The sequence below is a fragment of the Salmo salar genome, unplaced genomic scaffold (assembly GCF_905237065.1).
Source record: "Salmo salar unplaced genomic scaffold, Ssal_v3.1, whole genome shotgun sequence".
NCBI lineage: Eukaryota > Metazoa > Chordata > Actinopteri > Salmoniformes > Salmonidae > Salmo > Salmo salar.
Genome location: NW_025547240.1, coordinates 20,086 through 92,174, shown reverse-complemented (window position 1 = coordinate 92,174; position 72,089 = coordinate 20,086). Strand labels below are relative to the sequence as shown.

At 41.7% G+C, this 72,089-nt stretch overlaps 1 protein-coding gene and 2 long non-coding RNA genes across 3 annotated transcripts; all 3 read right to left on the bottom strand.

Annotated features, from left to right (window-relative positions):
* Positions 1 to 22,042: 22,042 nt before the first annotated feature.
* LOC106593327 (NLR family CARD domain-containing protein 3-like) lies at positions 22,043 to 31,061 on the bottom strand (the record flags this gene model as incomplete). The annotated part of the gene is made up of 7 exons (XM_045711154.1): positions 22,043 to 22,810; positions 23,302 to 23,348; positions 23,610 to 23,783; positions 26,816 to 26,989; positions 28,232 to 28,405; positions 28,689 to 30,480; positions 30,842 to 31,061. Coding segments are annotated over 7 exons (3,132 nt in total), but the record flags the coding sequence as incomplete, so codon positions are not given.
* A 137-nt stretch (positions 31,062 to 31,198) lies between these two features.
* On the bottom strand, positions 31,199 to 33,359 carry LOC123731748 (uncharacterized). Its single transcript, XR_006762821.1, has 3 exons — positions 32,907 to 33,359; positions 31,539 to 31,655; positions 31,199 to 31,266 (listed from the first exon to the last, which is right to left on the bottom strand). It is a non-coding gene; the product is annotated as an uncharacterized lncRNA (long non-coding RNA).
* Positions 33,360 to 34,714: 1,355 nt separating this feature from the next.
* LOC123731749 (uncharacterized) lies at positions 34,715 to 52,832 on the bottom strand. The gene is made up of 3 exons (XR_006762822.1): positions 52,689 to 52,832; positions 41,292 to 41,359; positions 34,715 to 39,181 (listed from the first exon to the last, which is right to left on the bottom strand). It is a non-coding gene; the product is annotated as an uncharacterized lncRNA (long non-coding RNA).
* Between the last annotated feature and the right edge of the window lie 19,257 nt (positions 52,833 to 72,089).

Below are 72,089 nucleotides of genomic sequence, written 5' to 3'. Positions count from 1 at the left end.
GTATTGAAGACATCTCCCTACTAGATGGTAATAGACAGTAGACAGTATTGACGACATCTCCCTACTAGATGGTAATAGACAGTAGACAGTATTGTAGACATCTCCCTACTAGATGGTAATAGGTCCCAGTGGACAGTATTGTAGACATCTCCCTACTAGATGGTAATAGGTCCTAGTAGACAGTATTGAAGACATCTCCCTACTAGATGGTAATAGGTCCTAGTAGACAGTATTGAAGACATCTCCCTACTAGATGGTAATAGGTCCTAGTAGACAGTATTGAAGACATCTCCCTACAAGATGGTAATAGGTCCTAGTAGACAGTATTGAATACATCTCCCTACTAGATGGTAATAGACAGTAGACAGTATTGACGACATCTCCCTACTAGATGGTAATAGGTCCTAGTGGACAGTATTGAAGACATCTCCCTACTAAATGGTAATAGACAGTAGACAGTATTGAAGACATCTCCCTACTAGATGGTAATAGACAGTAGACAGTATTGAAGACATCTCCCTACTAGATGATAAAAGACAGTAGACAGTATTGAAGACATCTCCCTACTAGATGGTAATAGGTCCTAGTAGACAGTATTGAAGAGATCTCCCTACTAGATGGTAATAGACCCGAGTGGACAGTATTGAAGACATCTCCCTACTAGATGGTAATAGGTCCTAGTAGACAGTATTGAAGACATCTCCCTACTAGATGGTAATAGGTCCTAGTAGACAGTATTGAAGACATCTCCCTACTAGATGGTAATAGACAGTAGACAGTATTGAAGACATCTCCCTACTAGATGGTAATAGACAGTAGACAGTATTGGAGACATCTCCCTACTAGATGGTAATAGACAGTAGACAGTATTGAAGACATCTCCCTACTAGATGGTAATGACCCCAGTAGACAGTATTGAAGACATCTCCCTACTAGATGGTAATAGACCCTAGTAGACAGTATTGAAGACATCTCCCTACTAGATGATAATAGGTCCTAGTGGACAGTATTGAAGACATCTCCCTACTAGATGGTAATAGACAGTAGACAGTATTGAAGACATCTCCCTACTAGATGGTAATAGACAGAAGACAGTATTGAAGACATCTCCCTACTAGACGTTAATAGACCCTAGTGGACAGTATTGAACACATCTCCCTACTAGATGGTAATAGTTCCTAGTAGACAGTATTGAAGACATCTCCCTACTAGATGGTAATAGACCCTAGTGGACAGTATTGAAGACATCTCCCTACTAGATGGTAATAGGTCCTAGTGTACAGTATTGAAGACATCTCCCTACTAGATGGTAATAGGTCCTAGTGTACAGTATTGAAGACATATCCCTACTAGATGGTAATAGGTCCTAGTGGACAGTATTGAAGACATCTCCCTACTAGATGGTAATAGGTCCTAGTAGACAGTATTGTAGACATCTCCCTACTAGATGGTAATAGACCCTAGTGGACAGTATTGAAGACATCTCCCTACTAGATGGTAATAGGTCCTAGTAGACAGTATTGAAGACATCTCGCTACTAGATGGTAATAAGTCCTAGTAGACAGTATTGAATACAACTCCCTACTAGATGGTAATAGACAGTAGACAGTATTGAAGACATCTCCCTACTAGATGGTAATAGACAGTACACAGTATTGAAGACATCTCCCTACTAGATGGTAATAGACAGTAGACAGTATTGAAGACATCTCCCTACTAGATGGTAATAGGTCCTAGTAGACAGTATTGAATACATCTCCCTACTAGATGGTAATAGACAGTAGACAGTATTGACGACATCTCCCTACTAGATGGTAATAGGTCCTAGTGGACAGTATTGAAGACATCTCCCTACTAAATGGTAATAGACAGTAGACAGTATTGAAGACATCTCCCTACTAGATGGTAATAGACAGTAGACAGTATTGAAGACATCTCCCTACTAGATGATAAAAGACAGTAGACAGTATTGAAGACATCTCCCTACTAGATGGTAATAGGTCCTAGTAGACAGTATTGAAGACATCTCCCTACTAGATGGTAATAGACCCGAGTGGACAGTATTGAAGACATCTCCCTACTAGATGGTAATAGGTCCTAGTGTACAGTATTGAAGACATCTCCCTACTAGATGGTAATAGACAGTAGACAGTATTGACGACATCTCCCTACTAGATGGTAATAGACAGTAGACAGTATTGTAGACATCTCCCTACTAGATGGTAATAGGTCCCAGTGGACAGTATTGTAGACATCTCCCTACTAGATGGTAATAGGTCCTAGTAGACAGTATTGAAGACATCTCCCTACTAGATGGTAATAGGTCCTAGTAGACAGTATTGAAGACATCTCCCTACTAGATGGTAATAGGTCCTAGTAGACAGTATTGAAGACATCTCCCTACAAGATGGTAATAGGTCCTAGTAGACAGTATTGAATACATCTCCCTACTAGATGGTAATAGACAGTAGACAGTATTGACGACATCTCCCTACTAGATGGTAATAGGTCCTAGTGGACAGTATTGAAGACATCTCCCTACTAAATGGTAATAGACAGTAGACAGTATTGAAGACATCTCCCTACTAGATGGTAATAGACAGTAGACAGTATTGAAGACATCTCCCTACTAGATGATAAAAGACAGTAGACAGTATTGAAGACATCTCCCTACTAGATGGTAATAGGTCCTAGTAGACAGTATTGAAGAGATCTCCCTACTAGATGGTAATAGACCCGAGTGGACAGTATTGAAGACATCTCCCTACTAGATGGTAATAGGTCCTAGTGTACAGTATTGAAGACATCTCCCTACTAGATGGTAATAGACAGTAGACAGTATTGACGACATCTCCCTACTAGATGGTAATAGACAGTAGACAGTATTGTAGACATCTCCCTACTAGATGGTAATAGGTCCCAGTGGACAGTATTGTAGACATCTCCCTACTAGATGGTAATAGGTCCTAGTAGACAGTATTGAAGACATCTCCCTACTAGATGGTAATAGGTCCTAGTAGACAGTATTGAAGACATCTCCCTACAAGATGGTAATAGGTCCTAGTAGACAGTATTGAATAGATCTCCCTACTAGATGGTAATAGACAGTAGACAGTATTGACGACATCTCCCTACTAGATGGTAATAGGTCCTAGTGGACAGTATTGAAGACATCTCCCTACTAAATGGTAATAGACAGTAGACAGTATTGAAGACATCTCCCTACTAGATGGTAATAGACAGTAGACAGTATTGAAGACATCTCCCTACTAGATGATAAAAGACAGTAGACAGTATTGAAGACATCTCCCTACTAGATGGTAATAGGTCCTAGTAGACAGTATTGAAGAGATCTCCCTACTAGATGGTAATAGACCCGAGTGGACAGTATTGAAGACATCTCCCTACTAGATGGTAATAGGTCCTAGTGTACAGTATTGAAAACATCTCCCTACTAGATGGTAATAGACAGTAGACAGTATTGACGACATCTCCCTACTAGATGGTAATAGACAGTAGACAGTATTGTAGACATCTCCCTACTAGATGGTAATAGGTCCCAGTGGACAGTATTGTAGACATCTCCCTACTAGATGGTAATAGGTCCTAGTAGACAGTATTGAAGACATCTCCCTACTAGATGGTAATAGACAGTAGACAGTATTGAAGACATCTCCCTACTAGATGGTAATAGGTCCTAGTAGACAGTATTGAAGACATCTCCCTACTAGATGGTAATAGGTCCTAGTAGACAGTATTGAAAACATCTCCCTACTAGATGGTAATAGACAGTAGACAGTATTGACGACATCTCCCTACTAGATGGTAATAGACAGTAGACAGTATTGTAGACATCTCCCTACTAGATGGTAATAGGTCCTAGTAGACAGTATTGAAGACATCTCCCTACTAGATGGTAATAGGTCCTAGTGTACAGTATTGAAAACATCTCCCTACTAGATGGTAATAGACAGTAGACAGTATTGACGACATCTCCCTACTAGATGGTAATAGACAGTAGACAGTATTGTAGACATCTCCCTACTAGATGGTAATAGGTCCTAGTAGACAGTATTGAAGACATCTCCCTACTAGATGGTAATAGGTCCTAGTAGACAGTATTGAATACATCTCCCTACTAGATGGTAATAGGTCCTAGTAGACAGTATTGAAGACATCTCCCTACTAGATGGTAATAGGTCCTAGTAGACAGTATTGAAGACATCTCCCTACTACATGGTAATAGGTCCTAGTAGACAGTATTGAAGACATCTCCCTACTAGATGGTAATAGACAGTAGACAGTATTGAAGACATCTCCCTACTAGATGGTAATAGACCCTAGTGGACAGTATTGAAGACATCTCCCTACTAGATGGTAATAGACAGTAGACAGTATTGAAGACATCTCCCTACTAGATGGTAATAGACAGTAGACAGTATTGAAGACATCTCCCTACTAGATGGTAATAGACCCTAGTGGACAGTATTGAAGACATCTCCCTACTAGATGGTAATAGACCCTAGTGGACAGTATTGAAGACATCTCCCTACTAGATGGTAATAAGTCCTAGTAGACAGTATTGAAGACATCTCCCTACTAGATGGTAATAGACAGTAGACAGTATTGATCACATCTCCCTACTAGATGGTAATAGACAGTAGACAGTATTGAAGACATCTCCCTACTAGATGGTAATAGACAGTAGACAGTATTGAAGACATCTCCCTACTAGATGGTAATAGGTCCTAGTAGACAGTATTGAAGACATCTCCCTACTAGATGGTAATAGGTCCTAGTAGACAGTATTGAAGACATCTCCCTACTAGATGGTAATAGACAGTAGACAGTATTGAAGACATCTCCCTACTAGATGGTAATAGACAGTAGACAGTATTGAAGACATCTCCCTACTAGATGGTAATAGACAGTAGACAGTATTGTAGACATCTCCCTACTAGATGGTAATAGGTCCTAGTAGACAGTATTGAAGACATCTCCCTACTAGATGGTAATAGGTCCTAGTAGACAGTATTGAAGACATCCTGGGGACCTGGACAAACGTTGAATACTGCAGTGGATCTGGTGTGACCTGGCTGCTCAACTAAAGCATATATCTAGACGTAAACGATTCATAACATCAGTCTGCACGCTGCACCAGCAGGGAAGAGGAGGAAGATGAAGAAGAGGGGGAGGAGAGAGAAGAGAGGGAGGAGTAGGAGAAGAGGGAGAAGGAGGAAGATGAGGAGGAGGAGTAAGAGGAGGATGAGTGGGAGGAGAGAGAAGAGGGTTAAAGGCATGTGTCCCCGTCGAGGGCCGATGACTCATCACAACACCTGAGGTATTTAGTGATGACATCATCACTACTGTGACATCACGACCCCAACTGGCAAAAGTTCCCAGCGTTGATATAATGTACCGTGCATGTGTGTGTTCGTGTGCGTGTGTGTGCATTAGCATTCTGTAAAAGCCCCCAGGGTTCCTTCTCTGTCCAGTATAAATATAAACATGTAAACACAGAAACACACGTCAACACGTGACACAGATGCTTGATGTCCTCAGTCTTGCAGTGAGGAGCAGGGTGGTCTATATAGGCTGTGAGGAGCAGGGTGGTCTATATAGGCAGTGAGGAGCAGGGTGGTCTATATAGACAGTGAGGAGCAGGGTGGTCTATATAGGCAGTGAGGATCAGGGTGGTCTATATAGACAGTGAGGAGCAGGGTGGTCTATATAGGCAGTGAGGAGCAGGGTGGTCTATATAGACAGTGAGGAGCAGGCTGGTCTATATAGGCTGTGAGGAGCAGGGTGGTCTATATAGGCAGTGAGGAGCAGGGTGGTCTATATAGACAGTGAGGAGCAGGGTGGTCTATATAGGCAGTGAGGATCAGGGTGGTCTATATAGACAGTGAGGAGCAGGGTGGTCTATATAGGCAGTGAGGAGCAGGGTGGTCTATATAGGCAGTGAGGAGCAGGGTGGTCTATATAGGCAGTGAGGAGCAGGGTGGTCTATATAGGCTGTGAGGAGCAGGGTGGTCTATATAGGCTGTGAGGAGCAGGGTGGTCTATATAGGCAGTGAGGAGCAGGGTGGTCTATATAGACAGTGAGGAGCAGGGTGGTCTATATAGGCAGTGAGGAGCAGGGTGATCTATATAGGCAGTGAGGAGCAGGGTGATCTATATAGGCAGTGAGGAGCAGGGTGGTCTATATAGGCTGTGAGGAGCAGGGTGGTCTATATAGACAGTGAGGAGCAGGGTGGTCTATATAGGCAGTGAGGAGCAGGGTGGTCTATATAGGCAGTGAGGAGCAGGGTGGTCTATATAGACAGTGAGGAGCAGGGTGGTCTATATAGGCTGTGAGGAGCAGGGTGGTCTATATAGGCAGTGAGGAGCAGGGTGGTCTATATAGGCAGTGAGGAGCAGGGTGGTCTATATAGACAGTGAGGAGCAGGCTGGTCTCTATAGGCAGTGAGGAGCAGGGTGGTCTATATAGACAGTGAGGAGCAGGGTGGTCTATATAGGCAGTGAGGAGCAGGGTGGTCTATATAGGCTGTGAGGAGCAGGGTGGTCTATATAGGCTGTGAGGAGCAGGGTGGTCTATATAGACAGTGAGGAGCAGGGTGGTCTATATAGGCAGTGAGGAGCAGGGTGGTCTATATAGGCAGTGAGGATCAGGGTGGTCTATATAGGCAGTGAGGAGCAGGGTGGTCTATATAGACAGTGAGGAGCAGGGTGGTCTATATAGACAGTGAGGAGCAGGGGGGTCTATATAGGCAGTGAGGAGCAGGGTGGTCTATATAGACAGTGAGGAGCAGGGTGGTCTATATAGGCTGTGAGGAGCAGGGTGGTCTATATAGGCAGTGAGGAGCAGGGTGGTCTATATAGGCATTGAGGAGCAGGGTGGTCTATATAGGCAGTGAGGAGCAGGGTGGTCTATATAGGCTGTGAGGAGCAGGGTGGTCTATATAGACAGTGAGGAGCAGGGTGGTCTATATAGACAGTGAGGAGCAGGGGGGTCTATATAGGCAGTGAGGAGCAGGGTGGTCTATATAGGCAGTGAGGAGCAGGGTGGTCTATATAGGCAGTGAGGAGCAGGGTGGTCTATATAGGCTGTGAGGAGCAGGGTGGTCTATATAGGCTGTGAGGAGCAGGGTGGTCTATATAGGCAGTGAGGAGCAGGGTGGTCTATATAGACAGTGAGGAGCAGGGTGGTCTATATAGGCAGTGAGGAGCAGGGTGATCTATATAGGCAGTGAGGAGCAGGGTGGTCTATATAGGCTGTGAGGAGCAGGGTGGTCTATATAGACAGTGAGGAGCAGGGTGGTCTATATAGGCAGTGAGGAGCAGGGTGGTCTATATAGGCAGTGAGGAGCAGGGTGGTCTATATAGACAGTGAGGAGCAGGGTGGTCTATATAGGCTGTGAGGAGCAGGGTGGTCTATATAGGCAGTGAGGAGCAGGGTGGTCTATATAGGCAGTGAGGAGCAGGGTGGTCTATATAGACAGTGAGGAGCAGGCTGGTCTATATAGGCAGTGAGGAGCAGGGTGGTCTATATAGACAGTGAGGAGCAGGGTGGTCTATATAGGCAGTGAGGAGCAGGGTGGTCTATATAGGCTGTGAGGAGCAGGGTGGTCTATATAGGCTGTGAGGAGCAGGGTGGTCTATATAGACAGTGAGGAGCAGGGGTGGTCTATATAGGCAGTGAGGAGCAGGGTGGTCTATATAGGCAGTGAGGATCAGGGTGGTCTATATAGGCAGTGAGGAGCAGGGTGGTCTATATAGACAGTGAGGAGCAGGGTGGTCTATATAGACAGTGAGGAGCAGGGGGGTCTATATAGGCAGTGAGGAGCAGGGTGGTCTATATAGACAGTGAGGAGCAGGGTGGTCTATATAGGCTGTGAGGAGCAGGGTGGTCTATATAGGCAGTGAGGAGCAGGGTGGTCTATATAGGCATTGAGGAGCAGGGTGGTCTATATAGGCAGTGAGGAGCAGGGTGGTCTATATAGGCTGTGAGGAGCAGGGTGGTCTATATAGACAGTGAGGAGCAGGGTGGTCTATTGGTCTATATAGACAGTGAGGAGCAGGGCGGTCTATATAGACAGTGAGGAGCAGGGGGGTCTATATAGGCAGTGAGGAGCAGGGTGGTCTATATAGACAGTGAGGAGCAGGGTGGTCTATATAGACAGTGAGGAGCAGAGTGGTCTATATAGACAGTGAGGAGCAGGGTGGTCTATTCAGGCAGTGAGGAGCAGTGTGGTCTATATAGACAGTGAGGAGCAGGGTGGTCTATTCAGGCAGTGAGGAGCAGGGTGGTCTATATAGGCAGTGAGGAGCAGGGTGGTCTATGTAGGCAGTGAGGAGCAGGGTGGTCTATGTAGACAGTGAGGAGCAGGGTGGTCTATATAGGCAGTGAGGAGCAGGGTGGTCTATATAGGTAGTGAGGAGCAGGGTGGTCTATATAGGCAGTGAGGAGCAGGGTGGTCTATATAGACAGTGAGGAGCAGGGTGGTCTATATAGGCAGTGAGGAGCAGGGTGGTTTATATAGGCAGTGAGGAGCAGGGTTGTCTATATAGGCAGTGAGGAGCAGGGTTGTCTATATAGGCAGTGAGGAGCAGGGTGGTCTATATAGGCAGTAAGGAGCAGGGTGGTCTATATAGGCAGTGAGGAGCAGGGTGGTCTATATAGACAGTGAGGAGCAGGGTGGTCTATATAGGCAGTGAGGAGCAGGGTGGTCTATATAGGCAGTGAGGAGCAGGGTGGTCTATATAGGCAGTGAGGAGCAGGGTGGTCTATAGAGGTAGTGAGGAGCAGGGTGGTCTATATAGACAGTGAGGAGCAGGGTGGTCTATATAGGCAGTGAGGAGCAGGGTGGTCTATATAGACAGTGAGGAGCAGGGTGGTCTATATAGGCAGTGAGGAGCAGGGTGGTCTATATAGGCAGTGACTGAAGCAGAATGAACAATAGTGAATGTAACGTGTAAACTTGAAAACATAACGTCAAAATTAAATGAAACATTGTCCCTGAAAATGATTAAATGATAAAACTATAAAATGTTTGTGTTGATATATGTACATAAATCGGTCCTCAAATTTTATCTGTTCTTCATCTATGTCACAACAACAGACAAACACTGTCTGCTTCAACTAATAACACACAAATTATTGTATTTTTCTTGTCTATATTGAATACATAATTTAAACATTCACAGTGTAGATTGGAAAAAGTATGTGAACCCCTAGGCTAATGACTTCTCCAAAAGCTATTTGGAGTCAGGAGTCAACTGACCTGGAGTCCAATCAATGAGACAAGATTAGAGATGATGGTTAGAGCTGCCTTGCCCTATAAAAAAACACTCACACAATCTGAGTTTGCTATTCACAAGAAGCATTGCCTGATGTGAACCATGCCTCGAACAAAAGAGATCTCAGAAGATCTAAGATTAAGAATTGTTGGGTTACAAAAGTATCTCTAAAAGCCTGGATGTTCATCAGTTCACGGTAAGACAAATTGTCAATAAATGGAGAAAGTTCAGCACTGTTGCTACTTTCCCTAGGAGTGCAAAGATGACTGCAAGAGCACAGACCAGAATTCTCAATGAGGTTAAGAAGAATCCTAGTGTCAGCTAAAGACTTACAGAAATCTCTGGAACATGCTACAATCTCTGTTGCCGAGTCTGCGATACGTAAAACACTTAACAAGAATGGTGTTCATGGGAGGACACCACAGAAGAAGCCACTGCTGTCCAAAAAAAACATTGGTGCAGGTCTGAAGTTCGCAAAAGAGCACCTGGATGTTCCACAGCGCTGCTGGCAAAATATTCTGTGGACAGATGAAACTACAGTTGAGTTGTTTGGAAGGAACAAGGCACAGCACACCAACATCAAAACCTCATTCCAACTGTAAAGTATGGTGGAGGGAGCATCATGGTTTGGGGCTGCTTTGCTGCCTCAGGGCCTGGACAGCTTGCTATCATCGACGGAAAAATTAATTCACAAGTTTATCAAGACATTTTGCAGGAGAATGTAAGGCCATCTGTCCGCCAATTGAAGCTCAACAGAAGTTGGGTGATGGACAACAGGACAACGACCCAAAACACAGAAGTAAATCAACAACAGAATGGCTGCAACAGAAGAAAATACACCTTCTGGAGTGGCCCAGTCAGAGTCCTCACCTCAACCCGATCGAGATGCTGTGGCATGACCTCAAGAGAGCAGTTTACACCAGACATCCCAAGAGTATTGCTGAACTGAAACAGTTTTGCAAAGAGGAATGGTCCAAAATTCCTCCTGACTGTTGTGCAGGTCTGATCCACAACTACAGAAAACATTTGGTTGAGGTTATTGCTTTGAAATGAGGGTCAACCAGTTATTAAATTCAAGGGTTCCACCCTGCACTGTGAATGTTTACACGGTCGGTTCAATAAAGACATGAAAACATATCATTGTGTGTGTGTGTGTTATTAGTTTAAGCAGACTGTGTTTGTCTATTGTTGTGACCTAGATGAAGATCAGATCACATTTTATGACCAATTTATGCAGGAATCCAGGTAATTCACATACTTTTTCTTGCCACTGTACTTACTAACACAATGTATTGTGATGATAGTTGGCCAAGCCTATGTTAACACAATGTGTTGTGGTGATAGTTGGCCAAGCCTATGTTAACACAATGTGTTGTGATGATAGTTGGCCAAGCCTATGTTAACACAATGTGTTGTGTTGATAGCTGGCCAAGCCTATGTTAACACAATGTATTGTGTTGATAGCTGGCCAAGCCTATGTTAACACAATGTATTGTGATGATAGTTGGCCAAGCCGATGTTAAAGGGCTGAGTCGGGCAATTAGCGATGAAAAATTATACCTTTTTGATAGGGTTAAAACATTAAGTTTAGCCCCTAATTATGAATGGTTAAGGTTTGGGATAGACTTAAAACAGTACTGTCTACCCCCAATCCACCACACTCTGTCTCTACCACTGGGATCAACCTCCTGGTCCAGAGTCATGGGGTTACCCCCATCCACCACCCTCTGTCTCTACCACTGGGATCAACCTTCTGGTCCAGAGTCATAGGGTTATCCCCCATCCACCACCCTCTGTCTCCACCACTGGGATCAACCTCCTGGTCCAGAGTCATGGGGTTACCCCCCATCCACCACCCTCTGTCTCTACCACTGGGATCAACCTTCTGGTCCAGAGTCATAGGGTTATCCCCCATCCACCACCCTCTGTCTCCACCACTGGGATCAACCTTCTGGTCCAGAGTCATGGGGTTATCCCCCATCCACCACCCTCCGTCTCTACCACTGGGATCAACCTTCTGGTCCAGAGTCATGGGACGTCCTCAGGACTTGGATAGGTGTGTGTGTGTGTGTGTGTGTGTGTGTGTGTGTGTGTGTGTGTGTGTGTGTGTGTGTGTGTGTGTGTGTGTGTGTGTGTTTAGAAGGAAATACTATTAAGTTCCTGAGGGAGTAGACACCACCTCTACAGGAAGTGGAGGAGGAGGAGGAGAGAGAGAGAACAGATGCAGGGAGAGAAAAAGAACAGGAGGACATGGTAAGAAGAGGAGGAGGAGGAGGTCCAAAGAGAAGATGAGGGAGAGGAATGAAGGAGTAGGAGAAGGATGGATTGATGAAGGGAGAGGAAGATGAGGGAGAAGAAGTAAACAGATGTGGAGGAGGAAGGAGAAGAAAGTGGATGCTCAGTAGGTGGCAGTGTTGCTCTTTAAACTGAGGAGAGGAGGGGTAGTGGAGAGAGGAGGAGGAGAGAAGAGGAGAGAAGAAGATGGAGAGAAGAAGATGGAGGGAGGAGAGGAGGAGAGAAGAAAAAGGGGGAGGAGGAGGAGAGAAGATGATTGATGGAGGGAGGAGGAGAGAAGAGGGTGAGGAAGAGAGAGAGTGAAGGAATTCGTGAATATGCCAATGGATATGGAGGGAAAGATGAAAAATTAAACAAGGTCTGAAAATAAGAGCTATTAATATATACTGTAACCCACCAATGAGAGAGGAAACATTCTGTTACTACCTCCTCTCCACCAATGAGAGAGGAAAGATTCTGCTTCTACCTCCTCTCCACCAATGAGAAAGGAAACATTCTGCTTCTACCTCCTCTCACCCTTCTTCCTGAATTGTGCAATCGTTCACTCCCCCTCCAAAATGTGAAATCATTGGATTGCTTGACAGAGTTTCCACAATATTTCTTTACAATCCATGAGGGGTAGTGAACAAGTGCACACTTCAGGGAGAGGTGTGAGAAAGGGGAGAAAGAGAATTTGATTTGTGACATCAAGGTTTCTCCCTGCTACACCCCTTCTACCATCTCAACTCTACAACAAAGCTTTCTTAGTGTCCTGAACGTTGTTCTGAACACCTTCAAAACAAAGGTCCTGTGGTTTGGTAAGAAGAATGCCCCTCTTCCCACAGGTGTGATTACTACCTCTGAGGGTTTAGAGCTTGAGGTTGTCACCTCATACAAGTACTTGGGAGTATGGCTAGACAGTACACTGTCCTTCTCTCAGCAAAGCTGCAGGCTAAGGTTAAATCTAGACTTGGTTACCTCTATAGTAATCACTCGTCTTTCACCGCAGCTGCCAAACTAACCCTGATTCAGATGACCCTCCTACCCGTGACCCTCCTACCCATGACCAGCCTACCCATGCTAGATTACGGAGATGCTAGATTATGGAGTCACCTTGGAGCCGGGAGTGAGATCTGCTCACATCAGAGGTAGATATCTAGGTAACCTATGTTGACCATCAGTCACAGCCAGGAGTGAGATCTGCTCACATCAGAGGTAGATATCTAGGTAACCTATGTTGACCATCAGTCACAGCCAGGAGTGAGATCTGGTCACATCAGAGGTAGATATCTAGGTAGCCTATGTTGACCATCAGTCACAGTCTATAGCAGTAGTCAAGGAGGAAGGCTGATTTCAGATCCGTTGATGAAAGCACACTCTCCGATGAAGTAAGCCGCTGTAACGTAGACACTGGGAGTCGGGAAGCAAGTGGTGAGTTTAATAATAAACAGAATATGGACCAATACAGGAAACAAGAGTAACCTACGGACATGAAACATAGTCAATACTGCCTGGGGAACGAACCTACGGGAGTTCAAGATAAAGGGGAGGTAATGAGTGAGGTAATGGAGTCCAGGTGTGCCTCATGATAAAGCGCAGGTGCGTCTAATGAATGATGCCAGGTGCATCTAATTATTGATGCCAGGTGTGCCTCATGATGAATGCCAGGTACGTCTAATGAATGATGCCAGGTGCATCTAATGATTGATGCCAGGTGCATCTAATGATTGATGCCAGGTGCTTCTAATGATTGATGCCAGGTGTTCCTAATGATTGATGCCAGGTGATCCTAATGATTGATGCCAGGTGCATCTAATGATTGATACCAGGTGTTCCTAATGATTGATGCCAGGTGCTCCTAATGATTGATGCCAGGTGTTCCTAATGATTGATGCCAGGTGTTCCTAATGATTGATGCCAGGTGCATCTAATGATTGATACCAGGTGCGTCTAATGATTGTTGCCAGGTGCGTCTAATGATTGATGCCAGGTGCGTCTAATGATTGATGCCAGGTGTGTCTAATGATTGATGCCAGGTGGGTCTAATGATTGATGCCAGGTGTGAGTAATGATTGATGCCAGGTGGGTCTAATGATTGATGCCAGGTGTGTCTAATGATTGATGCCAGGTGGGTCTAATGATTGATGCCAGGTGTGAGTAATGATTGATGCCAGGTGGGTCTAATGATTGATGCCAGGTGTGTCTAATGATTGATGCCAGGTGTGTCTAATGATTGATGCCAGGTGGGTCTAATGATTGATGCCAGGTGGGTCTAATGATTGATGCCAGGTGGGTCGAATGATTGATGCCAGGTGGGTCGAATGATTGATGCCAGGTACGTCTAATGAATGATGCCAGGTGCATCTAATGATTGATGCCAGGTGCATCTAATGATTGATGCCAGGTGCTCCTAATGATTGATGCCAGGTGTTCCTAATGATTGATGCCAGGTGTTCCTAATGATTGATGCCAGGTGCGTCTAATGATTGATGCCAGGTGCGTCTAATGATTGTTGCCAGGTGCGTCTAATGATTGATGCCAGGTGCGTCTAATGATTGATGCCAGGTGTGTCTAATGATTGATGCCAGGTGGGTCTAATGATTGATGGTAGGTGGGTCTAATGATTGATGCCAGGTGTGTCTAATGATTGATGCCAGGTGGGTCTAATGATTGATGCCAGGTGTGAGTAATGATTGATGCCAGGTGCATCTAATGATTGATGCCAGGTGTGTCTAATGATTGATGCCAGGTGGGTCTAATGATTGATGCCAGGTGTGAGTAATGATTGATGCCAGGTGGGTCTAATGATTGATGCCAGGTGTGTCTAATGATTGATGCCAGGTGTGTCTAATGATTGATGCCAGGTGGGTCTAATGATTGATGCCAGGTATGTCTAATGATTGATGCCAGGTGGGTCGAATGATTGATGCCAGGTGTGTCTAATGATTGATACCAGGTGGGTCTAATGATTGATGCCAGGTGGGCGTAATGATGGTTGCCAGGACCGGTGGTTAGTAAACCGGGGACGTCTAACGCCGGAGGAGAGGAGTGGGAGTAGACGTGACAGCTGCTTTCTCCTTTTTCCTGCTTTTTCCACAGCTGGCCACAGTTTCTCTCTCCTTTCTCAATTCTGCTTTCTAGAGGTCTTCAGCAAACAAAGGTTGTTGTCACGTGCTTTCAAAGTGGCATCCCTGTAGATCCGTGATGTGAACTGGAGAATGACACCTCTGGGCTTGGAGTCACCCTGCCTTCTCGTGCTGAGGCGATGTACAGTGTCGACAACATCTGGTAGCTTAGCCTTCTCTAGGAAGGTATATCTCTTTACTGTTAAAATACATATCAGAACAAATAGCAGCAGGAATGGTTATACAGCTAGAGACACAAAACTGTTAATATATATCAGAACAAATAGCAGCAGGAATGGTTATACAGCTAGAGACACAATACTGTTAAAATATATATCAGAACAAATAGCAGCAGGAATGGTTATATAGCTAGAGACAACACTGTTAACCTCTCTAGGGTAGGTGGCACCAAATCGTCCCACCTACGTAACAGCCAGTGGAATCCTGTGGCACGTTATTCAAATACCTTAGAAATGCTATTACTTCAATTTCTCAAACATATGACTATTTTACAGCATTTAAAGACAAGACTCTCGTTAATCTAACCACACTGTCCGATTTCAAAAAGGCTTTACAACGAAAGCAAAACATTAGATTATGTCAGCAGAGTACCCAGTCAGAAATAATCAGACACCCATTTTTCAAGCTAGCATATAATGTCACAAAAACCCAGAAGACAGCTAAATGCAGCACTAACCTTTGATGATCTTCATCAGATGACACACCTAGGACATTATGTTATACAATACATGCATGTTTTGTTCAATCAAGTTCATATTTATATCAAAAAGCAGCTTTTTACATTAGCATGTGACGTTCAGAACTAGCATACCCCCCGCAAACTTCCGGCGATTTTACTAACAATTTACTAAATTACTCACGATAAACGTTCACAAAAAGCATAACAATTATTTTAAGAATTATAGATACAGAACTCCTCTATGCACTCGATATGTCCGATTTTAAAATAGCTTTTTGGTGAAAGCACATTTTGCAATATTCTAAGTAGATAGCCTGGCATCACAGGGCTAGCTATTTAGACACCCAGCAAGTTTAGCCTTCACCAAACTCCGATTTACTATTAGAAAAGTTTGATTAGCTTTGGTGTTCTTCGTCAGAATGCACTCCCAGGACTTCTACTTCAATAACAAATGTTGGTTTGGTCCCAAATAATCCATTGTTATATCCAAACAGCGGCGTTTTGTTCGTGCGTTCAAGACACTATCCGAAAGGGTAAATAAGGGTTACGAGCACGGCGCATTTCGTGACAAAAAATTCTACATTTTCCATTACCGTACTTCAAAGAATGTCAACCGCTGTTTAAAATCAATTCGACTCGTTCATGCGCCTAAGCCCATTATCCTCTTATCGGCCACTTGCCAAAAGCGCAAATGTGTTTCAGCCTGGGGCTGCCTCGATATCATTCAGCTTTTTCCCGGGCTCTGAGAGCCTATGGGAGCCGTAGGAAGTGTCACGTTACAGCAAAGATCCTCAGTCTTCAATAAACAGAGACAAGAACAAGATCTTGTCAGAGAGGGCACTTCCTGTAAGGAATCTTCTCAGGTTTTTGCCTGCCATATGAGTTCTGTTATACTCACAGACACCATTCAAACAGTTTTAGAAACTTTAGGGTGTTTTCTATCCAAAGCCAATAATTATATGCATATTCTAGTTACTGGGTAGGAGTAGTAACCAGATTAAATCGTGTACGTTTTTATCCGGCCGTGTAAATACTGCCCCTTAGCCCTAACAGGTTAAAAAAAAAATATATATATATATATCAGTATATTATGTACACCAGTTATTGAAGGGAAATATAATTATAATAAACCACATATACAATCACTCACCTGAGCAGCATCAACCCCTCCTGGACCACCCCAACCCCCCCTCCTACCCCTCCAACCCCTCCTGGTACCAACCCAACCCACCCTCCAACCCCTCCTGGTACCACCCCAACCCACCCTCCAACCCCTCCTGGTACCACCCCACCCCATTCTCCATCACCTCCTGGGACCACCCCAACCCCTCCTGGGACCACCCCAACCCACCCTCCAACCCCTCCTGGGACCACCCCACCCACCCTCCAACCCCTCCTGGTACCAACCCAACCCACCCTCCAACCCCTCCTGGTACCACCCCAACCCACCCTCCAACCCCTCCTGGTACCACCCCACCCCATTCTCCATCACCTCCTGGGACCACCCCAACCCCTCCTGGGACCACCCCAACCCACCCTCCATCCCCTCCTGGTACCACCCCAACCCACCCTCCAACCCCTCCTGGGACCACCCCACCCACCCTCCAACCCCTCCTAGGACCACCCCAACCCACCCTCCATCCCCTCCTTGGACCACCCCAACCCACCCTCCAACCCCTCCTGGGACCACCCCACCCCAACCCACCCTCCATCCCCTCCTGGACCACCCCAAACCTCCCTCCATCCCCTCCTGGGACCACCCCACCCTCCAACCCCTCCTGGTACCACCCCAACCCACCCTCCATCCCCTCCTGGTACCACCCCAACCCACCCTCCAACCCCTCCTGGTACCACCCCAACCCACCCTCCAACCCCTCCTGGGACCACCCCAACCCCTCCTGGGACCACCCCACCCCAACCCACCCTCCAACCCCTCCTGGTACCACCCCAACCCACCCTCCATCCCCTCCTGGTACCACCCCAACCCACCCTCCATCCCCTCCTGGTACCACACCAACCCACCCTCCAACCCCTCCTGGGACCACCCCAACCCACCCTCCATCCCCTCCTTGGACCACCCCAACCCACCCTCCAACCCCTCCTGGGACCACCCCACCCCAACCCACCCTCCATCCCCTCCTGGACCACCCCAAACCTCCCTCCATCCCCTCCTGGGACCACCCCACCCTCCAACCCCTCCTGGTACCACCCCAACCCACCCTCCATCCCCTCCTGGTACCACCCCAACCCACCCTCCAACCACCCTTCTGGTACCACCCCGACCCACCCTCCAAACCCTCCTGGGACCACCCCAACCCCTCCTGGGACCACCCCACCCCAACCCACCCTCCAACCCCTCCTGGTACCACCCCAACCCACCCTCCATCCCCTCCTGGTACCACCCCAACCCACCCCTCCATCCCCTCCTGGTACCACCCCAACCCACCCTCCAACCCCTCCTGGGACCACCCCACCCCAACCCACCCTCCATCCCCTCCTGGTACCACCCCAACCCACCCTCCAACCCCTCCTGGGACCACCCCACCCACCCTCCAACCCCTCCTAGGACCACCCCAACCCACCCTCCATCCCCTCCTTGGTACCAACCCAACCCACCCTCCAACCCCTCCTGGGACCACCCCACCCCAACCCACCCTCCATCCCCTCCTGGACCACCCCAAACCTCCCTCCATCCCCTCCTGGGACCACCCCACCCTCCAACCCCTCCTGGACCACCCCAACCCACCCTCCAACCCCTCCTGGGACTACCCCAACCCACCCTCCATCCCCTCCTGGGACCACCCCAACCCACCCAACCTGATCTCTATTAATTTAAATACTAAATCAAGTTGATAAAATCAGTAAGGCACACATTTGGACTAAAATTATAATGAAAGGGAAATCTGTTGGGTAAAAACACACTTGTAGGGTTTCAGCTGCAGATAACCAGCTGTCAATTGTTGTTTGGCCCCATGGATCCTAGCAGTGGATAGTTGATAATACATGATATGTATAAAGTGCTGATCCAATGAAGTGTGGTGGTAGCCATCTTAGTTCCAACATCATTTTAGCTGCTGGCAAACCTGACAACATTAAACATATTTTCTGTAATAATAGTGGTGAATTGTCATTAAGTGATAACAGTTTGGGGGACAAGGTATGATGATATCCACTACAGCAGATAAGACAGAGGGAACCTCTTTCCAAAACATGTCCCCTGGTCACTCCCAGTACATATGATTAAAGGAGGCCAAGGCACCTTGATTACATAGATCACACAGAGGAGAGGTTCTGATTATCATTACATTATGTTTTCTAGGTGGAAGGTGAACCCTGTGTATGAGATTACAATGTATCAGCTGGTGATTAGGATTGTTAGATGAATCCACTAAGTTCCTGATGAACTCAACTGGTGAGCCTCTTTAGCAGCTAGTTCCATAGACACACTGATTTCAATGTCCTTCACCAAGGTCAGATGACTTTCAGTCAACAGTCTCTTTAGTGTAGCTTCACTCCGTAGCCCACATACTAGTCTGTCTCTAATGATGTCATTTACAACACCATTCAACTCACAGTGTTCTAATCGTTTCTTTAATGCAGCAGCAAACATTGGTACTGATTCTCCCTCTTCCTGATGTCTCCTGTGGAACCTGAACCTTTCAGCGTTAACTAGTGGTTCTGGTGAAACATGTCCTTTCAGTATCTCCACAATATCCCCATACGTCTTATTACCTGTTCTGTCTGGCTGTAGCAGGCTGACTAGTAAATGACATGTCTTTGGCCCCATTACACTAAAAACTGTAAGTACAATGTTGTCCTCATCAATGTAATTTACAAGAACAAAATATTCAAACAGTTCTGTATATGAGGTCCCCTGCTCAATACTTTCATCAAACTGTCCAATGTTTCCAACAATTCCAGTCATTTTTCATTTCTCAATAGGATCCTGATTGTCACATATTTCAGTATTGTCCTCAACCACAGCAATATTTTCCTCAGTCACGTAATCTTCATTCACTCATTTAGCAGTTATTAATTCCTCAGTTTGTCTTCACAGTTGAATAAATGTATTTTCCTTTAATCAATGTATATTCCTCCCTTTTTAATCAAGTTGTTTTCCCGCGCCGACATCCGTCTCGGGTCCTTTTCTGCCGTCCATGACGATGCTAACTCTCTTAGCTAGCTCCACTATGCACTTGCCTCTGCTAGCAATACACTGTGCTAACATTAGCCTGGACTGTACCACAGAAAATAACAGTTTTAAACAGTTGTTAAAACATACTTTTTCCAGACAGAATAGTTCCTGTAGGTTCAGACTTACTCATCACCAATCTGTTGTTATGTCTGGTGGGTTTCATAACCACGTCTGTATAACAATTCAATAATGATGAGACGGGAGACAGGAATCAGTTCAACCATTTATCTGGAATGTGATCATCTCAACACATACAAACCCCCATGATGCTCTGAGGCACAACCCCAATATACAACAAATATATCAATAAATAAGTAAAAGGACACTAAGCAAAATTTTAAGAGGACTTTCAATGTTTAGTTCTAGAAAGTAGGGCCATGGGATAAGGTCAGAAAGCTCAGTATGTGTAACACCCTGGCCATAGAGAGGGGTTTTTTGTTCTTATTTTGGTTAGGCCAGGGTGTTACATTGGGTGGGCGTTCTATGCTCATTTTCTATGTTGTCTGTTTCATTGATTTTGGCCGTGTGGCTTCCAATCAGGCACAGCTGTTGTTGGTTGTTGCTGATTGGGAGTCACACATAAGTGCCTGTTTTTCCGTTGGGGTTTTGTGGGTAATTGTTTCTGTTAGATTATTTCCTAACAGGACTGTTTTGCTGTGGTGTTTTTGTTCAGTTTTGTATAGTGTTCTTACGTTAATTAAAATCATGATGAACACTAACTCCACTGCGCCTTGGTCTACTCTCTCTCCCGACAGCCATTACAGTATGTTTGATAGCTGGTTACAGAGGTAACATAACAAGCATGAGGTCCATTATAACACAGTGAAATAGAGGTGGGGGCTAAAAGCAGACATGGACAGTGAGACGGTGTGAGGAGGTCAGAGGTGAAACACTAGATCAGGACAGATAGAAATGTCAGGGCTGGAAATAGACAGAGACACATTCTGATCATGGCTCAGACCTGAGACACCCAAACAGAAGATGTCATAACACATGTCTGGTGAGTACTCAGGCCATGGAATTGTGTTCAGATCCTTGCGACATCGGGTCGTGCATTATCATGCTGGATGAATGGCACGACAATGGGATCTCATCTCGGTATCTCTGTGCATTCAAATAGCCATCGATAAAAGGCACTGATGTTCATTGTCTGTAGCTTATGCCTGCCCATACCATAACCCCATCCCCACCATCAGGCACTCTGTTCACAACGTTGACATCAGCAAACCGCTTGCCCACATGACTCCATACATGTGGTCTGTGGTTTTTAGGTCGGTTGGACATACTGCCAGATTCTCTACAACAACGTGGCTTAGAGAAATTAACATTCAATTCTCTATAACATCTCTGGTGGACATTCCTGCAGTCAGCATACCACGCACCCTCAAAACTTGACACATCTGTGGCATTGTGTTCTGTGACAAAACTGCATATTTTAGAGGGGCCTTTTATTGTCCACAGTACAAGGTGCACCTGTGTAAGGATCATGCTGTTTTATCGGCTTCTTGAAATGTCACACCTGTCAAGTGGATGGATTATCTTGGCAAAGGAGAAAGGCTCACTAACAGGGATGTAAAATATTTTGACAGAAATAAGCTTTTTGTGCATATGGAACATTTCAGCTCATGAAACATGGGACCAACACTTTACATGTTGCCTTTATATTTTAGTTCAGTGTATTTACAGGAATAAACTGGCCCAAACTGGTGTGTGTGTCCAGTGTGTGTTGGCCCAGACTGTGTATGTGTGTGTCCAGTGTGTGTGTCCAGTATGTGTCCAGTGTGTGTGTGTTTCCAGTATGTGTATACAGTGTGTTTGTGTGGTTTGTGTTGTCATGGATATATACAATTGAAGATCTGCTGGAGTCCAAGTCAAACCCAGATTGTTTATTTATGATCTCAGAGAGAATAACAGAGTTCCACAGTGTAGACAGTCTGAATTCAGAAGCATTGTGATCTCAGAGAGAATAACAGAGTTCCACAGTGTAGACAGTCTGAATTCAGAAGCATTGTGATCTCAGAGAGAATAACAGAGTTCAACAGTGTAGACAGTCTGAATTCAGAACCATTGTGATCTCAGAGAGAATAACAGAGTTCCACAGTGTAGACAGTCTGAATTCTGAAGCATTGGTTAATAAGCACATATCTTCATAGTTTCCTGTTCTTGGGCGGAACTCGCAGGAACAGCTGGTTTGCAACACAGGATTATACTCCCAAGAACAGGACATTATAACAGGACCGTTTCACAAGGTTAGTAACATACTCAGTTATGTGGACACAAACAATTAACATGTTCCATTACAGTGTGTGTGTGTGTGTCCAGTGTATGAGTGTCCAGTGTGTGTGTGTGTGTGTGTGTGTGTGTGTGTGTGTGTGTGTGTGTGTGTGTGTGTGTGTGTGTGTGTGTGTGTGTGTGTGTGTGTGTGTGTGTGTGTGTGTGTGTGTCCAATTGTGTGTGTCTCCAGTGTGTCTCCAGTGTGTGTGTGTGTGTGTGTGTGTGTGTGTGTGTGTGTGCGTGCATGTGTGTGTGAGTGTGTGTCCAGAGGACCATGGAAAGAGACAGACACAGAGGTCTATATTATTTACAGTAATAAACTGGCCTGAAATTGGTGTGTGTTACTCCATGTATTTAAATGTCATAATCTGATCAAACATAACATACATGATTAGAGTGAAACATCATGTTGTGTTTGACACAGGGACACTGAGGAATCATCATTAACCCAAAACCCTGGATAGAGGGGCTCAGTGAATGTGGAGGAGAATGTGATCAGGTGGGTCAGTGTGTCAGAGGAGGCTCTATAGAAGGATAGAGTGCCGGCTGGCCAGTCCAGATACACTCCTACTCTGTGGGGTCTGCAGGGGCGGACGTTTATGGTAGTGAGATTATTATTGTGCCAGACAATGTAACAGTTGTCAGAGCAGAACAGACTCCAGGACTTGTCATTCCATCCAAGACAACAGTCCTTAACCCTTCCTCTCCTGTTGATTCCTTTATACGTCACTCCTATAGCAGCCTCTCTCCCACTCCACTCTACCTCCCAGTAACAGCACCCAGTCAGACCCTCTCTACACAGCACCTGTTGACAGTCCTCAAATCTCTCTGGGTGATCAGGATACGGCTGCTCCTCTCTCATACATGTCACCTTTCTGTTCTCCTCAGACAGAGAGAGGAGTCTGTTTACTGTGTTTGGGTCCAGTGTGAGATCACAGACATCTGATGGATGAAACCAGACACAATATTAGAAATCATCATCATTCACATTAGAATGTTAACTCACTTTTCACTAATTATTTTAATGTAAATCTTTCTAGGTATCAAAAGGAGAAGTTAAGGTAACTTGAGACTTGTTGAATGATTATATGTTATACTGTATGGTAATATAAAACACACTTATTCCCATTAATTACACACACACACACACACACACACACACACACACACACACACACACACACACACACACACACACACACACACACACACACACACACACACACACACACACACACACACACACACACACACACACACACACATTGTCAAAGCAACTCTTTTTAAACTTTGGTGTCCCTGATTTCTGCTTCTGTAGAACGACAGCTGATATTTAATATGACCAAGTCAGTAATGATGGTGGTCTTTGACTTTGACTTAACTTGAATTAAGACTTATTCTTAGTCATATTCTTCACAGCAGTCAACACTCACATTTTCTAAGCCCAGGTTTCATTGTGTACTCTCCACCATGTTCCACACTGTAGAGGTAAGCAGAAGAACAGACAGTCATTGAGGGATACACCTGAACTCACACACACACACACACACACACACACACACACACACACACACACACACACACACACACACACACACACACACACACACACACACACACACACACACACACACACAATCAGCATAAAACTTTGTCCAAGTTGTGGTCAGAATGTTTGTCTTAACTAGCCTGATAAGTCAAACATGTCTGATATGAACATTGACATAAACCCTCTACATACTTGAGTTTCTCCAGTCTGCAGTGTGGATCCTCCAGTCCAGCAGAGAGCAGTCTGACTCCTGAGTCTCCTGGGTGATTGTAGCTCAGGTCCAGCTCTCTCAGGTGTGAGGGGTTTGACCTCAGAGTTGAGACCAGAGAAGCACAGCCTTCCTCTGTCACTTGACAGCGTGACAGCCTGTAAAGAGTCAAATCATATTAAAATCACACTGCTTTTCCTTGGTGGTGGCAGTATATTTTTTATATATTTTTAGATATATCAGTGTCCTGAAACCTGCCATACCTATTCATAAATTAATGTATCATTATTATAAATGACAAATTATCAAAGTTGTAGAGAGAAAAATGTATAGTACAAATATTTGAGTAGACTGACCAGACTAGTTTAAAAATCAGTATCAGTCAAAAGACAGACAGTGAGGTATCAGATTTAGATTGTATTGAGTATACAGTCCACACCATATCTATTTGACAGTGAAGCTAACATTTTTAATGTGTCTCTATATTCCAGCATTTTGGATTTGAGATCAAATGTGGATTTAAACCAGGGACGCACTGCCTAGACCGTTTCACCACTCGGGAGCCCAAGTGTGTGTGTGCCCAGTGTATGTGTCCAGCGTGTGTGTCCAGTGTTTATGTGTGTGTGTGTGTGTCCAATGTGTGTGTGTGTCCATTGTGTGCCAGTGTGTGTGTCCAGTGTGTGTGACCAATGTGTGTGTCCAGTGTGTCCAGCGTGTGTGTCCAGTGTTTGTGTGTGTCCGTTGTTTGTATACCGGTATTTTAATGTTTGGTTTGTTAAATGTGACACGCCATGTGTAATGTCAATTTTTATAGTTTACTTCGATACTTGAGTCTGCTCTTTCTCTCCGTGACACTTTCCACAGTGACCTAGCCACTTCCCCTGTCACTCAAGGAGCGCATTTGATGTTCCTCAACCGCAAGACACTTGCGTTCTGTCTGCATGGTCAATGCAGCACATGGAACAATGTTGATGACAACAATGCTGTTTTCACTCTGCCTGGTCAATGCAGCTCATGGAACAATGTTGATGACAACAATGCTGTTTTCACTCTGCATGGTCAATGCAGCACATGGAACAATGTTGATGACAACAATGCTGTTTTCACTTTGCTTCTTTATATAAATCCACTAGTGTTCTATAATGACACTATTAGTCTGTGTTTCTTACATCAAGAAAACAGCAAGTTTGTCTTTTCTTTGCAAGTTGCCCTAGAATCTTGTTAGACGCTAATTGTTAGCCGCTAATGCTAATAGCTAGCTAGCTAATAAATGTACTGAGTAAGATCAAACGTAGCTAGCTAATACAGCCTGGTAATACCAGTGATGGTGTAGACCTAAATCAGCATGTTGTTTGTGCAACAGTATCTTCTAAATCAAAGAGGAATATGCAAAGCAAGACTATGTTAGCTACATGAAGTAGCTAAGAGAAAACACGCAACGTAGCCAAAGCTTATAGGGTCCCCTAGGAAACACCTATCAACACTTTAGTTCCTACGCTGTCACAATAACTCCTCCCTGGCATTTTAATTCGTTGTCATCTCAAACACTGTATTCAAAGTACCCACTATTATACTCTAACTATAGAATTAGAATAGTCATTCTATTTCCATGATTCTAACAGTTTTGCTCTAATTCGTAAGTCAAATCACAATTGCAACATTTGGTTAAAAATAAGTCCTAGATTATTTGCCCATATCGTACAGCCCTACGTGGCAGTGTGGAAATTATCTCAATTGAGCAGTGGTGTAAAGGACTTAGGTAAAAATACTTTCAAGTACTACTTACTTTACTGTTTTATTTTTGACAACTTTAACTTTTACTTCACTACATTCCTAAAGAAAATACTATACTTTTTACTCAATACATTTTCCCTAACACCTAAAAGTACTCATTTTGAATGCTTAGCAGGACAGAAGAATGGTCCAATTCACACTCTTATCAAGAGAACATCCTGGTCATCCCTACTGCCTCTGATCTGAAGGACTCACTAAACACAAATGCTTTGTTTAAAAATGATGTCTGAGTGTTGGAGTGTGACCCTGTCTATCTGTAAATAAAAAATTCAAAAAGAAAGTGGTGCCATCTGGTTTGCATAATATAAGGATTTTGAAATTATTTATACTTTTATTTTTGATACCTAAGTACATTTTATCAATGACTTAAAAAAAATTTTACCTTTATTTAACTTAGCAAGTCAGTTAAGAAAAGTTCTTACTTACAATGACGGCCTACCAGGAACAGTGGATTAATTGAAATCACGTTTGTGTTGCCACCCTTGGATCCCTCACTACTCATAAAGCACCCTGGGATCACTCACTACTCATAAAGCACCCTGGGATCACTCACTACTCATAAAGCACCCTGGGATCACTCACTACTCATCAAGCACCCTGGGATCACTCACTACTCATAAAGCACCCTGGGATCACTCACTACTCATCAAGCACCCTGGGATCACTCACTACTCATAAAGCACCCTGGGATCACTCACTACTCATAAAGCACCCTGGGATCACTCACTACTCATAAAGCACCCTGGGATCACTCACTACTCATCAAGCACCCTGGGATCACTCACTACTCATAAAGCACCCTGGGATCACTCACTACTCATAAAGCACCCTGGGATCACTCACTACTCATAAAGCACCCTGGGATCACTCACTACTCATCAAGCACCCTGGGATCACTCACTACTCATAAAGCACCCTGGGATCACTCACTACTCATAAAGCACCCTGGGATCACTCACTACTCATAAAGCACCCTGGGATCACTCACTACTCATGAAGCAAGTGTACAACTTTTACTATTCAGAAACAAGAAATACCATCAAAGTTTTTTTTTTGTGGTATAATATTTTGGCCATATAGCCCAGCCCTAGTGTGTGTGTGTTCATTGAGTGACACAAACACTGGACAAACTGGACACACACACGCACACGCACTGGATGAACTGAACACACACACATGACACACATACACACACAGGACATACACACACACAGGACTTACATACAAACACGCTCTGGACACACACACACAGTTCAAAATGCTGGAGCATAGCACCAAATTTAAAACTCTAAGCTTCACTGTCCAAACACATATGGTGTGGACTATGTGTGCCTGGTAAACACATGTGGATCTGGTGAACAGTTATCACTTGTTGACCAACTACAGGAATACTGACCTCAGAGTCTCCAGTTTACAGTGGGGATTCCCCAGTCCAGCAGAGAGCAGCTTCACTCCTGAATCCTTCAGGTCATTGTTACTCAGATCCAGCTCTCTCAGGTGTGAGGGGTTTGACCTCAGAGCTGAGACCAGAGAAGCACAGCCTTCCTCTGTGACTCCACAGCCTGACAGCCTGACAAAGAGATCATCATCATTTCACAAACACACTGTTAATTAATTGATGTAGAAGGACAATGGCAGATGCATTTGGTTAATTCTCTCAAACAACATATGGATTCATTGCTCTCTCCTTGAATTGTATTGTCATATTGATATACTAATGTGAACACCAATGCACTGCTTTCAGTTACTGGCCCAACGCTCTAACCACTAGACTATCTGCCGCCGCACTTTTGATACTTAAGTATATTTAAAACCAAATACTTTTAGACTTTTACTCAAGTAGTATTTTACTGGGTGACTTTCACTTTTACTTGAGTAATTTTCTATTAAGGTATCTTTACTTTTACTCAAGAATGACAACTGGGTACTTTTTCCATCACTGCAATTGAGTGGAAATGCAGAAATGATAAAAGTGCTGACATTTGTTTTGGTTGAAGTTGAATTGAACAGTATAAACCAATCAGAATGGAGAAAGACTCATTGAAATCACTTAGAATGTATGTGTTGCCACCCTGGGATCACTCACTACTCATAAAGCACCCTGGGATAACTAACTACTCATAAAGCACCCTGGGATCACTACCTACTCATAAAGCACCCTGGGATCACTCACTACTCCTAAAGCACCCTGGGATCACTCACTACTCATAAACCACCCTGGGATCACTCACTACTCATCAAGCACCCTGGGATCACTCACTACTCATAAACCACCCTGGGATCACTCACTACTCATAGAGCACCCTGGGATCACTCACTACTCATAGAGCACCCTGGGATCACTCACTACTCATAAAGCACCCTGGGATCACTCACTACTCATAAATCAAATGTACAACTTTTACTATTCAAAAGCTAAAAATACAGTCTCTCCGTCCAAATCTTTTTAAACACCAATATAATATTTGGGCCATATCTTCCAGCCCTAGTGTGTGTGTGTGTGTGTGTGTGTGTGTGTGTGTGTGTGTGTGTGTGTGTGTGTGTGTGTGTGTGTGTGTGTGTGTGTGTGTGTGTGTGTGTGTGTTAATTGAGTGATACATGTGCACACACACACACACACACACACAAAGGACACACACACACAGGACACACACACACTTGACACGCACACACACACGGTTCAAAATGCGTCAAATGTAAAACTGTATGTTTCACTGTCCAAACACATATGGTGTGGACTATGTGTGTCTGGTAAACACATGTGGATCTGGTGAACAGTTATCACTTGTTGACCAACTACAGGAATACTGACCTCAGAGTCTCCAGTTTACAGTGCGGATTCCCCAGTCCAGCAGAGAGCAGCTTCACTCCTGAATCCTTCAGGTCATTGTTACTCAGATCCAGCTCTCTCAGGTGTGAGGGGTTTGACTCCAGAGCTGAGACCAGAGAAGCACAGCCTTCCTCTGTGACTCCACAGCCTGACAGCCTGCAAAGAGATCATCATGACTTCACAAACACACTGTTCATTTAACGAGTAAATTAGAAGGACAATGGCAGAAGCATTTGGTTTATTCTCTCAAACAACATATAGATTCATCTTCCGTCTCCAAGAATTGTATGGTCATATTGTTATACTAATGTGAACACCAATGCACTGATTCAATATGTTATTCAATAAAATATGATATACATATTATAATACATATGTGTCTCTAAACTGAATATTTCTTCCTGATGATTAGTTCTTATATGTCATTTTATTTACTCACAGAGCAGCTCTGGAGGCATTGACCACTGGCAGCAGCATCAGAAGACCTTCCTCTGATCTGGAGTATTTCTTCAGGTCAAACACATCCAGCTCCTTTTCTGAAGTCAGCAACACAAAGACCAGAGCTGACCACTGTGCAGGTGACAGTTTGGCTCTAGAAAGACTTCCTGTTCTCAGGTAGCTTTGGATCTCCTCCACTAGAGAATGGTCATTCAGTTCATTCAGACAGTGGAACAGATTGATGCTCCTCTCTGGAGAGGGATTCTCCCTGATCTTCTCCTTGATGTACTTGACTGTTTCTTCATGGGTCTGTGAGCTGCTTCTTGTCTTTGTCAGTAAACCTCGTAAGTGCTTCTGATTGGACTCCAGTGAGAGGCCCAGAAGGAAGCGAAGAAAAATGTTCAAGTTTCCCGTCTCACTTTGTAAGGCGTTATCCACAGCACTCTTGTAGAAAGTAACTTCAGGCTCGTCTCTGAACAGCGAAGAAAACTTACTGGATTTTGTTTGCAGTTTGTCCATGAGATTCTCATTGTTGTTGATGAATGAGAGGAACACATATACAGCAGCCAGAAACTCCTGAATGCTCAGATGAACAAAGCAGTACACCTTCTCCTGGTACAGCCCACATTCCTCTTTAAAGAGCTGTGTGCACAATCCTGAGTACACTGAGGCTTCATTGATATCAATGCCAGCCTCTTTCAGGTCTTCTTCATAGAAAATCAGATTGCCCTTCACAAGCTGTTGAAAAGCCAGTTTTCCCAGTGACAGAATGCTCTCTTTATTCCAGTGTGGACCTGTCTCTTCTTTCCCAAGATACTTTTCATTCTTCTGTTTGGTATGAAACTCCACAAGGTGTGTGTACATCTCAGTCAGAGTCTTGGGCATCTCTTCTCTCTTATGTTTCAGCATGTGTTCAAGGACTGTTGCAGAAATCCAACAGAAGACTGGAATGTGGCACATGATGTGGAGGCTCCTTGATGTCTTTATGTGTGAGATGATTCTACTGGCCATGTCTTCATCACTAAATCTCTTTCTGAAGTACTCCTCCTTCTGTGGGTCATTGAAACCTTGTACCTCTGTCACCTGGTCAACACACCCTGAAGGGATCTTATTGGCTGCTGCAGGTCGGGTAGTTATCCAGAGGAGAGCAGAGGGAAGCAGATTTCCCTTGATGAGATTTGTCAGCAGAACATCCACTGAGGTTGACTCTGTGACGTCCCAACAGATCTTGTTCTTCTGGAAGTCTAGGGGCAGTCGGCACTCATCCAGACCATCAAAGATGAACAGAACTTTGTACTTGTCGTAGTTTGAGATTCTTGATTGTTTGGTTTCCATTGAGAAGTGATTGAGAAGTTCAATGAAAGTGTGTTTGTCCTCTTTCATCAAATTCAGCTCCCGAAAAGGGACTGAAAATACAAATTGGACATCCTGATTTGCTTTTGCTTCAGCCCAGTCCAGAATGAACTTCTGCACAGAGACTGTTTTTCCAATGCCAGCAACTCCCTTTGTCAGCACAGTTCTGATACGTTTGTCTTGTCCAGTTAAGGGTTTGAAGATGTCGTTACATTTGATTGCAGTCTCTGGTCTTGCTTGTTTCCTGGTTGTTGTCTCAATCTGTCTCAGCTCATGTTCATTATTGACCTCTCCTGTTCCACCCTTTGTGATGTAGAGCTCTGTGTAGATCTTATTGAGAAGTGTTGGGTTTCCTTGTTTAGCGATCCCCTCAAATACACATTGAAACTTCTTCTTTAGATTAGATTTGAGTTCACGTTGGCAAATCACAGCAAGCTCATCTGAATCTAGGAATAACACAGAGGATATTAATATCACGTTTATTTTAATGCCTACAGTATTGTAGGACTGTTATTTAGTTTTAAATTATTATCATTTCTTCTCTTAACTGACTGTATAAATGTGTAAAGACTGGTGTGAATGATTATATTATTATTGGTATTATTGATGGTATTATTGTTGTCTCTCTGTCTCTCTAAATTAATCAACACAACACATCCCTGCTGCTACTTGATGAGGTCACTAGGTGTTGTGTTAAGGCTGCTACAATATCATTGAGTTACACAGCTATTTTAGCTGTACTTTAGCTACAGCTTTTAAATGTTATAAAACATCATTCAACATGAGGCAGACAGGTCTTACTTTTCTCCAGTGTGTCAGCAAGCTCCTTCTGGTTCATTTTCCTCAGGACGTGCAGTGTGATCTTCAGAGCCCCCTCTCTGGCACTGCTCTCCTGCTTCTCATCTTCAGTGTCCACCACTTCCTTATCCTGCTTCTGACTCTCAAAGCCTTCTGGGAGTTCTGGACTAAGAATCCTCTTGAACATCTTCAGCTCGTTCTTCACAAATGTCATAATATTCTCTTCAAGCAACTAAGTTAAGCAAGAGAATAAATGCTTTCTCATCAACACGTTAATGAATGATTGACAGATCAACTTTACTTGAGGTAAACAAAAACAAATGTACATAACAGGACCACATACATTGAATATGGAGTCCAGGTCTGTTTGATGACTTTGGGAAGACTGACCACTGAGTATCTCTGACTCTGATCTCTCCTGTTGGTTTCTGTGGACAAAACATGAGATTACATCTCCTCATCCAGGGAGTTCACACACACATACACACACACACACACACACACACACACACACACACACACACACACACACACAGGGAGGGAATGTTGTGTTTAATATTGTTTTAGGACTATGAAAATGGACAAAAGGATTAGCCTATGGATTATGAAAACAACAAAAATAAATGGAAAATGGGAGAGGAGAAATGACTAGAGACAGTGTTGTTTAACTCACTGACCATGACCCATGAGTTCTTCTTACCTTTGTTCAGTAGAAAAGTCTCCCTCTCTAAACTGTATAGGTTGATCTATAGACCGCTTACGCTTCCTGGACACACAGCTGGGTACAGGGGAGGCTGGTCTCTCCTGCTTGATTGGGCTTCAACACAACAGAGACAAACATTACATCTCTCATCTACTCTGAGCTCAGATGGGGAAACAAGAGTTTAATTCCAAAAAGCTATATGTCCTTTTTAAGAAATGTTGGTGAATTAGCTTTTATTGTTTAAAGAAATGATGAAAGAGATTGTTGTGTTTATTCACTATCTAGTCATGACATGGGGTTGTTCAATAACAGACATGTATTTGCTTAAAATCTATCACTTGATGGTTTCATTTCAGAGACAAATATTCATGTTGTTTTGCAAAAAGCTATATATCTGCCTCACTCTCAGAGAAATCAGTAGTACTGCTAGGTTTTACACAGTAATAATATATATCTGTCTCACTCTCAGAGACATCAGTAGTACTGCTAGGTTTTATACAGTAATAATATATATCTGCTTCACTCTCAGAGAAATCAGTAGTACTGCTTGGTTTTACACAGTAATAATATATATCTGTCTCACTCTCAGAGACATCAGTAGTACTGCTAGGTTTTATACAGTAATAATATATATCTGCCTCACTCTCAGCGAAATCAGTAGTACTGCTAGGTTTTACACAGTAATAATATATATCTGCCTCACTCTCAGAGAAATCAGTAGGACTGCTAGGTTTTACACAGTAATAATATATATCTGCCTCACTCTCAGAGAAATCAGTAGTACTGCTAGGTTTTATACAGTAATAATATATATCTGTCTCACTCTCAGAGAAATCAGTAGTACTGCTAGGTTTTACACGGTAATAATATATATATATCTGTCTCACTCTCAGAGATGAGGCTATAAGGAGTACCAGTACTGAGTCAATGTGCAGGGGTACCAGGTAGTTGAGGTAATAATGAGACTATAAGGAGTACCAGTACTGAGTCAATGTGCAGGGGTACCAGGTAGTTGAGGTAATAATGAGGCTATAAGGAGTACCAGTACTGAGTCAATGTGCAGGGTACCAGGTAGTTGGGGTAATAATGAGACTATAATTGAGGTAACATGTACATGTAGGTAGGGGTAAAAGTGACTAGAGATTACATCTCCTCATCCAGGGAGTGCACACACACACACACACACACACACACACACACACACACACACACACACACACACACACACACACACACACACACACACACACACACACACACACACACACACACACACACACACACACACACACAAAATGGGAGAGGAGAAATGACCAGAGACAGTGTTGTTTTACTCACTGACCATGACCCATGAGTTCTTCTTACCTTTGTTCAGTAGAAAAGTCTCCCTCTCTAAACAGTAAAGGTTGATCCATAGACTGGTCACTCTTCATGGACACACAGCTGGGTACAGGGGAGGCTGGTCTCTCCTGCTTGATTGGTCTTCAACACAACAGAGACAAACATTATATCTCTCATCCTCTCTGATCTCAGATGGGGAAACATAAGAAGAGTTTAATTCTAAAATGCTATATTTCACTTTTCAGAAATGTTGGTAAATTAGCTTTTATTGTTTAAAGAAATTATGAAAGAGATTGTTGTGTTTCTTCACTATCTAATCATGGCATGGGGCTGTTCAATAACAGACATGTATTTGTTTAAAGTCTATCACTTGATGGTTTCATTTCAGAGGGACAAATAATCATCTTTTTTTTGCTAAATGCTATACATCTGCCTCACTCTCAAATGTGACCGAACGCAAAAAAAGTAAATAAAAACAATATGGGGATGAGGTAGGTTGATTGGAAGGGCTATTTACAGATGGGCTGTGTACAGCTGCAGCGATCGGTAAGCTGCTCAGATAAATTATGCTTAAAGTTAGTGAGGGAGATATAAAGTGGTTGATGTGCCACGCTCTATCATTGGATATTGGCGAGGCGCCTCACCAATATCCAATGGTATAGAGTGGTGCGAATTACAAATACCTAAAAAATGCAAAAACTTCAATTTTTCAAACATATGACTATTTTACACCATTTTAAAGACAAGACTCTCCTTTATCTAACAACATTGTCCAATTTCAAAAAGGCTTTACAACGAAAGCAAAACATTAGATTATGTCAGGAGAGTACCCAGCCAGAAATAATCACACACCCATTTTTCAAACTAGCATATATGTCACAAAAACCAAAACCACAGCTAAATGCAGCACTAACCTTTAATGATCTTCATCAGATGACACTCCTAGGACATTATGTTATACAATACATGCATGTTTTGTTCAATCAAGTTCATATTTATATCAAAAACCAGCTTTTACATTAGCATGTGACGTTCAGAACTAGCATACCCACCGAAAACGTCCGGTGAATTTACTAAATTACTCACGATAAACGTTGACAAAAAACATAACAATTATTTTAAGAATTATAGATACAGAACCCCTTTATGCAATCGCGGTGTCCGATTTTAAAATAGATTTTCGGTGAAAGCACATTTTGTAATATTCTGAGTAGATAGCCCGGCCATCATGGCTAGCTATTTTGACACACACCAAGTTTGGCACTCACCAAACTCAGAGTTACTATAAGAAAAATTGGATTACCTTTGCTGTTCTTCGTCAGAATGCACTCCCAGGACTTCTACTTCAATAACAAATGTTGGTTTGGTTCCAAATAATCCATAGTTATATCCAAATAGCGGCGTTTTGTTTGTGCGTTCAAGACACTATCCGAAGGGTAAAGAAGGGTGACGCGCCCGACGCGTTTCGTGACAAAAAAATTCAAAATATTCCATTACCGTACTTCGAAGCATGTCAAACGCTGTTTAAAATCAATTTTTATGCAATTTTTCTCATAAAATAGCGATAATATTCCAACCGGGAGACGTTGTATCCGTTCAAACACTGAAATTAAACATGGAGTCGTCACATGCATGCGTGCACCAGTGCCATTGTCCTCAGAAGGACCACTCACCAAAACCCCTGCTGTTTTTCGCCCAGAGACTGCAGAGCTATCATTCAACGTTCTGGCGCCTTCCTAGAGCCAATGAAAGCCTTAGAAAATGTCACGTTACAGCAGAGATCCTGTATTTTCGATAAAGAGGCTATAGAAGGACAAGAAATGGTCAAACAGGGCACTTCCCATATAGAATCTTCTCAGGTTTTTGCCTGCCATATGAGTTCTGTTATACTCACAGACACCATTCAAACAGTTTTAGAAACTTTAGGGTGTTTTCTATCCAAATCTACTAATTATATGCATATTCTAGTTTCTGGGCAGGAGTAATAACCAGATTAAATCAGGTACGTTTTTTTATCCGGCCTTGAAAATACTGCCCCCTATCCCTAACAGGTTAAGTGGTAAAATGAACTAGAAAATGTTATATCTTGCAATTCTGAGTAATTACTACTTTAGTAAGGAATTAAAAATTATTTAGTAGTACTGCAGTTCCTACATAATTCCAATAGATGGCAGCATAAGACCACAAATGATATTTCAGAAGATTAGTTTAGTTTTCTCCCGGGATACACCACCACTCCCCCTCACAGGAAAACTCCTGTGTGAGCTTCTTTCTGTCCCTTTCCACACTACTAACGCAAGAGGAAGGACTGAAAAAACATTTAATAGATAACCGTGAAGTAAAATAATGATGATTCATGTTTATTATTACCTGTTTTTATGCTCATGTTTTGAGGGAAAAAGGAAACCGCACACTGCTCTTGATAGTATCACTGATCTTTATCCGTTCACATCGAAAGGGGTTGGAGGAAAAACATATAAGTGCTATCAAATATAACAATATGTATTTCATAAATAATCAAATAAAGTGTATAAATAAGAGATATTAAATACGTCTGTAAAATCACAATGAGGACATAACTTGCTCGGTAGGTCTATCATTAATCATTGGGTACATCAACAAAGAAACATCAGAGTAATCTTAAATAGGGGCATGTTTTGAAATTGTACTTCATCACTATTTCGATTACCAATAAGCCTGAACATTAATTCAGTCACCTCTGGTTGAGAAAAACGTATTTTCCCAGTACATTCATTGTCAAATTCATCAACCAGCATCGACCCACTCTGCCTTCTCACACAAGTAGTCAACTCAGCCCCACTAAAAGGCTGGTGTCGTCACTCTGCCTTCTCCAGGGGCATGTTGAGGCAAATTTCCTCACCGGGAGGGTTGCATGATGTAATTTATTGGCGGGCTGGAAGACGCACTCTTGTCTTTTCTGTATCGTGGCCGTTTAGTCCCAATATGAGATATGAATTTTATTTAATTTTATTTAACCTTTATTTAACAAGGAAGGGCTCATTGAGATTTAAAATCTCCTTTTCAAGAGCGTCCTGGCCAAGATATCCAGCACCAAGACATTACAAAAATTACAGACAAACAACATGAAAAACTACAAGTAATCTAGTAAAAACCATAGAATTCACAAGAGTATAACAAAATCAAAACAGCATATTAAAAACATTGACAGGTCAGGGAATCAGTCTCAAGATCATTCATCAGTGATTTAAAAATACCAATCGGGACGAGTTCTTCCAGTTTAAAAGTATTTTGTAAGGCGTTCCAAGACGATGGCGCAGAGAACATAAAAGCCCTTTTACCAAATTCAGTTCGGAATTAAGAAAATGTTTTATAATGCATGTATACTACGGTTGAGGTGGTGACTAGTCATCATTTACCCGGGGTTCAATACCTGCTATAGTCACTATTTATGTTGCTCTCCCAAAAACAACACAGGCCTAATATGAGATATATATCTAACTAAAGTAAAGTGGCCATTTTAGAAAATCATGGGACATTTAGTCTGTGGTTGCATGCTATTTTATGTCAATCATATTGCTGCTTGTAGCCTATAACTGATGCTTTGTGGTCTTATGCTGCCATCTATTGGAAATATTTAGCAATTAAAAGTTATTAATTCACTGACAGACATTTGTGAGGCAGCTGAGAAATAAAGTGTATTTTATCATTAATTCGTTAGATCAGTCTCAAACCTGCCCCACCTATCACATGCCAATTGCTGGACTTTCACATAGAGGTTACTAGGTCACCCAGTTCAAACCACATTTGAAAATAAAACGAATGTGTCTTGTTTATCAAGTGTTCTGCCTTGCAACAATAAATATAATAAAATAACAAAACAAAAAAGCAAAATGATTAGACAGGTTTTGATTAACAAAATAATCAACATGCTATTTAGTGCTATAATGGTATTTACTAACATAATAGTATAACTAAAATAGTTTATAAACGTGTTCTAGGCTACTCTACCCTATCCTACAATTAGGGTTAGGGATTAAGGCTAAAATAGGTTCTACCTAGGACTAGGGTTAAGGATAAAATAGATTATACCTAGGGTTAGAGTTTCTGTATAGCACTTTGAGACATCTGATGACGTAAAAAGGGCATTATAAATACATGGGTTTACATCTCTCTAGCTCCTCCCTGTGGCCTTCTGTGGGTTCTACATAACTCAACATAACTCATTCACGACAGCTGCTAAACTCATAATCTGAGGTAGCAAACTGCGTCAGATCTACAAATCAATGAGCTAGACCTGTCCATTTGGTTTGCAAATCAGTGAACCTGCGCTTCATTCGCTCAAACTGATGCCTACGAACGAAGATTTCGAGGCACATCAAATTACCCAGCAGCCATTTAGGGACAACAAGTCGTTAAAAAAAGTGTTATTTCTTAATTAAAAAATGTCTTCTGTCTGTTTAAATCGGCTACATCTTGAAAAAGAGGACAGGGACGTGTTTTGTTATAGTTGTAAACCTTTTTCTGAAAACACATATGGTTAACCATGACCAGAAAATGTTTAACATTTAGTACTGTGGGTCACCACAACATAAACACAGGCGAATAGTGATATCACTCAAAAAGTAGCTGTAATACTGTTAATAAGTTACCTGAGGTCATCGTTCAATTTAATGCCGACAAGTCTCATTGATAACAATGGAAAAGCAGAACAGAAGGTGAGTTGGTGCTGCAGTGCTCAATAGAACTAATAGGAGCTGGCAGGGTGAAAAATGACCTGAAATAAGGCCTGTTCTTTAGCAATTACTTCACAACTAGAGACATAAGGTAATGTTACGAAACTGGGCTCCATGGCGGATGCAATTAAGTACTTTTTATCAACAAAAAAAACATTGTTAAAAATGTAATGTGTCCAGCCTACTGAGGAGCCCCGAAAATAATATTCAAAAGTTTGGTCCTTGGACACAGAGGGTTTAAACACTAAAGTTACCGTCCATCTAGTGAAGAGAGGAGAACCGGACAGAGGTAGCCAGCATCCGTCAACAAGAGAGGGAGAAGCCCTCCACGGATTTAAGAGTTAACAGCAGGTGTCTTGATAATACTATAGAATAATGCAGTGAGTCAAATGGTTCCTCAAACACGTCATTGCTTTGGAGTAGTTAAAAATAATGTTTTATATTTCTATATGATCAATCCATTAATAATATATGTCTTGTGCTTTTGGCAATGATTTATGTATAATACTTATGTATAACAAGTGATACCATGTATGTCTCTAAAACATTTTGTCTTCATTTTGGCAGATTAACTCATGCTTATTTCAGAAAATTAACTCAGGTTTTCACCCAGCGGCTAAGGAGTTGGAGCTGTGGCAGGAGTTGGACCTGTGGTTCAAAGGTGGCTGGTTTATATCCCGGGCCGGGCGCTGGAAAAAACGGGATGAATTGATCTGACCCCTAGAGGGCTGCTGGGTTCACGTCCTCAAAACATTAACCTTTCGTTGATCAGAACTCTAGAGGTTCTTCTTCACTGAACCCAAAAATATATATCACTTTTAGTGGTTCCATATATTAAGGAAGTGATAGAAGCCTTTTTGGTTCTATAAGGAACCTTCTTTTCTAAGAGTGTATAATAAACACGTTTTTTTTACTTATTTAATTATCTACATCATGTTATTTCAAGTTCTCCCTTTGGAGCGCAACATCACATTGTTAAAAAATAATCCTAAATTGGACATGGCTATAAATTAGGCAATTGAAGGCATCTAGGGCATAATATGTGTTTGATGAAAATTAACATTGTATGCAACGTTGTCGGCAACATTATTGGCAAGGGACTTGATGTCTACTATGCCAAAGCTATTTAGAGTTGTTAAACGGGTGTGAAGAGTGTGTTGATATAACGGTAATATTGTCAGAATTCTGCTTGTAAAAACGATCACAATTGGTTAAAAAAAATATGCATGCCATTATATTAGGCAATAATTAAGAGCAGGCAAAGTGGTCGTGTCATGTGAAAGTTCTATCAAATGTCTTACATTGCAACGAGTACAGTCAGGGTGCCGCGGAACCCCTGCAGTACCTCCACAGACCCCGGATTGAGAACCCCTGATTTAGCAGATGCTCTTATCTAGAGAGATTTACAGTAACTGCATTCATCTTGAGATTGCTATTTATTTTGGAAATAAACATAATAAATTCTTCATAAAATTGTCATCTTACCTCTTAGCTTTGGTGTCATGTCCCTCAGAGAGACTCATTTTAGAGGCAGGGCCCCCCTCCTCTCTCTCCTCAGAGAGACTCATTTTACAGCACTGACCCCTAAACAGAGATCCAGCATGTTAGTTGTGGTTAACACAGTGACAACTAAACAGAGATCCAACATGTTGGTTGTGGTCAACACAGTGACAACTAAACAGAGATCCAGCATGTTGGTTGTGGTTAACACAGTGACAACTAAACAGAGATCCAACATGTTGGTTGTGGTTAACACAGTGACAACTAAACAGAGATCCAGCATGTTGGTTGTGGTTAACACAGTGACAACTAAACAGAGATCCAGCATGTTTGTTAACACAGTGACAAGTAAACAGAGATCCAGCATGTTGGTTGTGGTTTACACAGTGACAACTAAACAGAGATCCAGCATGTTGGTTGTGGTTAACACAGTGACAACTAAACAGAGATCCAGCATGTTGGTTGTGGTTAACACAGTGACAACTAAACAGAGATCCAGTATGTTGGTTGTGGTTAACACAGTGACCCCTAAACAGAGATCCAACATGTTGGTTGTGGTTAACACAGTGACAACTAAACAGAGATCCAGCATGTTGGTTGTGGTTAACACAGTGACAACTAAACAGAGATCCAGCATGTTGGTTGTGGTTAACACAGTGACAACTAAACAGAGATCCAGCATGTTGGTTGTGGTTAACACAGTGACAACTAAACAGAGATAAAACATGTTGGTTGTGGTTAACACAGTGACAACTAAACAGAGATCCAACATGTTGGTTGTGGTTAACACAGTGACAACTAAACAGAGATCCAGCATGTTGGTTGTGGTTAACACAGTGACAAGTAAACAGAGATCCAGCATGTTGGTTGTGGTTAACACAGTGACAACTAAACAGAGATCCAACATGTTGGTTGTGGTTAACACAGTGACAACTAAACAGAGATCCAGCATGTTGGTTGTGGTTAACACAGTGAGAACTAAACAGAGATCCAACATGTTGGTTGTGGTCAACACAGTAACAACTAATTATTGAAGGTCAATTGTTATCATTTATTCATTATCTCTTTGAGAAATAAAACATTTACTAACAGACATAGAAACAGTCAGGTGATTTAATGCATCACATGAACATGTAGTTGTGACATTTAATCTCCATGGTAACTGTCAATAATAATAATAAGTCTCTGTTTGTTAAGGTAGTTATAGACAGTACAGCAACAATAACAATAATAATAACAATAATATTTATAATAATAATAAGTCACTGTTTGTTAAGGTAGTTATAGACAGTACAGCAACAATAATAATACTATTAATAATAATAATAAGTCACTGTTTGTTAAGGTAGTTATAGACAGTACAGCAACAATAATAATACTATTAATAATAATAATAAGTCACTGTTTGTTAAGGTAGTTATAGACAGTACAGCAACAATAATAATAATATTAATAATAATAATAAGTCACTGTTTGTTAAGGTAGTTATAGACAGTGCAACAACACAAGGCCAAATCTCAAAATTATTTTTATTCATTAAAAGTAGGATATATATTGTCTTTCAATCTGTTATTTTCTAAATGTACCTGAGAATATAGACTGAAGGCCTAAAATGTATGACCAGTCTAAACCTGTTCAGATCAGTTCACATAATGTTATAGTCCTACCAGTAGCAGGACAGAGAATGTACTGTATATAACCTACATATCATAGATGACCAGTCTAAACCTGTTCAGATCAACATAATGTTATAGTCCTACCAGTAGCAGGACAGAGAATGTACTGTATATAACCTACATATCATAGATGACCAGCCTAAACCTGTTCAGATCAACATAATGTTATAGTCCTACCAGTAGCAGGACAGAGAATGTACTGTATATAACCTACATATCATAGATGACCAGTCTAAACCTGTTCAGATCAGTTCACAGAGACCATCAGGTTTGTCAGCATGATAAGTGATCATATCTCAAACCTACTCTGACTATTTAATGTCTGACGTCGCCCTAACCTTATAATAGTTTGTAGGTAACCTAGACATACAGTACGAGAGTCTGCCAGTCTTTCCTACATACCAACACATTTATTTAATGTTACCGAGAAATATGTGCCACAGTTTCAACAGCCGTTTTGTAACTGCGTAGGTTACAAACCTACTTTTAATTTCATATGAGGAAATCACATGACTTACAGTCACTGGTGCAGCTGCCTGTTTTCTTGCAGATGAAGTAGCTTTCATAGGCAACGCATTCAACCAGCCTAAACAACAGTAAATAAAATATGTCAAATGGTCAAAAGCCAATCCTGATAGAGCCATATACATTAGAGAGAGGTATATATATCCTGATATAGTCATATACATTAGAGGTATATATATCCTGATATAGTCATATATAGAGTCATATACATTAGAGAGAGGTATATATATCCTGATATAGTCATATACATTAGAGAGAGGTATATATATATCCTATATATAACCATATCCAATAGAGAGAGGTATAAATATCCTGATATAACCATATACATTAGGGAGAGGTATATATAACCTGATAGAGCAATATACATTAGAGAGAGGTATATATATCCTGATAGAGCAATATACATTAGAGAGAGGTATATATAACCTTATAGAGTCATATAAATTACAGAGAGGTATATATATCCTGATATAGTCATATACATTAGAGAGAGGTATATATAACCTGATATAGTCATATACATTAGAGAGAGGTATATATATCCTTATATAACCATATCCAATAGAGAGAGGTATATATATCCTGATATAGCCATATACATTAGAGAGAGGTATATATATCCTGATATAGCCATATACATTAGAGATATATTGCTACAGGTGTTGGATCTTAATTTGAGCCAGTTTGCTACAGCAGGAAAATAATCCCGCAGAAACAGGACATTTTTATTATTATGTGGATTATAATTAATGAACAGTTTTGTGGAATTTATCATCTTCAGAAACCTTTTTTAAAGTTTAATTACACTCAAATACACTACAAGTTTATTTTTTCTGCAACAGGGTGATCAAATTAAGATCCTACATCTGTACAGAGATTATGTCTTTACATTTACGTCATTTAGCAGACACTCTTATCCAGAGCGACTTACAGTAGTGAATGCATACATTTCATACATTTTATTTTTTCTGTGCTGGCCCCCCATGGGAATTGAACCCACAACCCTGCAAACACCATGCTCTACCAACTGAGCTACAGGGAAGGCTAATCTTTATCTGAAAAGGGCAGTTTGACTTATTAGCAATAACATTGCAACTGTCAGCTGCTGTAAACCTCTGTGATTGGATGTTATAGACCCCCATACATATCCCCATGTACAATTATATGTACAGATATAGGATCTTCATTTGATCACCCCCCACTGCAGAATAACTTTCCAGCAATGCAGGACATGTAAAACTTGTAGTGTATTCCTTGTGGCCCTGTTGGTAGCGCATGGTGTTTGCAACGCCAGCATGGTGTGTGCAACGCCAGGGTTGTGGGTTCGATTCCCATGGGGGGCCAGTACATTAAAATAAAAATGCATGAAATGTATGCTCTGGATAAGAGTGTCTGCTAAATGACTCAAATGTAAAAGGTTTACAAAGGCTTCTGAAGTTTGTAATTTCCACTTAGATCTTTTCCTTACGAAAAATCTAGTAACTCCTACAAAAATGTCAATTAAGTATAATTCACATAATAATTCACATTTCCTGTTCCTGCAGGAATATTTTCCTGCTGTAGTAAATTGGCTCAAATTAAGATCCTACATATGTACGTGCAAATGTACTTGGTGAATAAAGGTGATTGTGATTCTACAAAGGTTGAGTCTCTAGATTCCCTTGCTGCTCTGGAGAAATAATGAAATGCTTGTCATGGTGATTTAACCTGTTGGGGATAGGGGGCAGTATTTGCACGGCCGGATAAAAAACGTACCCAATTTAATCTGGTTACTACTCCTGCCCAGTAACTAGAATATGCATATCATTGTTTGATTTGGATAGAAAACACCCTAAAGTTTCTAAAACTGTTTGAATGGTGTCTGTGAGTACAACAGGACTCATTTGGCAGGCCAAAACCTGAGAAGATTCCAAACAGGAAGCGCCCTCTCTGACCATTTCATGGCCTTCTTGATCATCTCTAACCAAAACAGGGGATCTCTGGCATAACGTGACATTTTCTAACGCTCCCATAGGCTCTCAGAAGGCGCCAGAACGATGAATGGTGGCTTTGCAGGCCATGGCTGAAAAACATTAGCGCATTTGGTAAGTGGTCGACCTGAGGACAATGAGACTGGAGGCGCGGGCACAAGCCGACACCATGTTTTTACTTTCTCTCTCTTTGAACGAAAACAACGACTCTCGGTCGGAATATTATCGCTTTTTTTACGAGAAAAATAGCATAAAAATTGATTTTAAACAGCGGTTGACATGCTTCGAAGTACGGTAATGGAATATTTTGAATTTTTTTGTCACGAAACGCGTCGGGCGCGTCACCCTTCTTTACCCTTCGGATAGTGTCTTGAACGCACAAACAAAACGCCGCTATTTGGATATAACTATGGATTATTTGGAACCAAACCAACATTTGTTATTGAAGTAGAAGTCCTGGGAGTGCATTCTGACGAAGAAGAGCAAAGGTAATCAAACTTTTCTAATAGTAAATCAACGTTTGGTGAGTACCACACTTGGTGGGTGTCAAAATAGCTAGCCTGTGATGGCCGGGCTATCTACTCAGAATATTACAAAATGTGCTTACACCGAAAAGCTATTTTAAAATCGGACATAGCGAGTGCATAAAGGAGTTCTGTATCTATAATTCTTAAAATAATTGTTATGTTTTTTGTGAACGTTTATCGTGAGTAATTTAGTAAATTCACCGGAAGTGTTCGGTGGGAATGCTAGTCACATGCTAGTCACATGCTAATGTAAAAAGCTGTTTTTTTTTTATATAAATATGAACTTGATTGAACAAAACATGCATGTATTGTATAACATAATGTCCTAGGATTGTCATCTGATGAAGATCATCAAAGGTTAGTGCTGTATTTAGCTGTGGTTTGGGTTTATGTGACATTATATGCTAGCTTGAAAAATGGGTGTCTGATTATTTCTGGCTGGGTACTCTTCTGACATAATCTAATGTTTTGCTTTCGTTGTAAAGCCTTTTTGAAATCAGACCGTGTGGTTAGATTAATGAGAGTCTTGTCTTTAAAATTGTGTAAAATAGTCATATGTTTGAGAAATTGAAGTAATAGCATTTCTAAGGTAATTGAATATCGCGCCACGGGATTACACTGGCTGTTGAGTAGAGATGTTAAACTGGGACTGGTTATCTCCCAACTTTGATGTAATTTGTTACATTTCACCCTGTTGATAAAGGCTGAAGCGCTTTATCGCCTTTCTCAAGTGGCCGATCAAGGTACTTTGGGCTTAGGCGCGTGACCTGGCCGCCCCGGTCTTTGTGATTTTTTCCTCTGTTTGCCGAAAAGGAGATTCCCGGTCGGAATATTATCGCTTTTCTACGAGAAAAATGGCATAAAAATTGATTTTAACCTCTATGGGCTAGGCGGGACGAATTCGTCCCACCTACGTAACAGCCACTTGAATCCAGTGGCGCGATATTTGAAACGTTTGAAATACTATTACTTCAATTTCTCAAACATATAGAGATGACAGCTAAATGCAGCACTAACCTTTTATGATCTTCATCAGATGACAACCCTAGGACATTATGTTATACAATGCATGCATGTCTGTTCAATCAAGTTCATATTTATATCAAAAACCAGCTTTTTACATTAGCATGTGACGTTCAGAAAAAGCATACCCCCCGCAAACTTCCGGGGAATTTACTAACAGTTTGCTAAATTACTCACGATAAACGTTCACAAAAAGCATAACAATTATTTTAAGAATTATAGATACATTACTCCTCTATGCACTCGATATGTCCGATTTTAAAATAGCTAAGTACATAGCCCGGCATCACAGGGCTAGCTATTTAGACACCCGGCAAGTTTAGCACTCACCAATATCAGATTTACTATTATAAAAGTTTGATTACCTTTTGTTGTCTTCGTCAGAATGCACTCCCAGGACTGCTACTTCAATAACAAATGTTGGTTTGGTCCCAAATAATCCATCGTTATATCCGAATAGCGTCGTTTTGTCCGTGCGTTCCAGAAACTATCCGAAATGGTAAATAACGGTTGCGCGCATGGCGCATTTCGTGACAAAAAAATTCTAAATATTCCTTTACCGTACTTTGAAGCATGTCAACCGCTGTTTAAAATCAATTTTTATGCATTTTTTCTCGTAGAAAAGCGATAATATTCCGACCGGGAATCTCCTTTTCGGCAAACAGAGGGAAAAATCACAAAGACGGGGGCGACCGGGTCACGCGCATAAGCCCAGAGTACCTTGATCGGCCACTTGAGAAAGGCGATAAAGCGCTTCAGCCTGGGGCTGGGATGACGACATTCTGTTTTTTCCCGGGCTCTGAGCGCCTATGGACGACGTAGGAAGTGTCACGTTAGAGCAGAGATCCCTTGTAAAAGATAGAGATGGCAAAGAAGTTCCAGAAATGGTCAGACAGGCCACTTCCTGTAAAGGAATCTCTCAGGTTTTGACCTGCCATTTGAGTTCTGTTATACTCACAGACACCATTCAAACAGTTTTAGAAACTTTAGGGTGTTTTCTATCCATATATAATAAGTATATGCATATTCTAGTTACTGGGTCGGATTAGTAACCAGATTAAATCGGGTATGTTTTTTATCCAGCCGTGACAATACTGCCCCCTAGCCCTAACAAGTTAAACAGCGGTTGACATGCTTCGAAGTACGGTAAAGGAATATTTAGAATTTTTTTGTCACGAAAAGCGCCATGCGCGCGACCGTTATTTGCCATTTCGGATAGTTTCTGGAACGCACGGACAAAACGACGCTATTCGGATATAACGATGGATTATTTGGGACCAAACCAACATTTGTTATTGAAGTAGAAGTCCTGGGAGTGCATTCTGACGAAGAACAGGAAAGGTAAGACCATTTTTCTTATAGTAAATGTGATTTTGGTGAAGGCTAAACTTGCTGGGTGTCTAAATAGCTAGCCCTGTGATGCCGGGCTATGTACTTAGAATATTGCAAAATGTGCTTCATCCGAAAAGCTATTTTAAAATCGGACATATCGAGTGCATAGAGGAGTTCTGTATCTATAATTCTTAAAATAATTGTTATGCTTTTTGTGAACGTTTATCGTGAGTAATTTAGTAAATGGTTAGTAAATTCCCCGGAAGTTTGCGGGGGGTATGCTAGTTCTGAACGTCACATGCTAAAGTAAAAAGCTGTTTTTTGATATAAATATGAACTTGATTGAACAAAACATGCATGTATTGTATAACATAATGTCCTAGGGTTGTCATCTGATGAAGATCATCAAAGGTTTGTGCTGCATTTAGCTGTCTTCTGGGTTTTTGTGACATTATATGCTATCTTGAAAAATGGGTGTCTGATTATTTCTGGCTGGGTAGTCTGCTGACATAATCTAATGTTTTGCTTTCGTTGTAAAGTCTTTTTGAAATCGGACAGTGTGGTTAGATTAACGAGAGTCTTGTCTTTAAATAGCTGTAAAATAGTCATATGTTTGAGAAATTGAAGTAATAGCATTTCAAACGTTTTGAAAATCGCGCCACAGGATTAGACTGGCTGTTGCGTAGGTGGGACGAATTCGTCCCGCCTAGCCCAGAGAGGTTAACAGGTAATCTATGATATTAATATTGTAGCAAACAGTGGGGCAGGGCAGTGAACCCAGGTCACTGGTGAACAAGGAAAACACCCTATGCATTGCACAAATAGGGTTAACCCAGTATTTATTTATTTATTTTACTAGGCAAGTCAGTTAAGAACAAATTCTTATTTTCAATGATGGCTTAGGAACAGTGGGTTAACCTCTCTGGGGCAGTGGGACGTTAGCGTCCCACCCTAGTCAACAGCCAGTGGAATCGCGTGGCGTGAAATACAAATACCTCAAAAATGCTATAACTTCCATTTCTCAAACATATGACTATTTTACACCATTTGAAAGATAAGACTCTCATTAATCCAACCACGTTGTCCGATTTCAAAAAGGCTTTACAGCAAAAGCAAAACATTAGATTATGTCAGGAGAGTACCCTGCCACAAATAATCACACAGCCATTTTCAAAGCAAGCATATATGTCACAAAAACCAAAACCACAGCTAAATGCAGCACTAACCTTTGATGATCTTCATCAGATGACACTCCTAGGACATTATGTTATACAATACATGCATGTTTTGTTCAATCAAGTTCATATTTATATCATAAACCAGCTTTTTACATTAGCATGTGATGTTCAGAACTAGCATATCCACCGCAAACTTCTGGTGAATTTACTAAATTACTCACGATTAACGTTCACAAAATACATAACATTTTTTTAAAGAATTATAGATACAGATCTCCTTTATGCAATCGCGATGTCAGATTTTAAAATAGCTTTTCGGTGAAAGCACATTTTGCAATATTCTGAGTAGATAGCCCGGCCATCACGGCTAGCTAATTTGACACCCACCAAGTTTGGCCCTCACCAAACTCAGATTTACTATAAGAGTATTTGGATTACCTTTGCTGTTCTTCATCAGAATATACTCCCAGGACTTCTACTTCAACAACAAATGTTGTTTTGGTTCCAAATAATCCATAGTTATGTTCAAATAGCTCTGTTTTGTTCGTGCGTTCAGGTCAGTATCCTAAGGGTGACGCGCTAGCGCATTTCGTGACAAAAAATGTCAAAATATTCCATTACCGTACTTCGAAGCATGTCAATTTTTATGCAATTTTTCTTGTAAAATAGCGATGATATTCCAACCGGGCGACATTGTATTCATTCAAAGAGAGAAAGAAAAACATGGAGAATTCACATGAACGCGCATCTCCAGTGTCACTGTTCTTACAAAATCTCCTTCTGTTTTTTGCCCAGAGACTGGAGAGACGTCATTCCACTTTCTGGCGCCTTCTGAGAGCCAATGGAAGCCTTAGAAAATGTCACGTTACAGCAGAGATGCTGTATTTTCGATAGAGATGCCACAGAAGGAGAACAAATTGTAAGGCAGGGCACTTCCTGTATGGAATCTTCTCAGGTTTTGGCCTGCCATATGAGTTCTGTTATACTCACAGACACCATTCAAACAGTTTTAGAAACATTAGAGTGTTTTCTATCCAAATCTACTAATTATATACATATTCTCGTTTCTGGGCAAGAGCAGTAACCAGTTTAAATCGGGTACGTTTTTTATCCGGCCGCGCAAATACTGCCCCCTAGCCCCAACCAGGTATGCCTTGTTCAGAGGTAAACAACAGATTTTTACCTTGTCAGCTCGGGGATTTGATCTTGCAGCCTTTTGGGTACTAATCCAACGCTCTAACCACTAAAGCGTTGGAGTGCAGCTACCTGCCGCCCCAAGTAGGGTTAACCTGTTGGGGCTAGGGGGCAGTATTGAGAATTTTGAAAATGTGCCCATATTAAACTGCCTCCTACACACACTCAGAAGCTAGGATATGCATATTATTATTAGATTTGGATAGAAAACACTCTGAAGTTTCTAAAACTGTTTGAATGGTGTCTGTAAGTATAACAGAACATATGGCAGTCAAAACCCTGAGACAAATCCTAACAGGAAGTGGAAAGCTGATGTGTGGAATTACTTTCATGCCTTTGCCTATGAAACACACAGTGAGTTCCACTAGATGACAACAGTCTTTACAAAGTGGTTTGAGTCTTCTCCGGTAAAAACGGACCGATCGAGAAGCCTGGAAAGTTTGTCATAAGCGGATGGCCTATACTACTATGACGCGCATGCATGTGAGGACTGTTTCGTTCCGAAACATTTTATAAGACAATGCAATCGTCCGCCTTGAATATTATTGAAGTTCTGATTGAAAAAGGCCCTAAAGATTTATGCTATACAACATTTGACATGTTTGAACAAACGTAAATATTTTTTTTTTGTACTTTCGTGGCAATACTTTCGTGTTTTTGGATATAAATATGAACTTGATAGAACAAAAAATGCATGTATTGTCTAACATAATGTCCTAGGAGTGTCATCTGATGAAGATTGTCAAAGGTTAGTGCATAATTTTAGCTGGTTTTCTGCTTTTGGTGACGCCTGTCTTTGCATTGAAAATGGCTGTATGTAATGTTTTGTCAATGTACTGTCCTAACATAATCTAACTTTATGCTTTCGCTGTAAAGCCTTTTTGAAATCGGACAACGTGGTTAGATGAAGGAGATGTTTATCTTTCAAAGGGTGTAAGATTGAGAAAGTTGTATGTTTGAGAAATTTGGAGCCCTTGATATTTCACTGGCTGTTGATAGTGTGTACCGGGGGTGGGACGCTAGCGTCCCACGTAGCCCATAGAAGTTAACCCAGTATTAGTATAAATAGTGTTAACCCAGTATCAGTATCAATAGTGTTAACCCAGTATCAGTATAAATAGTGTTAACCCAGTATCAGTATCAATAGTGTTAACCCAGAATCAGTATAAATAGGGTTAACCCAGTATCAGTATAAATAGGGTTAACCCATTATCAGTATCAATAGTGTTAACCCAGTATCAGTATCAATAGGGTTTACCCAGTATCAGTATAAATAGGTATAACCCAGTATCAGTATACTTTTGACTTTTGACTTTTTGTGTCATGATTTACGCTCGCGCGTTATGCCTTTGGATAGTGATCTGAACGCACGAACAAAACGGAGGTATTTGGAAATAAATATGGAGTATTTTGAACAAAACGAACGTTTCTTGTGGAAGTCGGAGTCCTCGGAGGTAAGAGAATATTTATAATACTAATTCTGAGTTTAGTTGAACCCAGAACTTGGCGGGTATCTGTATAGCTTGCTTTGATTGCTGAGGTCTGTACTCAGAATATTGAAAAATATGCTTTCTCCGTAAAGCTATTTTAAAATCTGACACAGCGGTTGCATTAAGGAGAAGTATATCTATAATTATTTCTATAACTGTTGTAAATTTTATCAACGTTTATGATGAGTATTTTTGTAAATTGATGTGCTCAAATAGTGTTAACCCAGTATCAGTATAAATAGTGTTAATCCAGTATCAGTATAAATTGTGTTAACCCAGTATCAGTATTAATAGGGTTATCCCAGTATCAGTATCAATAGGGTTAACCCAGTATCAGTATAAAGAGGGTTAACCCAGTATCAGTATCAATAGGGTTAACCCAGTATCAGTATTAATAGTGTTAACCCAGTATCAGTATTAATAGTGTTAACCCAGTATCAGTATCAATAGTGTTAACCCAGTATCAGTATCAATAGTGTTAACCCAGTACCAGTATCAATAGTGTTAACCCAGTATCAGTATCAATAGGGTTAACCCAGTATCAGTATAAATAGTGTTAACCCAGTATCAGTATAAATAGTGTTAACCCAGTATCAGTATAAATAGGGTTATCCCACTATCAGTATCAATAGTGTTAACCCAGTATCAGTATAAATAGGGTTATCCCACTATCAGTATCAATAGTGTTAACCCAGTATCAGTATAAACAGGGTTAACCCAGTATCAGTATAAATAGGGTTAACCCAGTATCAGTATAAATAGGGTTAACCCAGTATCAGTATAAACAGGGTCCTATAGCTGCGATGGGAATTGTAACCTGGCTCACACTGCTCCCTATAAAAGCAAGTCCCGTGCTTCAACTACCAGAACCCCTCACACATCCGGTCCATGCATTCTGATGGCCTCCCAGACACCATACCACTTCTGACACCAATGTAGCGAACAGCGGGGCAGGGAAGCGAACCCAGATCGCACATGTAAAAGGCCAACAACCTACGCATCGTGCCATTGGCACCAATTGGGTCACTTGGTTGGAATTGTGAAGTGGCTCAAATAGCGAGGATCACTGCACTTTAGTGGAACTATGATACAATTACATTATCATATAAAATGTAGAGGATCACTACACTATAGTGGAACTATGATACAATTACATTATCATATAAAATGTAGAGGATCACTACACTAGAGAGGAACTATGATACAATTACATTATCATATGAAATGTAGAGGATCACTACACTATAGAGGAACTATGATACAATTACATTATCATATGAAATGTAGAGGGTCACTACACTATAGTAGAACTATGATACAATTACATTGAAATGTTAAATGTAGAACTATAATATCTGAATATTGATATATTGAATTTGACTTGACCACGTCCAGTCAGCTCCATTTTGTCTGATTAAACTGACACCAACCTGTCTCAGTAGTAGTAGACTGTTAGGAGTGTTTTACTGTCATTCACTATACTAACATTACACCAACCTGTCTCAGTAGTAGTAGACCGTTAGGAGTGTTTTACTGTCATTCACTATACTAACATTACATTTAATTTATCTACACACTTTACAATAATCCCTGACAGGATTGTCACCTTGTAGCCTGAATTCACAACCAGAACATGTCAAGTCATTGAGATATTTTCTGTTCTGATGAGAGAGCAGCTTCCTGATGACTAGCGCTCTGTATATTCTGATGGATGAGGCCTGAGATGGAATGTGAAGATAACTGAAGCTGGCTAACTTTAGAAAACCAGTATATCTAGCTTGCATCATAGTACACCCCTCAGGCTATGTTCAGGTTTCAGCATCAGGTATAAACAGCCGAGTTGTTGGCTACAAACTGGGTTGTATTCATTAGTTTACTCCACAGCCAACAGTTCTAAAATGATGCATAAACAGTTTACTCCAAACACTGTACAATGTGACCTAAACGATTTCTGTTGCCAAACGTTTTGCTACGGTCGGCACTAATGAATACACACAACCTGTTTTGAGGAAGTGTAAGTTATTGTTTGGCTTTCCACAAAATGTTTTAAAAATGTTTTGAGAAGACTTGTCTATAGACCTATGATCCAGTACACTCTTAGAATAAAGGGTTCCAAACAGGTCCTCCGTCTGTCCCCATAGGAGATTATTTGGGGTTCCAGGTAGAACCCTTCTGGCTTCAGTGTAAAACCCTCTGTGGAAAGGGTTCTTCATGGAACCCAAAAGGGTTCTACCTAGTACCAAAATATGTTCTACAAAGGGTTATCCTATGGGGACAGCCAAACAACCCTTTTAGATTCTAGATAGTGTAGGAGCGATCACCCTGGGGCACACAGATGGGCACAGAACAAATTCACCCCACACATCTAATTTATATCAAAAACATTTTAAGGAGAGTAGGACTATTATAACACTGTCCACCAAAAATATCATCAACTATATGAATACACATAACAATATCATCAACTATATGAATACACATAACAAAATCATCAATTATATGAATACACATAACAATATCATCAACTATATTAATACACATAACAATATCATCAACTATATTAATACACATTACAATATCATCAACTATATGAATACACATAACAATATCATCAACTATATGAATACACATAACAATATCATCAACTATATGAATACACAATAATCATCTTACCTTTTATCTCTCTCTCAATAGAAACAGAGTCTGGAATGATCATTCGGTCTTCGAAAGTTACTTTCGTTTGCTCTGCTCATTTACATATCAGGTTCTGCCTGTTCTCTCTCCACTCCCTCTCTCTTTACAGCTCTTACAATGTGCAGCTCCTCTCTCTCCCCAGGGGTAGCAGCTCCTCTCTCCCCAGGGGTAGCAGCTCTTCTCTCCCCAGGGGTAGTAGCTCCTCTCTCCCCAGGGGTAGCAGCTCCTCTCTCCCCAGGGGTAGCAGCTCCTCTCTCCCCAGGGGTAGAAGCTCCTCTCTCCCCAGGGGTAGCAGCTCCTCTCTTCCCAGGGGTAGCAGCTCCTCTCTCCCCAGGGGTAGCAGCTCCTCTCTCCCTAGGGGTAGCAGCTCCTCTCTCCCCAGGGGTAGCAGCTCCCCAGGGGTAGCAGCTCCTCTCTCCCTAGGGGTAGCAGCTCCTCTCTCTCCAGGGGTAGAAGCTCCTCTCTCCCCAGGGGTAGCAGCTCCTCTCTCCCCAGGGGTAGCAGCTCCTCTCTCCCCAGGGATTTGAAGACATTGGGAGCTACTTTTGAACACATACATCTACAGTGTATTGCCAACAACTTCAAACATTGACTCTGACCTGTCCAAAAAGCCAATCTGATTAAATTACCCCTCAATCCCTTCTTTCTTTTTTTCTCTCTCTCTAAAGTCACACTTTTTTGATAGTACTTTTAAAAGTGGCAATATTTCGAGAATAAAGTGGCAATATTTTGATAATATACTCAACATTATATTTTTAGAATGAAGTCTGTTATGAATGTAGGGGATGTGTTTAATAAGTGCATGTCTTCCTGACTACCTGTTGCTGTACCACTGTTGAAATGCCTCAGTTAGATGTCCTGGTGAAACTATAATAAAGTCTGTTATATTTCTAGATGAATGTAGGGGATGTGTTTAATAAGTGCATGTCTCCCTGACTACCTGTTACTGTACCACTGTTGAAATGACTCAGTTAGATGTCCTGGTGAAACTACCCTTTAGAATTGGCTTTAATAAGGTTTGTATCAATCACAACTAAAGTTGCCAAATAACTGTTTCAAATGACCACTTTTATACTCAACATAGACACTTCATATGAACACTCACTCTGGAATGAGAAAAGTATCCTTTCAATTTTATTCAGCTAAATTCAATTATATTTTTCTTACTAATAATCATGTAATATAAAATAATGGCACAGGACTTATAAGCATAGGCCCATCTAGTCTACTAAATGAACAAGCCTACAGTCTATATCATAGCCAGATAACACACAGTATCTAGTCTACTAAATGAACAAGCCTACAGTCTACGACATGGATCATAGCCAGATAACATACAGTATCTAGTCTACTAAATGAACAAGCCTACAGTCTATATCATAGCCAGATAACATACAGTATCTAGTCTACTAAATGAACAAGCCTACAGTCTATAACATGGAGCATAGCCAGATAACATACAGTATCTAGTCTACTAAATGAACAAGCCTACAGTCTATATCATAGCCAGATAACATACAGTATCTAGTCTACTAAATGAACAAGCCTACATGGCATTTTTTTTTGCATTTACCTCCCTTATCTCACATCATTTGCTCACATTGTATATAGTCTTATTTTTTTTTCTTCTACTGCATCATTGATTGTATGTTGTTTTACTCCATGTGTAACTCTGTGTTTTTGTATGTTGTCGAACTGCTTTGCTTTATCTTGGCCAGGTCGCAATTGTAAATGAGAACTTGTTCTCAACTTGCCTACCTGGTTAAATAAAGGTGAAATAAATAAAATAAAAATAAATAAATAAACATCCTATGACATGGACCATAGCCAGATAACATACAGTAGGTCAACTCATATTCTGTTCTTCTGAAATACATGTTTCTTTAGATCTGCCTAAAATAAATTATTGATTCATTGTGTTGGTGAATAATACATTTAGACTTGTTAAATGTACATGTTCCAAAGGTGCTCATCAGTGGTTTGTATATGGCATGTATACAGCTGAAGCCTGAAGTTGATAAACGTGTTTATGTTAATTAACAGTAATTTACCTTGAGACCAGCAGTCTTTTGCATGACAATAAACGTCTGACAATAAATCATGACCTCCACAGCTCTAGGACTGTATCTGGGTCTCCTACATCATGACTCCACAGCTCTAGGACTGTATCTGGGTCTCCTACATCATGACTCCACAGCTCTAGGTCTGTGTCTGGTTCTCCTACATCATGACTCCACAGCTCTAGGTCTGTATCTGGGTCTCCTACATCATGACTCCACAGCTCTCGGACTGTGTCTGGGTCTCCTACATCATGACAGCTCTAGGTCTGTATCTGGGTCTCCTACATCATGACTCCACAGCTCTAGGTCTGTATCTGGGTCTCCTACATCATGACCCCACAGCTCTAGGTATGTGTCCAGGTCTCCTACATCATGACTCCACAGCTCTAGGTCTGTGTCTGGGTCTACTACATCATGACTCCACAGCTCTAGGTCTGTGTCCAGGTCTCCTACATCATGACTCCACAGCTCTAGGTCTGTGTCTGGGTCTCCTACATCATGACTCCACAGCTCTAGGTCTGTGTCTGGGTCTCCTACATCATGACTCCACAGCTCTAGGACTGTATCTGGGTCTCCTACATCATGACTCCACAGCTCTAGGTCTGTATCTGGGTCTCCTACATCATGACTCCACAGCTCTAGGACTGTATCTGGGTCTCCTACATCATGACTCCACAGCTCTAGGACTGTATCTGGGTCTCCTACATCATGACTCCACAGCTCTAGGCCTGTATCTGGGTCTCCTACATCATGACTCCACAGCTCTAGGCCTGTATCTGGGTCTCCTACATCATGACTCCACAGCTCTAGGTCTGTGTCTGGGTCTCCTACATCGTGACTCCACAGCTCTAGGACTGTATCTGGGTCTCCTACATCATGACTCCACAGCTCTAGGACTGTATCTGGGTCTCCTACATCATGACTCCACAGCTCTAGGTCTGTGTCTGTTTCTCCTACATCATGACTCCACAGCTCTAGGCCTGTATCTGGGTCTCCTACATCATGACTCCACAGCTCTAGGTCTGTGTCTGGGTCTCCTACATCATGACTCCACAGCTCTAGGCCTGTATCTGGGTCTCCTACATCATGACTCCACAGCTCTAGGTCTGTGTCTGGGTCTCCTACATCATGACTCCACAGCTCTAGGTCTGTATCTGGGTCTCCTACATCATGACTCCACAGCTCTCGGACTGTGTCTGGGTCTCCTACATCATGACAGCTCTAGGTCTGTGTCTGGGTCTCCTACATCATGACTCCACAGCTCTAGGTCTGTGTCTGGGTCTCCTACATCATGACTCCACAGCTATAAGTCTGTATCTGGGTCTCCTACATCATGACTCCACAGCTCTAGGCCTGTATCTGGGTCTCCTACATCATGACTCCACAGCTCTCGGACTGTGTCTGGGTCTCCTACATCATGACTCCACAGCTCTAGGCCTGTATCTGGGTCTCCTACATCATGACTCCACAGCTCTAGGTCTGTATCTGGGTCTCCTACATCATGACCCCACAGCTCTAGGTCTGTGTCCAGGTCTCCTACATCATGACTCCACAGCTCTAGGTCTGTGTCTGGGTCTACTACATCATGACTCCACAGCTCTAGGTCTGTGTCCAGGTCTCCTACATCATGACTCCACAGCTCTAGGTCTGTGTCTGGGTCTCCTACATCATGACAGCTCTAGGACTGTATCTGGGTCTCCTACATCATGACTCCACAGCTCTAGGTCTGTATCTGGGTCTCCTACATCATGACCCCACAGCTCTAGGTCTGTGTCTGGGTCTACTACATCATGACTCCACAGCTCTAGGTCTGTGTCCAGGTCTCCTACATCATGACTCCACAGCTCTAGGTCTGTGTCTGGGTCTCCTACATCATGACTCCACAGCTCTAGGTCTGTGTCTGGGTCTCCTACATCATGACTCCACAGCTCTAGGACTGTATCTGGGTCTCCTACATCATGACTCCACAGCTCTAGGTCTGTATCTGGGTCTCCTACATCATGACTCCACAGCTCTAGGTCTGTATCTGGGTCTCCTACATCATGACTCCACAGCTCTAGGACTGTATCTGGGTCTCCTACATCATGACTCCACAGCTCTAGGACTGTATCTGGGTCTCCTACATCATGACTCCACAGCTCTAGGCCTGTATCTGGGTCTCCTACATCATGACTCCACAGCTCTAGGCCTGTATCTGGGTCTCCTACATCATGACTCCACAGCTCTAGGTCTGTGTCTGGGTCTCCTACATCGTGACTCCACAGCTCTAGGACTGTATCTGGGTCTCCTACATCATGACTCCACAGCTCTAGGACTGTATCTGGGTCTCCTACATCATGACTCCACAGCTCTAGGTCTGTGTCTGTTTCTCCTACATCATGACTCCACAGCTCTAGGCCTGTATCTGGGTCTCCTACATCATGACTCCACAGCTCTAGGTCTGTGTCTGGGTCTCCTACATCATGACTCCACAGCTCTAGGCCTGTATCTGGGTCTCCTACATCATGACTCCACAGCTCTAGGTCTGTGTCTGGGTCTCCTACATCATGACTCCACAGCTCTAGGTCTGTGTCTGGGTCTCCTACATCATGACTCCACAGCTCTAGGTCTGTGTCTGGGTCTCCTACATCATGACTCCACAGCTCTAGGACTGTATCTGGGTCTCCTACATCATGACTCCACAGCTCTAGGTCTGTGTCTGGGTCTCCTACATCATGACTCCACAACTCTAGGTCTGTGTCTGGGTCTCCTACATCATGACTCCACAGCTCTAGGTCTGTGTCTGGGTTTCCTAAATCATCCTCTTCCCTCCATGTCCTCCTGGCTGCTGCTGTTCTAAGTGCTCCACTGACCTGCTGTTGTCATCTGTCCTCCTTGGCTCATCTGAGATGTTTAGATTACATCATATTTGAGGACACATAATTTAAGGGCCTATGTATTTTTCATGTTTTATTCACCTACAATCTTTTCCCCTCCCTTTCTGGCTGCCCTGCCCCCTTCCCTACTCAGATCAAGTTTGTTTATTATATACACATGATATACACTGTGTGTACAAAACATTAGGAATACCTGTTTATTCCATGACATAGACTAACCAAGTGAATCCAGGTGAAAGCTATGATCCCTTATTGATGTCACCTAGGGCTGTGTCGGTCATGACATTTTGTTACCCTGATAACTGTCAGTCTCATGGTAATTTACCCTTAATTAACATCAAAACATTAACCATCTCCTGGATTCCACACACAGCCTACAAGCCACTGATGCAGACCTTTAGAACATCTACATTTTAAAAAGTCTAATAAATCCATGTAATATAGCCTACACCTTCACAATAAATCCATTATTTATTTTAGACATGTCTAAAGAAACTGATGATATGATATGAAGAAAATCTATTTCAGAAGAACACACTAAGAATCCAGGCTGTATCCCAAGCGGCTGTAATTGGGAGTCCCATAGGCCGGCGCACAATTGGCCCAGTGTCATCCAGGTTTGGCTGGGGTAGTGTAACGGTCGTCGTGTGGAGTGGACCAAAATGCAGCAGGGACGTGAATGCTCATTTTAAACTTTATTGAACACTACACAAAAACAAGAAAACGAACGACAAACAGTCTTGCAGGCTAACCCTAGCAGTGCAAAAACAACTTCACACAAAACACAGGTGAAAAACAGGCTACCTAAGTATGACTCTCAATCAGCAACAACGATGTACAGCTGTTCCTGATTGAGAGCCATACCAGGCCAACAAAGAAATACACAACACAGAAAACCCATAGAAATACAAAACATAGAACATTACCCAAAACCCCGGAACACATAAATCAAACACCCCTCTTACATAATACATAGACTAACAAAAACCCGAACCACATAAAACAAACACCCCCTGCCACGTCCTGACCAAACTACAATAACAAATAACCCCTTTACTGGTCAGGACGTGATAGGTAGGCCATCATTGTTAATAAGAATGTGTTCTTAACTGGTTTGCCTAGTTAAATAAAGGTTAAATTTAAAAAAGTTGAAACGTATAAAAGATTCTTACAAGAACCTTTTCATCTTTAGAGTTCCTCTGGGAACCTTTCCTAATCAATGGGTTCATAATTTAACCTTTCCTAATCATTGGGTTCATAATTTAACCTTTCCTAATCAATGGATTCATATTAGGTTCCAGGAGGAACCTTTCAATATGCTGATGCCCTCTTATTATCAATAGCTTCCGCATGACTACTACCACCCACATCGACATTCCCTTCTAGGACAGACTGGTAGCTACACAACAACACTTCATATGCTGGCCCCTCTTATTATCAATAGCTTCTGTTTAAAAATAAAGAAGTGGAGTGTCCAAGCTTTTGACTGGTATTGTATGTGTGGAATTATTTTTATTTAGAATGGTCCACAACAAAACCATGTCATCCATAGCCTGCACTGGAATAGTGAATGGAGGTTAGGGGCCCTACATTTTAATATGCAAGCATAGGCAGCATGTCCATAAGGTTTGGGAAGTTTCCATAAGGTTTCAAACATATGACTATTTCACAGCATTTTAAAGACAAGACTCTCCTTTATCTAACCACACTGTCCGATTTAAAAAAGGCTTTACAGCGAAAGCAAAACATTAGATTATGTCAGCAGAGTACCAAGCCAGAAATAATCAGACACCCATTTTTCAAGCTAGCATATAATGTCACAAAAACCCAGAAGACAGCTAAATGCAGCACTAACCTTTGATGATCTTCATCAGATGACACACCTAGGACATTATGTTATACAATACATGCATGTTTTGTTCAATCAAGTTCATATTAGCTTTTTACATTAGCATGTGACGTTCAGAACTAGCATACCCCCCGCAAACTTCTGGGGAATTTACTAACAATTTACTAAATTCCTCACGATAAACGTTCACAAAAAGCATAACAATTATTTTAAGAATTATAGATACAGAACTCCTCTATGCACTCGATATGTCCGATTTTAAAATAGCTTTTTGGTGAAAGCACATTTTGCAATATTCTAAGTACATAGACCAGCCATCACGGGCTAGCTATTTAGACACCCGGCAAGTTTAGCCTTCACCAAAATCAGATTTACTATTATAAAAGTTTGATTACCTTTTGTTGTCTTCGTCAGAATGCACTCCCAGGACTGCTACTTCAATAACAAATGTTGGTTTGGTCCAAAATAATCCATCGTTATATCCGAATAGTGGCGTTTTGTTCGTGCATCCCAGACACTATCTGAAATGGTAAATCAGGGTCGTGCGCATGGCGCAATTCGTGACAAAAAAAATCTAAATATTCCATTACCGTACTTCGAAGCATGTCAACCGCTGTTTAAAATAAATTTTTATGCAATTTATCTCGTAAAAAGCGATAATATTCTGACCGGGAATCTCCTTTTCGGCAAACAGAGGAAAAATCACAAAGACGGGGGCGGCCAGGGCACGCGCCTAAGCCCACAGTCCTTTGATCGGCCACTTGAGAAAGGCGATAATGTGTTTCAGCCTGGGGCTGGGATGATGACATTCAGGTTTTTCCCGGGCTCTGAGCGCCCATGGAAGACGTAGGAAGTGTTACGTTAGAGCAGAGATCCTTTGTAAAAGATAGAGATGGCAAAGAAGTTCAAGAAATGGTCAGACAGGCCACTTCCTGTAAAGGAATCTCTCAGGTTTTGACCTGCCATTTGAGTTCTGTTATACTCACAGACACCATTCAAACAGTTTTAGAAACTTTGGAGTGTTTTCTATCCAAAGCCAATAATTATATGCATATTCTAGTTACTGGGCAGGAGTAGTAACCAGATTAAATCGGGTACGTTTTTTATCCAGCCGTGAAAATACTGCCCCCTAGCCATAACAGGTTAATCAGACATTTTCTAGTCAAATGACCTAAAGGTAACTTTAAAAAATGGCGAATCTCTGTCACTGTCTATAATAACATGCTACTTTCCAGAAAGTTTTCCTGCTGACATCACAACACAGGCTGTCATTGAAAAATACATACAATTGTCATGACGTTGCCCTCTTTGAGTACAGGGAGGACAGTTGACCCCTCCCCCCTTGCACCATCCCCCAACCTACCTCCCCCCACCCAGGCCCTGTGTGAAGGGGTGGTAAAATTCCAGAGGAGAATCTCTTGCCACATGGCCCATAGAGAGACACAGGAAATTCTTCCAACTCACAGAATTGGGGAACTGAATGACATTTATGTTCTGGAGAAGGTATGGAAGATTGGTGAAGAATCCAGCTACGAACTGGTCCGCTTGGTACAATTTTGTGATACTCAGAAGAGACAATATAGCCATATTACCATAAAACTGTTTATATAATAGCCTCGGCTATGGGACTTGCATTCAAATGGTTGTATAGAATGTATTAATTAGGATAAATCTATTTTGTAATACATTGAGATGCTGTGTACTGATGTTAATGTGATAGAATGTATTTATGTTCAAAGATTAAATCAGTCATCGGCATGCCCCCAGGGACACAGACAGGACCAGGCGTCATGTGACAAGCCTGTTCTATGTTCACTATAAAACCCCACCCTGATTTACTTTCTTCAGACCAGGCCTCCACTCCATTGCGAGTTGGCCAATAGGTTTGACCATCCAATTCCTCTACTGAAAGTGAACTATACCACGTGGTTAACTTTTAGACTATGGATAGCGACAGAATAAGAACAAGTCTTTGATATAAATTAATAGTCTGCAGCTAGAAATTATATAATTGAACGCGAAGACCGACGAGACATCCATTCTATGATGACATTAATGAATGTCGCTTTGAAAGATCCATTCTAACCGAGAGAGAGAGAGAGAGAGAGAGAGAGAGAGAGAGAGAGAGAGAGAGAGAGAACTCTCCAACGACTCTCCAACAAGGATCCCGACGACACACTGAGCGTAGATATATATTGATTGCAATTGTTCCCGAATGAGTGAGCGTTCAGGTGCAAAGGATTAGCATATCAATTGTTAATATTAATGAACTCTGTGTGCCTCCTCAGCTGACCTTTTATGACCCTTTGTTTAACCTCTCTGGGCTAGGCGGGACGAATTCGTACAAACCTACGTAACAGCCAGTTGAAGCCTGTGGCGCGATTTTCAAAACCTTAAAAATCCTATTACTTCAATTTCTCAAACATATGACTATTTTACAGCTATTTAAAGACAAGACTCTCGTTAACAAGACACCAGCCTTGCCGGTATAGCCCACTAGGGCACATTACTCTACCAATTCTTTGTGACGATAATTACTGTTTGTATGCTTTCTGTGAATTACTTAGTTTAGTAAATAAATGATTTTAAGACAATTGATGTATGGATGACTCTTAGTAAAGGCTGGGTTCGTGCAGATACAACAATTTACGACGTTTGGAATGAGACTGGACGTGAGGTAAAATACACCATTTAAGGGTGGAATTGATAAGAGAATTATCCAATAAAGGTAAATTAATCAATAAACCATGATGAATTATTAGTCATACAGCAGGTTTAATGAATAATCAATGTAATGATCAATGTAGGGATCGATAAGTCTGATTAGTTCCGGAAGGTCCAGGAACCACTGGAGAGGGAAAGAAATGTGTGTATGCAATTAGTATAGAGAGATAGAGAAGCAGATGGTCAAGGGAGTAAAACTTCAGCCTGTTCCTAACCTTGAAGGAAAGGAACAGGCTGAGCCAGAAGGTGATAAACAGTGTGAGAAGTTTATGGGGGTTGCAGGTCATCAACAGATTGTGTGTAAATGCATGTGCGTAAGCAAGAACTATATAATGACTGTTTTGTTATCCTGACGGCAGAACGTTCTCATGAATAAAGCTACAGAAACCTTTTGCAGAAAGCTGAGTCCTTGCCTAATTATTTTAACCCATTGTCCTACAAACCTTGGGCATTAGTCAAGGCGAATTGATTATTGATTATTATCATCAAGATCATCAATTCCTTTAACAACCATCAATCTGTTACTCTGCAGTCTGTGGAGTGCAGTCTGGAAGAGACTGCTGGTGGGGGACCATCGATGGAGGATGCTGTTCTTCCTCTCCATCGTCTTCAGTTTTCTGTCATCAGAAAGGTTCTAAATACTTTGACCAGGGAGATCAATTATATTAATTGATCTAACAATTACACTGTTAAAAACTGAGGAAGTACCTCTCGATTTGCACAAGCTGAAAAACAGCTGTTCCATCTCCACTTTCCTGTTGTGCCTTGAAAATAAAACATGGATTAGAGAAGGCATACAATAATGATGCCGAAAAATAACTTTGTTTAGTCATTTGAAATGAATTACATACATTGCAATTGTATGTTGCTGGAGCATTGCAACATATTGCTTCTCCCAGCACAGAGCAGGTTTTTGCCTCTCAAGGGTGACACTGACATTCCTGCCCCAATCCCTAATGGTGTCCAGTGTTGTTCCTACAACATAACAACAATGACAGATGTGACAACATTTCTAATCATTACTGAAATTCTATGCTTAGATTATTGATACAATGGTTTACCTGGAAGAGACTGCAATTTCTGCCATTTCCCTTTCTGCCTCTGTTGCAACTTCTGTTGCTGGTGAAAACCTCTGTGGCAGAGAGTCTACTACAACAAAACAACAGGAAATGTTAGGAACATGACTAGAGTCAACCAGCATCAAGTAAATTAAGAACAATTCGAAGTGTACTAACGTTGCCTCTGGCGTATATTTTTCCCATGGTGGAGAAGTGCATCAGTCAGGAGGTCAATAAGATGGGACGGTGACCTTCCCAAAGCGCCTCAGATACGACCACAGCCTCTCCATCTGCTGACCCCATCTACCAGTCCAGCACCTTCCACATATCGGGTGTTGAATTTCATCTAGAAGTATAAAATCATGTCATACCATGGTAAAAGGGTTATTTGGTTAAACCTTATAAAATATGAATAAACACCTACTGACAATATTAATGATCCTGTTCAAGTACCTGAGATGGCAAGTCATGTCCATCAGCATGAAAAACTGGAACAACCAATCTGGTCCCATGATTCAATTCAGGAAAGTTTCTCTAAAAAGTTATGGACAAAATGTTCATGTTAAAACTGTTTTTGGAGAAAACTGCTTTTCAAATGTTCAAGTCAATGAGATCTTGAATAAAAAGGTTAATTACTTCACATGTGGCTGAATCTGGCATCAATGTCCTCCATGAAGATGAGATCGATGTTCTGGCTTCATCTGGCTTAATCTAGTACAGTACGGGTATAATGTACTGAGCTTTTGATAACTAATAATATCTAGTACAGTACAGGTATAACGTACTGAGCTGTTGATAACTAATAATATCTAGTACAGTACAGGTATAACATACTGAGCTGTTGATAACTAATAATATCTAGTACAGTACAGGTATTATGTACTGAGCTGTTGATAACTAATAATATCTAGTACAGTACAGGTATAACGTACTGAGCTGTTGATAACTAATAATATCTAGTACAGTACAGGTATAATGTACTGAGCTGTTAACTAATAATATCTAGTACAGTACAGGTATAATGTACTGAGCTGTTGATAACTAATAATATCTAGTACAGTACAGGTATAACATACTGAGCTGTTGATAACTAATAATATCTAGTACAGTACGGGTATAATGTACTGAGCTGTTGATAACTAATAATATCTAGTACAGTACAGGTATAACGTACTGAGCTGTTGATAACTAATAATATCTAGTACAGTACAGGTATAACATACTGAGCTGTTGATAACTAATAATATCTAGTACAGTACAGGTATTATGTACTGAGCTGTTGATAACTAATAATATCTAGTACAGTACAGGTATAACGTACTGAGCTGTTGATAACTAATAATATCTAGTACAGTACAGGTATAATGTACTGAGCTGTTGATAACTAATAATATCTAGTACAGTACAGGTATAACATACTGAGCTGTTGATAACTAATAATATCTAGTACAGTACAGGTATTATGTACTGAGCTGTTGATAACTAATAATATCTAGTACAGTACAGGTATAACGTACTGAGCTGTTGATAACTAATAATATCTAGTACAGTACAGGTATAACGTACTGAGCTGTTGATAACTAATAATATCTAGTACAGTACAGGTATAACGTACTGAGCTGTTGATAACTAATAATATCTAGTACAGTACAGGTATAATGTACTGAGCTGTTGATAACTAATAATATCTAGTACAGTACAGGTATAATGTACTGAGCTGTTGATAACTAATAATATCTAGTACAGTACAGGTATAACATACTGAGCTATTGATAACTAATAATATCTAGTACAGTACAGGTATAATGTACTGAGCTGTTGATAACTAATAATATCTAGTACAGTACAGGTATAATGTACTGAGCTGTTGCCTGAAGCAGATCACACAGTGGTACCAGGTTCAGTGTCTAAATGGATGTTGCATGAGACAACCAACAATATTATATTCAACATACACAATACCAACATACCGTCTCCAACCATCAGACCACTGAGTCAACCAATAATATTACATTCAACATACACAATACCAACATACCGTCTCCAACCATCAGACCACTGAGTCAACCAATAATATTACATTCAACATACACAATACCAACATACCGTCTCCAACCATCAGACCACTGAGTCAACCAATAATATTACATTCAACATACACAATACCAACATACCGTCTCCAACCATCAGACCACTGAGTCAAACAATAATATTACATTCAACATACACAATACCAACATGCCATCTCCATCCATCAGACCACTGAGTCAACCAATAATATTACATTCAACATACACAATACCAACATACCGTCTCCAACCATCAGACCACTGAGTCAAACAATAATATTACATTCAACATACACAATACCAACATACCGTCTCCAACCATCAGACCACTGAGTCAAACAATAATATTACATTCAACATACACAATACCAACATACCGTCTCCATCCATCAGACCACTGAGTCAACCAATAATATTACATTCAACATACACAATACCAACATACCGTCTCCAACCATCAGACCACTGAGTCAACCAGATGAAGTGGAGGGACAACTGCATCATTTAAATATGAATTAGTGGCCAGGTTTGATATCATGAGTTCAAATCATTCTAGATGTTGTTCACATTCCCTTCCAGTTGTGCTTAAGGTAACAATGGAAGGTATCCTTAAAATGCAGCGCATATTACATTCAGGCATTACCCCTGTCGGTGATATGGGCTTACAAACGAATCCATCCACATCAGCTTGGTTTGTAAAGTACTTTTCCCCATGTTTTGGTGGCTCATAACCTGATCCAGATCACTTTTTCCAGGAAAACCAAAAAGTCCATCCACTGCTACCACCACTGTTCCATTGTCCTGTAAAGAGATGTCTAATATACCTGGATACAACTTTATAGTTGTTGGACTCCAGGAAGAGTAGCTGCTGCTACCACCACTGTTCCATTGTCCTGTAAAGAGATGTCTAATATACCTGGATACAACTTTATAGTTGTTGGAACCCAGGAAGAGTAGCTGCTGCTACCATCACTGTTCCATTGTCCTGTAAAGAGATGTATAATATACCTGGATACAACTTTATAGTTGTTGGACCCCAGGAAGAGTAGCTGCTGCTACCATCACTGTTCCATTGTCCTGTAAAGAGATGTATAATATACCTGGATACAACTTTATAGTTGTTGGACTCCAGGAAGAGTAGCTGCTGCTACCACCACTATTCCATTGTCCTGTAAAGAGATGTCTAATATACCTGGATACAACTTTATAGTTGTTGGACTCCAGGAAGAGTAGCTGCTGCTTTGTGACAGATCATGGGGATCCCAATAAACAAATAAAATGAAATACTAATGACAGGCAGAAATATGGCCTCAGATAAATAAGAGACGGATATCTTCACCTTTCCTGACAAGCTCTGGGATAGGTGTTTGAGCCTCAACTCTAATACATTTCACTTCTGCTTTTAGTGTCAACTTGATTTAGAGTGTGGCTGTGGAAGACTGGTCCCTTGATGATGTCTGCAAGTGTCTGAGTACCAATGATTCCATCCCATCATTCCAAGGTTCACAATCTTTCTGAAGAATGCCAACTCTATTCAACTGTCCACTTTGCAACGAGCATCCTTTCTCTGTGTCCAGACTACTCACACATATTGTCCTCTATCACCAGCATGAACCACATGTTGTAATTACCTGTGGAGTTAATGGGTGTGGGAAAACAAATAGATGTTTCAGCGTCTATCAGTCACACACAGAGCTTTAAGATACAACTTAGATGAGAATTGTCCTCATGATGAATCTGAGACTGGGACTGATCCCATTGAAGATGACATGAGCGATGTAGAGAGTCTGTCAGAGACTGAATATGTTCAAGCCACAGAGATCAACACTGAGCAGCTAATTGAAGGTCTCTAAAACAGTATCTGTCTTTTTATTTAGAAAATCAGGAAAGAACACTGCATCCCAGCTATGGTACAGAATAACATTGTTGAGGACCGAAGAACCAATTTGGATGCGTTTATGACACACTACAGTGATCCCCTCAGGTTTCATCTGACAAATAAATATGGTTGAACATGACAATCTCAGGGACTTTCTTAACAACTCTGCAGTATTTGAGGAATGCATTAGATGCATAAGCTCTGAGTGGATGCTGGAGCATTACTGTGTGAAAGAATTGGACATGGTCAGGACAATTGAAGTACCACTGAGCAACAAAGAAGGTTATAAAACAAGGTCATTTCAATACAGCTACATAGCCCCCGGGCTATATGAATATAAAGACATGAGACAAAACAATCATAATGAATCAGATTACATGGCCCCCAAGCTATATGAATATAAAGACATGAGACAAAACAATCATAATGAATCAGATTACGTGGAGAGAGGGACCTGATCTTAGATCATAATGAATCAGATTACATGGAGAGGAGGGACCTGATCCTAGATCATAATGAATCAGATTATATGGAGAGAGGGGGACCTGATCCTAGATCATAATGAATCAGATTACATGGAGAGGAGGGACCTGATCCTAGATCATAATGAATCAGATTACATGGAGAGGAGGACCTGATCCTAGATCATAATGAATCAGATTACATGGAGAGGGGGGACCTGATCCTAGATCATAATGAATCAGATTATATGGAGAGGAGGGACCTGATCCTAGATCATAATGAATCAGATTACATGGAGAGGAGGGACCTGATCCTAGATCATAATGAATCAGATTAAATGGAGAGGGGGACCTGATCCTAGATCATAATGAATCAGATTACATGGAGAGGAGGACCTGATCCTAGATCATAATGAATCAGATTACATGGAGAGGGGGTACCTGATCCAAGATCATAATGAAGAGGGGATATATATATATAATATAGCCTACTATATTTAATATTCCATAAACTATTGTTATTTTTAACAGTTTCATTAATTCATTCTAATTAATTAAAAAAATTATGACACACCCCTCACTATTGTGATTGGTTGCACTAATTGCACTGTTTGTCTACATAACTTGGTTCAAGTATTCATGACATCACCCTGAAGAAGACACAGTGATGCTGAAACGTTGGTAAATACCCAATAAATTACTGGGAGTTTATATATGGAGTGTGGGACTCTCTTTATTTATTTGGATAGTTTATAACTCTTATGTATGTGCCATCTTTCTGTGCTTTTCAGGCAGCCTGGCAACTAACTGAAAAAACAGAGTCAAGACAAAAACACCAGAAAGAGACCCAAGAAGACTTGGACGCAGCATCAGAGGACAGAGAAGGATGTTCAGAACTCACTCAGTCTGGAAAGTTGGTGAGGGTAGACTTTGAGGCTGCTTACCTGACAGCATCAGAGGACAGAGAGGGATGTTCAGAACTCACTCAGTCTGGTAAGTTGGTGAGGGTAGACTGAGGCTGCTTACCTGACACGGAGGAAGTCTTTCCTTTTCATCTCCTCTCCCTTACAATCCCTATGCCCCCCCTCTCCTCTCCCCTACCTTCCCTATGCCGCCCCATCCCCTAATGTGTTGGACCATCATGTTTATTTGTTTGAATCCTTTCTTTGTTTGTGGTTAGGTTAGAAGAGAATGACTCCTCAACCCAAGAGGCCCTGGAGCAGCGGTGATCAGGTTAGAAGAGAATGACTCCTCAACCCAAGAGGCCCTGGAGCAGCTGTGATTAGGTTAGAAGAGAATGACTCCTCAACCCAAGAGGTCCTGGAGCAGCTGTGATTAGGTTAGAAGAGAATGACTCCTCAACCCAAGAGGTCCTGGAGCAGCTGTGATTAGGTTAGAAGAGAATGACTCCTCAACCCAGAGGCCCTGGAGCAGCTGTGATTAGGTTAGAAGAGAATGACTCCTCAACCCAAGAGGCCCTGGAGCAGCTGTGATTAGGTTAGAAGAGAATGACTCCTCAACCCAAGAGGCCCTGGAGCAGCTGTGATTAGGTTAGAAGAGAATGACTCCTCAACCCAAGAGGCCCTGGAGCAGCTGTGATTAGGTTAGAAGAGAATGACTCCTCAACCCAAGAGGCCCTGGAGCAGCTGTGATTAGGTTAGAAGAGAATGACTCCTCAACCCAAGAGGCCCTGGAGCAGCTGTGATTAGGTTAGAAGAGAATGACTCCTCAACCCAAGAGGCCCTGGAGCAGCTGTGAGAGAGTATCAGTGTGGAACATTTGGGAACATTTAAAGAAGGTTCCCGGAATAGAGGATTGTCTGTTACGTAAAGGGTCAGAGCCACTGAGTGGACAAAATATTAAGGATACCTTCCTAATATTGATTTACGCCTGGTCAGTTTGTCATGGACAGAAAGGTGTCCTTAATGTTTTGTACACTTAGTGTAAACTGCACAATAATTATACATTTATGGATTTTTTTATGTAGCCTATTGTTTTCTCTATATTCAACCTGCCATCTACCCACCTGGGGACTGAGGGTTATGAGAGAACCCCCACATCACTAGCTTCTCTTTATTCAACCTGCCATCTACCCACCTGGGGACTGAGGGTTATGAGAGAACCCCCACATCACTAGCTTCTCTTTAAACAACCTGCCATCTACCCACCTGGGGACTGAGGGTTATGAGAGAAACCCCACATCACTAGCTTCTCTTTATTCAACCTGCCATCTACCCACCTGGGGACTGAGGGTTATGAGAGAACCCCCACATCACTAGCTTCTCTTTATTCAACCTGCCATCTACCCACCTGGGGACTGAGGGTTATGAGAGAACCCCCCACATCACTAGCTTCTCTTTATACAACCTGCCATCTACCCACCTGGGGACTGAGGGTTATGAGAGAACCCCACATCACTAGCTTCTCTTTATACAACCTGCCATCTACCCACCTGGGGACTGAGGGTTATGAGAGAACCCCCACATCACTAGCTTCTCTTTATTCAACCTGCCATCTATCCACCTGGGGACTGAGGGTTATGAGAGAACCCCCACATCACTAGCTTCTCTTAATACAACCTGCCATCTACCCACCTGGGGACTGAGGGTTATGAGAGAACCCCCACATCACTAGCTTCTCTTTAGAAAACCTGCCATCTACCCACCTGGGGACTGAGGGTTATGAGAGAACCCCCACATCACTAGCTTGCATGTTCTGCAGGCTTGTAAAGATAAGGAGGGGATGACTGGGAGGCAGGTTGGCATTTATTGTCATGAATCTTGCCCTGGAGGCAGTTCAGCAAAGTGGTCACTAGCTGGCACAGTTACAAAGTAATAAAACCATATTTTAATCCTAACCTTAACCCTAACCACACTGCTAATCCTTCCCTTAAATTAAGACCATAAAACAACATTATTTTCCACAGCCAAGTTTGATTTTGCAGCTGGCATATCTAGAGGAAATCACACAGTTCTGCCTCCAGGTCAAGATTCATGACAAACGTCAACCTGAGACTGACAGAGGCAATGTAAAATCAATAACAAAATTGTTTTCACAAATAACATGTTTTTTCTTGTTTTCAAGTATGTTTTATTATGAAAAGTACAATATATCCTTGTATACTTGTACAACTATGGAGCGTATGTCCATATATAATTATACAATTAGTTACTCAACATAAAAGACATACAACTAATTATCACATTGGTATTTTAACGGTGTTATTGTAAGAGTTTAAATATTTAAACAGAGGATACATCTAAAACAGTATAAAACAAGTGCAGTATGTTCTGAGAATGTTACTTTAACGTCGACTCATAACGTCACACTATAACTTCATGGGAGTCTTGTGGAAAGACTACATGTTGTTTTGGGTGGATTGAGCGACGTCTTCATCAACATTTGCAGAATATTCTGGTAATATTTTCACCTCTGTGTTTGTGGGACCACTTAGTGCTGGAATGAGGTGTCCTCATTTGAAGATCCTGGGTCAAGGTCCTCACAATTATAGGAAGATGTGTGAGTGTGTGTCTGTGTGTGTATGTGTGTGTTTGTTGAGTGTGTCCAGTGTGTATGTCCAGTGTGTGTGTGTCCAGTGTGTGTGTGTGTGTGTGTGTGTGTGTGTGTGTGTGCGTGTGTCTGTGTGTGTGTGTCTGTTTGTGTCCAGTGTGTATGTCCAGTGTGTGTGTGTATGTGTCCAGTGTGTGTGTGTGTGTATGTGTCCAGTGTGTGTGTGTGTGTATGTGTCCTGTGTGTGTATGTGTCCAGTGTGTGTGTGTATGTGTGTATGTGTCCAGTGTGTATGTGTCCAGTGTGTGTGTGTGTGTGTGTGTGTGTGTGTGTGTGTGTGTGTGTGTGTGTGTGTGTGTGTGTGTGTGTGTGTGTGTGTGTGTGAGTCCATTGTTTGTGTGTGTGTGTGTGTATCCAATGTGTGTCAGTGTATGTGTGTCAGTGTGTGTTTGTGTATCCAGTGTTTGTTTGTCAAGTGTGTGTGTGTGTGTGTTTGTGTGTCTAGTGTGTGTGTGTCCAGTGTGTGTGTGTGTCCAGTGTGTGTATGTGTCCAGTGTGTGTGTGTTCGTGTGTCTAGTATGTGTGTGTGTGTGTCCAGTGTGTGTGAGTGCAGTGTGTTTGAGTCCAGTGTGTGAGTGTGCGAGTCCAGTGTGTGTCTGTCCAGTATGTGTGTGTCCAGTGTGTGTGTGTGTGTGTGTGTGTGTGTGTGTGTGTGTGTGTGTGTGTGTGTGTTGAGTGTGTCCAGTGTGTGTGAGTCCAGTGTGTGTGTGTGTGTCCTGTGTGTGTCTGTCCAGTATGTGTGTGTCCAGTCTGTGTGTGTGTGTGTGTGTGTGTGTGTGTGTGTGTGTGTGTGTGTGTGTGTGTGTGTGTGTGTGTGTGTGTGTGTGTGTGTGT